At 41.1% G+C, this 72,089-nt stretch overlaps 1 protein-coding gene and 1 pseudogene across 1 annotated transcript; both read left to right on the forward strand.

Moving 5' to 3' along the window:
* Positions 1–30,554: 30,554 nt before the first annotated feature.
* LOC130069064 (endonuclease domain-containing 1 protein-like) lies at positions 30,555–31,489 on the forward strand. The gene is made up of 2 exons (XM_056232760.1): positions 30,555–30,860; positions 30,962–31,489. Exons 1-2 carry the CDS (start codon positions 30,555–30,557, stop codon positions 31,487–31,489), a joined length of 834 nt encoding a protein of 277 aa, XP_056088735.1.
* A 974-nt stretch (positions 31,490–32,463) lies between these two features.
* Positions 32,464–44,430, forward strand: LOC130069065 (endonuclease domain-containing 1 protein-like; annotated as a pseudogene).
* Positions 44,431–72,089: the final 27,659 nt, after the last annotated feature.

A 72,089-nucleotide genomic window follows, 5' to 3' on the forward strand; every position in this document is an offset into this window, starting at 1 on the left:
AGACGTGCACGGTGTGAAACTGACAAGCTGGCAGCAATTTGTGATGTCTGGAATCAATGGGTTAAGCATCTCCCACTAATCAACCCTGGTGCCATTTAGAGGTATGTGCGTTCAAGCAGTACATGCCCAGTAAGCTGGCTAAATTTGGAATCAAAATCTGGCAGCATGTGACACCAGGATGTAGGATTGAAAATAATCCAAGACATTTGAAATTAACAAAGACATATGCTTTACTCTGTTCCACCCCTTCTTTTAACCACAAGGACCATTTGGAGTTCCCAAAGACACAGAGGGGCTGATAGTGATCAAGGCCTGTAGGCCAAGATTTGTGTACTTTGGGGGTCTATGAATTGTCACACCTTTAGAACAATGGGGGAAGTGTAATTATCTGATTGGTCAGTTTGAATGTCTCACATTTGGGTTTTAGTCACATGGTCAGGGAAAGGATAAAAGAAAACTGTAACTGTTGCTCTGTCTTTTTTAATGCTCTGGCTCTCTCCCTTTCTTGGGGCTCTCTCCCTTTGCCTCCTCTTTTCTCTCTCTCTCTCTCTCTCTCTCTCTCTCTCTCTCAGGTAATATTTTACATGCTGGGTAAGATTATTGGTAGAAGTTATCATCATCTCATACATCTATTTTGTAACTATTTTAAGTGTAACCATAACCATATTTTGTCATTAAACCTTTTCAATTACAACTAATGTGCTAAATAGTTTTGATTTGGTATTGACTTATATGCAGAGGTGGCTAGAGTATCCAAAAACTGTACTCAAGTAAAAGTACAAGTACTTATAGAGATATTTACTCAAAGTAAAAGTAAAAGTAATAATCTTAAAAGTTACTTGAGTAAGAGTAAAAAAGTATCCAATGAAAAAACTACTCAAGTAGTTAGTTACTAGTTACTTTGGATCACATAGGCCTATATATATATATATATATATATATATATAACATGATATTATTTTTAAAAAAATTCATTTAAATGACTAAAATTATCATAATTAGATAAGCTATCTTTGCAACAAAAACAGAAGAGACAAACATTATTTCTGTATATTATATCTATAGCCCGAAAACCATTGCCTGTCCTTTGGTTTGTATATAATAACTTATACAACTACATTTGGATTATTAGACAATGTCGGAATAAAGTGACTCTATGGAGTTTTGCATTCAAATGTAAAGGGATAGCACAGCAGTCATGTCATGCCCAACACAAACAACGATCAAATGCAAGGATCTTCTTCTGTCTGTTCTCCAAAATGTATTTAAATGTAGGCTATATTTATGAAAGCATCTTTAAACTGGTTAACTGTGTCTAATAAGGCAGGCAAAGGCATTCGTTTTCAAGTCGAGTTCGCACGCCACTGCGCAATACACACATTGTGTGTGTACACACATTCATAAACTGGACGATGGTAGCTTATTTAATGTATAACTATAAAGTAATGTACAGTATATGTCCAAAGAAAGGGTAATGTCATACTTTGTAGTAGTGCTGTATGGCGTAATAATCTGTTTGGTTGTAAAATGTATTCTATTAGGCCTACCTGAATGAAATCGAATGTATCGTCTTGTGGAATAATTCATTCACAGACAGCTTACGAGGTAACATACGAAGATGTTCAACTAATAAACATCTTCATCGCTGGCAAAAAATATGATGCATTTGCAGATTTACTTTCTAGACTGTATGTAGACTGTAGACCGCCACTTCATACAACACTCTTGATGTTCTTAAATCTTCCTGTTACGACTCCGAGACGATTCAGTGCGTGCAGGAAACTGAACAGATCATTCAAACTGATTCGCGAACCGATTTAGACAGATCTGCCCAACTTGTTTGATGACGTCTTTGAACAGAATCGACTCAAAAGAGTGATTCATTTGTGAATTGAGCATCGCTCATGCCCAGAAAAAAGAGAGAGCGCGCGCTTAGAATAAACTACGCTTTTAACAACAAATTGAATTAAAATAAAGTAACGAGAGGAACGTCGCCCAACGTAACGAATTAAAAGTACAGTTTTTTCATTAGAAATGTACTCGAGTTAAAGTAAAAGTACACACAATTAAATCTACTCTTAAAAGTAAAATTTTTCCAAAAAACTACTCAAGTAAATGTACTTCGTTACTACCCACCTCTGTCAATGACTGTATGTAAATTAATGAATGTTAATGTAAATGTACAATGTAAATTCTGCAGTCTGTACGTGTGTCATATGGAGAGACTATGGTCTATTTTATTTTATGTGTGTTTTTGTGTGTATTTGGCACTGTTTGTTTTCTTTTTTTTCTTTTGATTTTGTGTTCTTTTGTGATTTTGTTTTATGCACGTTTTATTTTTGTGACACTTGATCATGATTTAGAGTGTGGGGTAACGCCCCTGTAGTTTTCGGAAGCCCGGATCACAGCTGATTAGTAGATGGACAGCTGTTGGTAATTGCCATGTCAAATCATAGACGGTTTAAAAAGGCGAAGGAACTGACAACAGGGCTGTGACCGGTGAACTCTGTTGTGCAGTCCTGTTCTCCACATTTTTATTGCTGGATGTAGTCGCGATTGTGTTTTATTTATTATTTCATTGCCCCGACCGTTGTATGGACCATTGTCTGCCCGCGTTGAAGCTGAAGTTGTTGAAGCGACGGTCCTGCTGTTAATCCGGTGGCTGCTGGATTTCTGCTGTGCTGAATTGCTGCTGTTCTCCGCTGTGCTGGATCGCTACTGTTCCCTTCTCTGCTGTGCTGGATTTCTGCTGTGCTGAATTGCTGCTGTTCTCTGCTGTGCTGGATCGCTACTGTTCCCTTCTCTGCTGTGCTGGATTGCTGCTGTTCTCTGCTGTGCTGGATCGCTGCTGTTCCCTTCTCTGCTGTGCTGGATTTCTACTGTGCTGGATTCCTGTTGTTCTCTGCGGTGCTGGATTGCTGCCGTTCTCTGCTCTGCTGGGATCGCTGCTGTTCTCTCAGCTGCGCTGAATTGTTACCGCCTCTGCCGCGCTACGGATCGTTGCTGTTTCCCGCTGTGCTGCTCGGGGCCCTGCTTTGTCTGTCCTGGCGTTGTGGAGCATCGTCCAACAAGACTGGGAGCTAGATTCGTCTACTCCCAGTTTATTGGTGAGTGACGCCCTGTTAAATTGTGTGCCTTGCCTCGTCCGGAATTAAGATCCACGTCTCGCCTGAATTGGAGAGTTCCAGTCTGTTTACTGTCGTTTTACCACTATCTATATTGTCTATGCATATTCACGAATTGCAGTGATCTAATTGAGTGTTGCACGACTAATAGTTATTCTATCGTGGTGTTGTGTTTATGCTGTGTTTATCTACTGTGGAGATACTGGCGGCTCTTTTTTCTGTTTGTGTGCGTGTTGTGTTGATGTGCACGAGTGAGTGACAGGTGGGCTGCTGTATAGACGCCGCTGTTCGGTGCGAGACGGACTTTGTTAGAGCAACCGCTTACGGACTGTGGGTGCCTACGGACTTCCAGTGAATTTGCAAATGTATTTTTCCGATGTCCAGCTTTTTTAAAGTTTGATTGAGAGTGCACGGCGTGCCCCTTCCTTTTATCATTGAAATCAGATTGTAATAAATATATTTTTATATCTAAACTGTTGTGTGGGTAATTCTGTTGTGTTGCTCCTGCCAAACTAAAAGAACTTGCAAGCTAAAGTATTTATTTAATAGAGTCCCAGCTCTTCAATTGGGTGGCGTAGTCGGGCTACATTACTGTTTCACATTTGGCAGTAGTCGGCAGGGTTTGGTTTGGAGCTTCACATACAGGTTATCCGAATTGCATAGTTCTTTATAACTTTTAGATATAGATTTTTTGTTGTTGTTTTGAATATGATGATGATGCCGATGTATGCAGGTGCACCTTGGATCCCTAAATTTAAAGGGGTGGGGGGTGATTTAAAATTTGGTGAGTGGAAAGAACAAATTCAGAGTTTGTTGCAGACACGGGAGTTTAATGAACAGCAGAAAGTCAGTATAGTGTTGGGGGCATTAACAGATGAAGCTAAGCGGGAGGTTTGTGTTTTGGGGGATACAGACCGTGATACTGTAGCAAAGATTTTGAGGTATTTAGACACCCTGTATGGAGATCAGGTCCCTGTGGCAAATTTGAGATTACAATTTTTTTAGCTGCACACAAACTGTCAGTGAAAGTTTAAGTGCTTATGTTCTCAGGCTGCGGGAATTGTTCTGTAGACTAAGAAAGCGAGACCCAGATGGCCCTCTTGATGAAAGTCACCTGCTGGACCAGCTCTTGATGGGACTCCGTAACGCAGAACTGAGGAGTACCATCAGAACCTATGCACGCCGTAATCCAGATGCCACTTTCAACACTGTGTTGGAGGAGATCTTGTTGCTGGAATGTGAACAGCGGCCTGGGGCTGGGCATGAAACTGTAGCGCAAGCTGTTGGTGAGTCCTCTGTTCTTAAATCAGTAACAGGGAAGGATGACTGGGCTGAGACGTTTCGGCGGGAGCTCCTCCAGGAGGTGAGGGGGCAGATGAATGCATTAAGACAAGAAATGACCCGGCAGTTACAACCCGCTGCAGGTGAGCCTACACGATCCTCACAATTTCCTAATCAGCCGCCACTCAGGAGGAGGTTCCAGTCTTACACACCTAACACCTGGGCTGCAGACGGTAAGCCGACAGTGTGGCCGCACTGGACATATTGCCAGGTTCTGTAGACCCCCATCCGAGTCCAATGCTGATTTAAACTAGTTTGTCCTGCTACTGAGGTCCAAGTAGCAGGGAAATTGGGGGAGGCAGGACAAAGGGCAATATTTGTAGGTGACTGCCCTAAGGTTGAGGTTAAAGTAAATGGTGTGCCCCTAATTGGACTAATTGACACCGGTTCACAAGTGACATTAATGCGACAGAGTGTATTCGATCAACACTATCCAGCAGATGCCCTATCACATGGTGCAGCCCCCAACAAATTGACACTTAGAGCGGCTAATGGGTTATCCATCCCTTATCAAGGCTATGTGGTGATGGATTTTGAGATAGGAGGTGCTAATATTTCAGGGAGGGGGGTTGTTATTGTAGCCGATCATTGTCTAACTGCCCCATTACTGATTGGCATGAATGTTATCACAACCTGTTGGCATGACCTACTTGCTCGACCAGAGGGTCTGAAGACCGTTTTCCAGGATCAAGGGACAAGGAAAGCCTGGACGGGTGCGTTTGCTGTGTGCCAGCGAACAGCTGTAGTTGGGGGAGAAGATGGATACATGGGGTTTGTGCGTCCAGCAAGTCGCAGGGGCCTAACCGTCCCAGCCAGAAGCGAGGTGGTGGTTTGGGGCCGTGCGCGGATGGGTCCGAAGGGACAGGACTACTGTGGCCTGATTGAAGCACTGCCTGAGCTGGGGGCTTTCTCTGTGGCGAAGACTGTTGCATTTGTCAAACATGGCCAACTCCCTATCCGTATCCAAAATATAACCTCTTGTCCTGTCTTTATAGGCCGCTACCAGAAGCTTGCGAAGGTGTTTCGTGTTGACCGTGCTGACGTCCATGGCCAGACAGATCTAAGCCTGACTGTGCAGGACGATGGAACCGTCGCAGTAGATATTGTGGAGGCTGGAAAGGGAGAACAGGTGGAACCACCCGTCGAGATGCTAAGAGATTTACAAGGCAGAGATGACTTGACTGAACGACAGAAGCAAGATTTTAAAGCTCTCCTACAAAGGTGGGTCAGGGTGTTTGCCCTCCATGAGGAGGATTTCAGGCATACTGATGCGGTGCAACACCAAATCCACACTAATGATGCGCCCCCAGTAAGAGAAAAATATCGCCCCTTACCACCTATGATGTATCAAGAAATGCGCACCCTACTAGCCGATATGTTGGAAAAGAAGGTTATTCAGCCAAGTTCCAGCCCTTGGGCTGCACCTATTGTGATGGTTCGCAAGAAAGATGGCAGTTGGCGCTTTTGCGTTGACTACCGCAAGTTGAACTCCCTGACTTATAAAGATGCCTTTCCCCTCCCCCGTATAGAGGAGACCCTGACCTCCCTGACCCAAGCTTCCTGGTTTACCACGCTTGACTTAGCCAGTGGTTATTGGCAGGTTGGAGTCGACCCTCGAGACCGACCCAAGACCGCCTTCACCACCCCACTAGGCCTATACGAGTTTCAGAGGATGCCATTTGGCCTCCGCAATGCGCCAGCGACGTTCCAGCGGCTTATGCAGCAGTGCTTGAGTGGCCAATTTGTTGATTCTGTACTCGTTTATCTGGATGATATCATTGTCTATTCTCCAGACTTTTCTTCCCATTTGTGCCATTTGGAGGCTGTCTTTGAGCGACTGCAACATCATGGACTCAAGCTGAGGGTGGATAAGTGCCAGCTGCTACGTAGGGAAGTAAGGTTCCTGGGCCATGTGGTTACTGGAGAGGGAGTAAAACCAGACCCTACGAAGGTCACTGCTGTGACTGAGTGGCCGGCTCCGACCACAATTAAGGAGGTACGTGCTTTCCTGGGCTTAGCAGGTTACTATTGCCGCTTTATTGTTAATTTTGCTAAGATAGCACGCCCCTTGAATACCCTCTTAAGTGGGGCCCCTGCAGTTGCCACCTGCCAATAACCACTGGCTAAGTCAAGCGTGGTAAATGAGCCGAAGAGAGCACACGTCACTCCTCTCCTCACACAATTGCACTGGTTGCCAGTTGCCGCTCGCATTAAATTCAAGGCACTGACGTTTGCCTACAGAACAACCACTGGCACTGCTCCCTCTTACCTAAACTCATTACTTCAGACTTATGTGCCATCCAGAAACCTGCGCTCTGCTAGCGAATGTCGTCTTGTGGTACCATCTCAAAGAGGCACAATCTCTTTCTCGGACCTTTACCATGGCTGTTCCCTGTTGGTGGAATGATCTGCCTAACTCAACCAGAGCTTCTGAGTCAGTAGCCACTTTCAAGAAACTGCTGAAGACATATCTTTTTCGGCAGCACTTGATTCAGTAGAATTAACACTCTTCTCTTCTATTCTATAAAAAAAAAAAAAAAAAAAACCTGCACTAAAATTAAACTGAGAGGGGTTATAGCACTTATGTATTGTTGTCCTACTGTTAGTTTAACTGCTTCTATTGTTCTCATTTGTAAGTCGCTTTGGATAAAAGCGTCTGCTAAATGAATAAATGTAAATGTAAATGTATAAAAGAACAGGATCTCGGCAGATCTCTTGGTCTGACGAGTGTCAACGAGCTTTTGACCACCTGAAAACTGCTTTGACCGAGGCCCCTATCTTAGCCTATGCTAATTATGCAGAACCTTTTGTGTTATACACGGATGCGAGCCATGCTGGTTTGGGAGCGGTCTTAGCCCAGCTACAGGATGGGCGTGAGCGAGTTGTGGCCTATGCTAGTAGGAGCCTGCATCCTAGCGAGAAAAATGATGCCAACTACAGCTCCTTCAAATTGGAATTGCTAGCGTTAAAGTGGGCCATCATAGAAAAATTTAAAGACTACTTGATGGGGGCTAAAGTGATTGTTTATACTGACAATAATCCTGTAGCTCACTTTGCAGACCGCCCGCCTGGGGGCCACGGAACAGAGGTGGGTAGCCCAACTGGCTGCCTTTGACTACCAGGTGAAGTATCGCTCTGGTAGGGAAAATGCTAACGCGGATGCCCTTTCCAGAGTACCTGTTGAAACCTCTTTAGGCACCGAGGTGATTAATGTGGTGGCTGTGGCGGATGCACAATCGACAGAAGGCCAGTCGATGGACGGCTGGCGAGCCAAGCAGCTTGAGGACAAAGACTTTGACCAAGTGCGGGGGTATGTGGAAAGTGGGAAGTTTCCAGTGGGACAAGAGTGGCGAGCTGCTTCGCTCGGGGTGAAACGGCTGTTGCAACAGAGGGCAAGGCTGGTGATGTGGGATGGGGTTCTGTGTCGTCGGGTTACTGACTATAATACTCATGAAGCTCGCCTCCAGATTGTCTGCCCTATTCAACAGCGCGAAGAGGTGTGGGAGAAACATCATGATGCTGTTGGACACGTGGGAGTGGAGAGAACCATAAGTTGTCTACGTCGACACTTCTTCTGGCCAGGTATGCAGACTCAGGTCCAACAATTTCACTCCCTGTGTCCCCGTTGTCAGATGAAAAAAATTGATGCTGTGCCTAAAGCGCCCCTGAAGCCCTTTACTGTGTGCTTTCCCCTTGAGGTCATCGAGCTAGATTTCCTTTCCCTAGGAAGGCCCCAGGACCCATATCAAAATATTCTAGTGATGACGGATATGTTCAGCCGCTATGCTTGGGCTATCCCCACAAGAGATCAGACAGCAAGGACTACTGCTAGGGTCCTGTGGCAATCAGTTATTCAGACCTTTGGGTGTCCGATGAGGTTTCATTCGGACCAAGGCCCAAATTTTGAATCCCAGCTGGTGGCTGAACTATGTAGCCTTTATGGCATCTCGAAGAGTAGGACAACTCCGTACCACCCTCAGGGAAACGGCATGTGTGAACGACTTAACCAGACCCTCCTGAGCATGTTGCGGACTTTAGAGGATGAAATACAAAGTCGCTGGCCTGAACATCTCCCTGCTCTTGTTCAAGCTTACAATGCTACCTTACACAGCTCAACAGGGTATGCACCTTCGTATTTGATGTTTAGGCGCCATGTCAGATTGCCTGTGGATGTAGCCCTGGGTGTAGAGAACCAACACACTCGATATAGCTGGGACAGTTGGGTGGGTGAACACCATCAACATCTGTTGTATGCCTACTCTCTAGCGGCTAAGTCTATGGGCCAGGCGGCAGAGCAGTATAAAAAGCAATATGACCGCAAGACCAAGTCACTTCCTTTAGCTCCTGGGGAACGTGTGTGGCGAAGGAATAGGCGAGATGGGGGAAGGGGTAAGCTTTGTGGCAAGTGGGATCCAGAGCCTTATGTAGTCAAGTCAAGTCACCTTTATTTATATAGCGCTTTTTACAATACAGATTGTATCAAAGCGCTTCACAGTGATAACATGAAAACAATATAACAAAGTTTGTTTCTAAAAGAAATTGCGTCAACGTCCACCTTAAGTAAGGCAGATCAATAATATTATTGAATATTAAATGTTAAATGTCCCCAACTAAGCAATCCAAAAGCCAAGGCAACAGTGGCAAGGAACCAAAACTCCATCAGGTGACAGAATGGAGAAAAAAACCTTGGGAGAAACCAGACTCAGTCGGGGGGCCAGTTCTCCTCTGGCCAACGAAGGAACAGTGCATGATTCGGGCAGCATTACAAGTCAGATTGGATCGGAACATTTAGAGTATTTTTTGGAAGTCCAAGTATGCACGCCGGTCTTAAGACGAGTTGTTGAGGATCAGTGCCGTCCACCATAGAGAGTCCATATCGCCCGTGTTGAGTCGTCACTTCATAGGTTTTGTGATTGGAGCATCTGAAGTCTCTGTGAGAGGCTGGATACAAACTGGAGCTGACGAACGCCATTTTCTCGGGACTCGCGTCCCGAGATAACAGCAGAAAAGCAAAGGGAAAATAATTAGCGTAGCTGCTGTTCATAATGATGATTTCCATAACACAGGCGAAAATGACAAAACATGAAGACAGTGACTCTTGCGTCCCAAAATCACCCCCCTCCGTCCCCCACTCAACTCAGCCCAGCTTACTGACCTCTACGTCCCTCCTGCTGCTGAGACCTAACCACAATCTCACAATCTCTCCGCAGCCCAACCATACGCGCCAACCCGTTGACTAAGGCTGTCGAGCCCCACTGGTGCGTGAATAGGCAGTTTCAGTGGACAACGGTTCCGTATGGCATACTACCTACCGCAACACAATATCTGCCCAACCACCCGTCATTCACGCAATATACACAGGAACGTAATGACTGCAAATACTATGCAACCTATACAGATAACCTACAGTCTCTTCAAGTTTTATAGTATTAAATGCATTTGATCTGATTCAGCAGTATTATATGTAGTGGTAGAACAGTTGGATAAAGAGGGTCTAACCTATCGTGTTAAATCTGAGCGCACAGGGAAAGAGAGGGTTCTGCATAGAAATGCTCTTAAACCTTGTATCAATCCACCCCAAGGTGCCCTCGCATTGCATCCTGAGCTGCCAGTACCTCCTGATTGTGAACCCCAACCTCTGATGTATATCCCATGGGTGGACCCTTTTGGTCTAGACGACCCAGGTAATGAGGTGGCCCCTAGGAGGTCTGTCCGTTCCAATATGGGACAGCCCCCTGTGAGATATAGAGACATTTAGATATGTGGATACCTATGGTTGTCAGGGACTGCCAAGGTTAAAGAGTGGGGGGATGTCATTTGGAGAGACTATGGGCTGTGACCGGTGAACTCTGTTGTGCAGTCCTGTTCTCCACATTTTTATTGCTGGACGTAGTCGCGATTGTGTTTTATTTTTTATTTCATTGCCCCGACCGTTGTATGGACCATTGTCTGCCCGCGTTGAAGCTGAAGTTGTTGAAGCGACGGTCCTGCTGTTAATCCGGTGGCTGCTGGATTTCTGCTGTGCTGAATTGCTGCTGTTCTCCGCTGTGCTGGATCGCTACTGTTCCCTTCTCTGCTGTGCTGGATTTCTGCTGTGCTGAATTGCTGCTGTTCTCTGCTGTGCTGGATCGCTACTGTTCCCTTCTCTGCTGTGCTGGATTGCTGCTGTTCTCTGCTGTGCTGGATCGCTGCTGTTCCCTTCTCTGCTGTGCTGGATTTCTACTGTGCTGGATTCCTGTTGTTCTCTGCGGTGCTGGATTGCTGCCGTTCTCTGCTCTGCTAGGATCGCTGCTGTTCTCTCAGCTGCGCTGAATTGTTGCCGCCTCTGCTGCGCTACGGATCGTTGCTGTTTCCCGCTGTGCTGCTCGGGGCCCTGCTTTGTCTGTCCTGGCGTTGTGGAGCATCGTCCAACAAGACTGGGAGCTAGATTCGTCTACTCCCAGTTTATTGGTGAGTGACGCCCTGTTAAATTGTGTGCCTTGCCTCGTCTGGAATTAAGATCCACGTCTCGACTGAATTGGAGAGTTCCAGTCTGTTTACTGTCGTTTTACCACTATCTATATTGTCTATGCATATTCACGAATTGCAGTGATCTAATTGAGTGTTGCACGACTAATAGTTATTCTATCGTGGTGTTGTGTTTATGCTGTGTTTATCTACTGTGGAGATACTGGCGGCTCTTTTTTCTGTTTGTGTGCGTGTTGTGTTGATGTGCACGAGTGAGTGACAGGTGGGCTGCTGTATAGACGCCGCTGTTCGGTGCGAGACGGACTTTGTTAGAGCAACCGCTTACGGACTGTGGGTGCCTACGGACTTCCAGTGAATTTGCAAATGTATTTTTCCGATGTCCAGCTTTTTTAAAGTTTGATTGAGAGTGCGCGAGTGCACGCCGTGCCCCTTCCTTTTATCATTGAAATCAGATTGTAATAAATATATTTTTATATCTAAACTGTTGTTTGGGTAATTCTGTTGTGTTGCTCCCGCCAAACTAAAAGAACTTGCAAGCTAAAGTATTTATTTAATAGAGTCCCAGCTCTTCAATTGGGTGGCGTAGTCGGGCTACATTACTGTTTCACACGTGCCTTACAGTTGAACATCTGAACTGAACACAGTCACAACTTAGGGATCCACAGATAATTTTTTTTTTTTTAAAGATATTAAAGAATAGATTGCATGTCTATAAAACAGATGGTTTCTTTCTGGAAGTTGCACATCCTGAATTATCTTCGTGTTCTTCACATCCCGAATAACCTTCGTGTTCTTCACGTCCTGAATAACGTGTGAAATTGTGAATTGTAGCTAAACGTCTAGCGTCCTTGTCTTTCTTTAACTTTCTTTTTGCAAAACCACTCAATTGACGTCTGTCCAGTTTTGATTTAGATTCATTTTCTGTAGCCGTTAAAAAAATGACACGTTTGCACGTATTTGTTGTGGACCAACTCAACTCTGACAGATTGGGGAGGGGGGGGAGTGATAGTGGTCATGTAATCTTTATTTATTTATAATTTATTATTAAATTATTATTGTTATTATTATTGTTAAATTAGTGTTCATAAACGATTTATTTATGGTCTTTCAAGAATTTCAAGTTAATAATATAACAATTTACGAAAAATATTTTTAAAGCTTGACTCATGTGGTGCCCCCCTAGTGGTTGTGAATGGTTGGTGCCCCTGGGCACTGGCCCAAGTGCCCTTATGGATAATCCGGCTCTGTCAGTATAGAATAATCTGTCAAAAATATAAGAACCTTTACAGATATGCAAGTCTCTACGACACAACAAATAAGATCCCTTTATTCTCATCTTACAAATATACTGGGCATGAGACAGGGAAACGGGTTTCATGGATGATCGAGCCACAGGTGAGGTTGCAATTTCCTATATTCTTTCTACCAGTTATGTTTGAGAAAAACTCATTATTGTGTCTTTCTCTTTGTCAATTATCTGTTCTGTAGCTTGAAGATTTAAAAGTTGGAATGAGTAAAGCATATCTCCATCAGGCTAACAACGGAGACTATAAGGTCAATGAAAATCTGAATCGTGGACATTTATTTCCATGCTGCCATGCAGCTGATAAAGACAATGTTGCATCTACGTTCACACTGACCAATATTGTGCCGCAGTACAAAAGCTTTAACAGTGGCAGCTGGAGACTCATGGAGGAAAAAGTTGGAGGGATCATGAATTCTCTCTGCATTGATCAAAATAAAAAATTCTTGACCTATGTATTGACAGGAGCTGTGCCGAACACTAAAACACCGCCAGATATTTTGAATAACAGAGTAAACATTCCCTCACACATGTGGACAGTGTTCTGCTGCTATAACAGTAAGAGCAAAAAATATGTGTCTCAAGCTCACTGGGCTGAAAACATAGATGAGAGCAACGAGAAAGGCAAAACTATCAGTGTAAAGACCCTGAAGGAATTACAGGACTTCCTGGAGAGCAAATATAATACAAAAAGCTCACTGTTTAACAATGACTGTTTGGATCTTTTAGAAGCAGATGCAACTCCACCTCTAGTAGCAGATGCTTGTGATGAGCCAGACGTCGAGGAAAAATCATGGTGGTCCACCATTAAAGATTTACCAGCATCATTTTGGGCCTGGATATGTGGCTAGTTTGTCTAAATGTAGAGTTGGCTTGAAATAAAAAGAGTATAACGGATTTATGTTATTAACTCTGACCCTGTTATTTCTTTGACTACTACAAAGCCATACAAATAAATGCTTTCAAATCATGCAAAATAATACTTGTCTCTACAGCGTTATTTATGTTTTGAACATGTCACATCAATCGTCCAGTCAGTGATTTTGGCATAACTCAAGAAGTGAACCAAAGATACTAAAACGGGGCGGCTGGCCAATAAAGGGCTCAAGGGCACCGCTGTGGTGTGGCTGGTGTGACAGCAGAAAGGTGTATGCAGGAGGATGTTAAAAGCCTCAGGGGGTACACCACTCTAAAAAGTTTGAGAACCGCTGGGTTAAGGAATAGAACAAAATCAACATCAAAGCACAATACATATGCAGAAAGTATACTTAAAAAAAAAAATATGCAAAATGAAAATTACGGAAGCCCTGAACCGCAAAAAAAAAAAAAAAAAAAAAAAAAAAAAAAAACTTAACATTTCGAGATTAAAGTCCCTGTGAACCGGAAGTTGCAAACGACTTTTCTCCAGTGTTGTGATGTATTTCCGAGAGAAACGGAATACTAAATTAGGCAAAATGGTGGGCGCGGCTTTTTTCTCAAGGTCCTCCAACGCAGAGGGGAGGGGAAATTTCAGATTTTGATTAAAGATTACGAAGCCAAAAAAATTTTTTGTGTGGATTGACTTGCATGGATGAATTGTTCACCACAAAACGATCAATTTAGGCAAACAAAGTAAGTATGGTCAATTTTGAATTCATGGGGACTTTAAAGTCGAAATGTTTCGAGATTAAAGTCGAAATGTTTCGAGATTAAAGTCGAAACGTTTCGAGATTAAAGTCGAAACGTTTCGAGAATAAAGTCGAAATATTTCGAGATTAATGTCGAAACATTACGAGATTAAAGTCTAAACTTTTCGAGATTAAAGTCGAAATGTTTCGAGAATAAAGTCGAAATATTTCGAGATTAATGTCGAAACTTTTCGAGATTAAAGTCGAAATATTTTTTTGTAAAGACCTGCGCTCGTGAAGTCGAACTGACATGGATCTAAACATAATAGTAGCTTTTTACTTTTATCTGGGCTTTCATCAAAAGGAAATTCTACAGGTGCTAATCTACCAACATGGCATTACCATTTGTCTTAGGACGTTACAAAATATACTGCGCCGGAATAGACTTTACAGGCGAAAACACTTTTCAGACTGGATGGAGGTAGCCAGCTTTATATTTGAGGAAATCACGGGATCCGGCAAAATGATTGGATACAGAATGATGCACTTAAAATGTATCCAGAAAGGATTTACGGTGAAGAGGGAAACAGTGCGGTTACTGTTGAGTTCTCGACCCAGGTGGCGTTGCGTACAGACGAGCACGAAGACTCCGCCGAAGGAGGTACCACAATCCTGGTCCAAACTTTATGTGGCACGTTGACTCGTACGATAAGCTTAAACCGTACGGCCTCTGCATTAATGGATGTGTTGATGGATTCTCACGTAATGTGATGTGGTTGAAAGTGTATTTCACCAATAATGACCTGAAAGTCATTGCAACTCACTGGCTCTAGTTTTATTAGATTTGAGTGCTGCATTTGACTTAGTTGATCATGAGGTCCTGCTTCGACGTCTGGAGACATCCGTGGGCTTTCGAGGCATAGTCTTGCAGTGGTTCCGATCCTATCTGACCAACAGATGTTTTAGTGTCCGTATTGGGCATCAATCCTCTTCTAGTGTACCTCTGAACTGCGGAGTCCCACAGGGATCAATCCTCGGGCCCGTATTGTTTATTCTATATTTGTTACCTCTGGTTCCATTTTTAACAAATACGGAGTATCCTTTCATCTGTATGCTGACGATACTCAGATTTACTTTCCTTTAAAACATAATGCTAAACATGGTCTACAACCCCTGTTTGCTTGCTTAAGTGAACTTAAACTTTGGCTTTCAAGTAACTTTCTAAACCTAAACGAAAATAAAACAGAAATAATTATCTTCGGCCCCAGGGAAAACTGCGCGTATGATGTCGACCGTGGTACTCTCGCACCGTATAAAACCCACTGTGCAAGAAATCTGGGCTTTCTGTTTGACCACAACTTAAAATTCGATAAACAGATCAGTGCCGTCGTAAAGTCATGCTTTTTCAACCCAGTCTCACGGCAATTCGTGATATGGTCACGTAATTTAATCTATTGATTCGTGACACGGGCACGTTTATTTTGTTATTTTCGTGACATCCGCACGTTTTTTTGAACTAATGTATTTCAATGGGAAACATCTTTCGTGATCACAGCACGATTCTTTCTGCCTGTCAGGCTGCAGGAGAGATGCTGTTTAATCAACATTTATTCACGACATCTTATCATGGTTTATGTATTTCTTTTAATGTTATTGTTTCGATCTTATTGCCAGGGAAGCTGGATTGCTTTGCTGTTTATTGATATTTTTAAAATTATATTTTATCAGTAGGAAATCGCGCTGAAGCAGGCTCATTCCGAACACATCGCGATATTTGGCATTAGTTCCGATTAGTTCACGTGTGCCGGATGTTGGTAAGTAGTCGTAAATACGCTGTCCTAATAATGTTTGATATAGGCTAATGTATTTTCTGTTTGTCGATATAATCAGATTAGATCACGTTCAGTCACTGCATTATATCTGTCATCTCCACGGAGGCTTTGCGTTTCATTGCTTTCTAATTCAAAACAGGGTGATTAAACACTGTCTGTCACGTGACGTTATAGGCCTAGAACTTCAATCAGTTAATCATCATATCAGGTTTAAAGTAGTACATAATAGTACATATCATTTGTATAAATATAAATATACTTGACTTGATATAATTTGTAGTAGAAGCACAGTAAAAACAACACTTACCATGCTTTTACCATAGTAACATTGATACAGTAGGCTACTTATTGTAAATGCACAGTAACCACAACACTTACCATGCTTTTAATGCTTAATTATGTAACATCCTATATTTGTAAGTTAAATCAGTACTTTTTCCTTGAAATAATCCTATATATTATAAATAATGATATTTTCTTTTCTCTTTCTTCAGCTGAAAAGACCAAAAGGGCCTTTCGGACTCAGTCAGCTCATTATTGTTTGAGGACAAGTAAACCGAGGAGACGGACAGCTGCAAAGGCAAATATTCGCAATGGTATGTGTTGGTTTTAACCCTAAATCAAACATTTTATAAAAGCATTTGTTGTTTCTTAAACCTTTTCTTACAAAACCCATAGGCTTAGCCCAATCAGTATGAACATAGTCTCAAAGTCTTAATAATTCACAAGATTTAACAAGTTGTCAAATTCGTACGATACTCGTACATATTTGTATAGTATACTCTTACAAAAACCTGCAGCTTTTACTTCTTGTGCTGTCATTGGCCACTTCCTATTCCTGTACATTTATGGCGATATTTGTAATTCAGTTGCGCCCCTTCTGGAAAATTAGTCGGATGTCCCACACACTGTCAAGTGTTTGACTGAAAGTTTATATTAATTGCATTGTATTCATTAAAACTATTACAAATTGGTCCCTGTCTGTTCATATTCCAATGATACATGATTTCTCTTCACACCTCATGACCTTCCTCTGTTTGCAAGAGTGGAAAAGCTCATTTGACTTGTCACATGACATCAGATATTCGATTATTTTGTCATAATCAGATCAGTTACACTGCTGATAACTGTCCCGTTTGCATGTAAATCATGTTATTTTTAAAAGGGTTCATATGATTATTGCTTGCTATTAAAGACATACTTTTATTCATAGGAATGCCCACATATCAGTAAATTTATTACATAAAAATGCTTTTACCATTTAATTATGCAACTCTCTTTACAGAAAATATCCCAAAGTTATGGATAAACTCACAACATCATCATCAAGTCCTGGCCACATTGGGCAACAAGTGTCCTCCAACGTATTCGATACGTGGCCGAGTTCTCCACATCTTCCCATGGGACACTGACATTCTTCAGGTCTTCGTGAAACATCTGTCTCCTGCATCCTCCTGGTGGTGTCCACTTCATCACTGTCTTTGGGTGGTGTTTTTCGGGCATGTGTAGGATGTGTCCAGCGAGGTGCACCCTTTGCTCTTTCACAGTTTCTGAAAGTCTGCATGTGAAGTCCCACTCCTCCTCAGGATCTCTCTGATAAATGCAGAACCAATATTGAAAATAATGATTTATCTTTTTCCATATTGTTAAAGCATTTTGTTTTCTCTTTTCAGCTCCATAAATTGTACTTGATGTCTGCCTAATGCCTTTATCAAAAAAGTGTCAGTGCTCATCAGGTGTTTTGCTAAAGGATATATTCATTGCCATCCATTAGTCATGCAGTGACATGATGCAATAGACAAATGTATATTTCTGCAAGTGTATAGCAGGTGTTTGTCCGAACAATTGAAGATAGTGAGAGTGTTCAGGAAAACCTTTTGAAAACAATCAATATTTTTGGAATTATTTTTGGTGCTGAAAGAGTATTACAGAAATTACACACTTGACTACTGGACATTATTCTGTGAGTTTGTTACATTTGTCTTTAAACAGTTTGACATTAAATATTGGAATATGCTTTCAAAATTGTGTGCATTCATTGTACTTTTGTTAAATTTATTTGAATATAATTGATATACCTTTGATATACTATACATACACTGTAAACCATATGAGCACTTTAGTAGCCTACATGTAATTATCTTTAATTAAAAAACTGAGAAACTACCCCTGCTGTAGGCCATTGCTTAGAAAAAAGTTTATCTTTCAAATGTATTTATGCATTAGTCTCTAATCAAATAAGCAAATTTGTGTCATTGATCATGTGAATCGTTTTTGGATGGTAACCATACAAAGAAGTCTTTTGTTTTTAAATATTAGTTTTATAATTTAATTAGAAGGAATAAATGTTTAAAAGCCCAAATATTCAATATTTAAGTTATCTATCCCGGAACCGGAAGAGATCTGTCATCATTTACCATAAATGGGCAAGTAAGTGTGACGCATCTGTTCAGCTGGGTTGTTATTGGCTGTGACTTTATCGCAGAACTCGCTGTGATTGGACTATCGTTTAACCCATATAAAACGGCGCTTCATGTTACAAAGTATGTTTTGGTGTTATTATTACGTTAGTTATGCATTAAAGGGATACTCCACTTTTTTTGGAAATAGGCTCATTTTACAACTCCCTCAGAGTTAAACTGTTGAGTTTTACCGTTTTTGAATCCATTCAGCCGATCTCCGGTTCTGGCGGTACCACTTTTAGCATAGCTTAGCATACATCATTGAAGTGGACAAGACCATTAGCAGTTCTCAAACAAAAATCACCAAAGAGTTTCGATATTTTTTCTATTTAAAACTTGACTCTTCTGTAGTTACATCGTGCACTAAGACCGACGGAAAATGTAAAGTTGCGATTTTCTAGGCTGATATGGCTAGGAACTATACTCTCATTCCTGCGTAATAATCAAGAAACTTCACTGCCGTACCATGAGAGCAGCAGGCGTAATGATATGACGCAGCGCCTGAAAATAGTTCCGTTGTGTTGACGGAAGGTGGTCTATTTTCAGGCGCTGCGTCATATCATTACGCCTGCTGCTCTCACGGTACGGCAGTGAAGTTTCTTGATTATTACGCAGGAATGAGAGTATAGTTCCTAGCCATATCAGCCTAGAAAATCGCAACTTTACATTTTCCGTTGGTCTTAGTGCACGATGTAACTACAGAAGAGTCAAGTTTTAAATAGGAAAAATATCGAAACTCTTTGGTGATTTTTGTTTGAGAACTGCTAATGGTCTTGTCCACTTCAATGATGTATGCTAAGCTATGCTAAAAGTGGTACCGCCAGAACCGGAGATCGGCTGAATGGATTCAAAAACGGTAAAACTCAACAGTTTAACTCTGGGGGAGTTGTAAAATGAGCCTATTTCCAAAAAAAGTGGAGTATCCCTTTAAGTTAACTATAAAGTGCCTCTATTTTGTGAGAAATTACTCCTTTACCGAGATCACAACCCTAACCCTAAGCATGTCTGCACATTTCAATGAACTACAGCACCATGTTTCCTGTTCCATTGATAGAATGACAGAGAAATGTGGGTAATGTAGTTTAAAACGTTTCATAATGAAACAATAAATGTTAAATAAATAATATCTTTAATGGACAACTGGACATCTAAATTTGTTCATTGTGCAAACCTTTATGACATATATGAGGGACAGGCTGCAATTTGATATTTTACTGTGAGCACTTTAAAAATAACCTTTATGCCAGCTTAACATATATGTCTGAAAACTGTGCCCAACATTATTTAGTAAACATAGCATAAGCAGTTATCCTGCCAATTTTCTCTTTGATACACGAGCCGGACTTTGAGTTACAGCCATTTGAAATGTGCATTCTTTTGCTCTTCTGGGGGCCGTTGCTGGGCCCCTGGGGGTGGAAGGGCAGTACAATCTACACAGATCTACACACACTATTACTATTACACAAAGATAATGCACCATTTAGTAAAACAACAAAAAAACCAGTGCCAACATTTCCTTTTCACCCCCTCTGATTGTTTCTTATATGCCTGACATTAGTAATGTATACGCTTTCATTTTAAATGCAGTAGTACATGTACTAGAATGATCAACATGGATCATCTTCATACTTATACTTGAAGTGTTTATAGCAAAATAGCACACTGCAGCCTCTTGTTATTCACATACCTTCCCTTTATTTCACTGAAAACTGGCATACATGCAAGTATGTGCAACTTTTGTTGCATTGTTGTCCCAAATATCATTAACAAGATCTAAATTTGTATGTCCTAAGTAAAAGAATCAAGGTAATTAATGATATGTAGTTGTTTTTAAATAATTAACTAAACTAAAGAAATAAGAAATTAAAATTTCTCAAATAAAATTATATTTACTGTACCAAACACCACTTTAAATACACAATATTCACGATACTTTATTAAACAACACTTTATTGGAGGACACAGCATAAAGTTGATAAAGTAGCATAAGGACAAATAAGATTCAAGATAAATAAAAATGTGTCTTCAAAAATACATTAACATCATATTAATCCATTCACAGCTGCTGAACCCACACAAATGAGTGTCAGAGAATCCTATCCAGTCGCATATGATACAGAAAACAGATTTGATATTGTGTTGGAAAATAATGATTCATTATCACAGCTAAACTGGTTTCTTGCTCTTCCCTGTACATGTCTCTATCGTGTTCATGTTCTTCTTCCTCATCTAAACAGTTTGTTCAGTTGTACCCTACAGTACAACAGATGAACAGAAGATGTGATCACTGATGTGGTGTAGATCTTTCTCAACCAGAGGAAGAAGTCTCAACATCCCATTGTCAGGCGTTCTCCAGTCCTGGTCTGAAAGTAAAACAAACAATTCAAATGAAGTTGTTTAATGGACAGTCAGGTCAGCTTATTTTCTGTGTTATTTACAGCAGTGATGGGCTACTCTGGCCCTCAGCGTCCACTGTCCTGCAGATTTAGCTCCAACCTTTAACCCACTTGCCTATTGTCTACAAGTAAACCTGAAGACTTTGGTTAAAAATGTTCAGGTGTACTCAATTAGGGTTGGAGATAAACTCTCCACCTCAAAAAGGAGAATGCAAGAGGGCCAGAGTTGCCTGTTCCTTATTTAAATTTACGACGCAGCAGTCAGTACATTATATAATATACACATTGCAGTATTATATATATATATATATTAGGGCTGGGAAAAAATTAATCGTGATTAATCGCATCCAAAATAAAAGTTTTGTTTACATAAAATATGTGTGTGTAGTGTGTATAATTATTTTGTATCTATAAATACACACACATGCATGTATATATTTAAGAAAAATGTGTTATTAATATAAAAAATATGTATATTTATATATAATATAAATGATGCATAAATATATATACAGTATATACATGCAAATATTTCTTAAATATATACATGCATGTGTGTGTATTTATATATACAAAATAATTACACACACTACACACACATATATTATGTAAACAAAACTTTTATTTTGGATGCGATTAATCACGATTAATTTTTTTCCCAGCCCTAATATATATATATATATATATATCAGCACATAATATAAGCTAAGTACTGAACAAAAACAGTTTTACACATATCAACAGCAACCTATTTTAAAAGATCTTTTAGAAAGGCATGGTCTCTTTTGAGCCTTTGCAAGTGATGCTTGATTTCTTTCAAAACAACATAGTCTTCTGTCAACTTGTTTCAAGAGCTTCACTTGGTCAAAAACCAAGTGATAACCTGTACAATGTAAAATTGTCAACATCAAATTATGTACTACATATTACAGCAATGTTTCAATACAAGACATACCAATGGACTTGCGCACCTTTTCTCTCTTCTTTGGGCACCAGATGTTCCTTCTTCACCCGAAACAAAGGACTTATTCGATTAGCTTGTCACGATATAAGGACAGGTCTTCCTTCTCTGCTGTAAAACAAGAAAGTCTACTTACTCTATGTGCAATTACTATTGTTCTTGAAACATAAATTAAGAATAAGTTAATCTACCATACGATTCAGGAGAGAACATTTGATGAGTAAATACTGATTGAAATCTTCTAGAAACTGTACCTGGGAAGGGCTGATCACGGCATGATTCACTGTGACTCACTAGTGGCTCTTTTGAGGGTTGGCTCTTAAAAGCGCTGCGGAGTTTGATATTGTAGAGCTTTAAAAAAAGGACTAAGTAATCCTGCAAAACAGAAAGGAATGTAATTAATACATTACAAGCAAGTAGTCAGTTTATATATAACTGTAGGATTTATTTCTTTAAAGAGAGTTGCATAATTAAATGGTAAAAGCATTTTTATGTAATAAATTTACTGATATGTAGGCATTTCTATGAATAAAAGTATGTCTTTAATAGTAAGCAATAATCATATGACCTCTTTTAAAAATAACATGATTTACATGCAAACGGGACAGTTATCAGCAGTGTAACTGATCTGATTATGACAAAATAATCGAATATATGATGTCATGTGACAAGTCAAATGAGCTTTTCCACTCTTGCAAACAGAGGAAGGTCATGAGGTGTGAAGAGAAATCATGTATCATTGGAATATGAACAGACAGGGACCAATTTGTAATAGTTTTAATGAATACAATGCAATTAATATAAACTTTCTGACAGTGTGTGGGACATCCGACTAATTTTCCAGAAGGGGCGCAACTGAATTACAAATATCGCCATAAATGTACAGGAATAGGAAGTGGCCAATGACAGCACAAGAAGTAAAAGCTGCAGGTTTTTGTACGAGTATACTATACAAATATGTACGAGTATCGTACGAATTTGACAACTTGTTAAATCTTGTGAATTATTAAGACTTTGAGACTATGTTCATACTGATTGGGCTAAGCCTATGGGTTTTGTAAGAAAAGGTTTAAGAAACAACAAATGCTTTTATAAAATGTTTGATTTAGGGTTAAAACCAACACATACCATTGCGAATATTTGCCTTTGCAGCTGTCCGTCTCCTCGGTTTACTTGTCCTCAAACAATAATGAGCTGACTGAGTCCGAAAGGCCCTTTTGGTCTTTTCAGCTGAAGAAAGAGAAAAGAAAATATCATTATTTATAATATATAGGATTATTTCAAGGAAAAAGTACTGATTTAACTTACAAATATAGGATGTTACATAATTAAGCATTAAAAGCATGGTAAGTGTTGTGGTTACTGTGCATTTACAATAAGTAGCCTACTGTATCAATGTTACTATGGTAAAAGCATGGTAAGTGTTGTTTTTACTGTGCTTCTACTACAAATTATATCAAGTCAAGTATATTTATATTTATACAAATGATATGTACTATTATGTACTACTTTAAACCTGATATGATGATTAACTGATTGAAGTTCTAGGCCTATAACGTCACGTGACAGACAGTGTTTAATCACCCTGTTTTGAATTAGAAAGCAATGAAACGCAAAGCCTCCGTGGAGATGACAGATATAATGCAGTGACTGAACGTGATCTAATCTGATTAATATCGACAAACAGAAAATACATTAGCCTATATCAAACATTATTAGGACAGCGTATTTACGACTACTTACCAACATCCGGCACACGTGAACTAATCGGAACTAATGCCAAATATCGCGATGTGTTCGGAATGAGCCTGCTTCAGCGCGATTTCCTACTGATAAAATATAATTTTAAAAATATCAATGAACGGCAAAGCAATCCAGCTTCCCTGGCAATAAGATCGAAACAATAATATTAAAAGAAATACATAAACCATGATAAGATCTCGTGAATAAATGTTGATTAAACAGCATCTCTCCTGCAGCCTGACAGGCAGAAAGAATCGTGCTGTGATCACGAAAGATGTTTCCCATTGAAATACATTAGTTCAAAAAAACGTGCGGATGTCACGAAAATAACGAAATAAACGTGCCCGTGTCACGAATCAATAGATTAAATTACGTGACCATATCACGAATTGCCGTGAGACTGGGTTGAAAAAGCATGACTTTACGACGGCACTGATCTGTTTATCGAATTTTAAGTTGTGGTCAAACAGAAAGCCCAGTTCCCTTTCGAGAGGTTCCTCCTATTGCGTAAGCTTACGCTATGGGAAAACTCCTTTTCTCGAGAAATATTGAAGTCTTTATGTAAAACGCATTGCAGCTGCACAGCATACAGCAATGAGCGAGGCAGCTCGGTCATTGGCTGTGCTGCGGCAACTTGCACGAACCAATGACGGGGCGACTCTGAACCCGCTTCCAATGAGCGTGCTTCGCGCCCACGCGCGTCAGAGCCCGCCGAGATGGGCGTGGCCAAGGGCTATATATTGGGCGCCCCGTCGTCTGAGTTCTTTAGATTTAATCTCCTTCAGCAAAGAACCTTCTCTTCGCTGGATCCTCCGGATTTGTTGGAGTCTTTTCGCCGCCGCCGTCGACAAGCCTACAGCAGGACTGCTTCGAGGACGCCGGCGCCTTCAGCCGCCTTCGATCGCCCTTCTGCTAAGCCATCCGGCGCGCACCATATATATCCTTTTTCAAAAGCTTTCAGTGTTCGCCCCCGCGACACTTTTCTAAAAGAGTCAAATTTCTAACAAGGCGTTGTTTCAAATGCCTTCCTGCGCCTCGTGTCGAGGCCCTCTTCAGGACGGGGATCGTCACATCATCTGCGCCCGCTGCTTGGGACCGGACCACGCAGAGGCTGCCCTTACTCGAGGCGGATGTCCCGAGTGTGACGCCCTGGGCCTCACCGAGCTGCGCGCTCGCTTCGCCGTTTTCACCGCGAAAGAGCCCACCTCTTCCGTGCTGCCGTCTCCTCTAGTCGAGCCGCGAAAGAAAAAACGCCGCTCACAGAGGCCGCCGGAGCACGCGGTTTGCAGTGATGTCACGCCGGGCCAATCCCCGCGTGCTTCACCACCACCCGAAGACTCCCCGCCGCCAGTCCAGTTCACACAGGCGGACCAGCACCCCTCCAGCGGAGCGATGGGGCTTGTCTCGTTTGGCGCGTCAGGGGATGACGATGACAAGGATGACAGTTTTTCCTGTGATGCTGCATCCGACGATTGGCCGGGCTCGTCCTTCGACCCCGCGCCATCGACATTAGCGGGCACGAGCGCGGGCTCCAGCATGGACTCTGAGATCGTCCGCATTCTCTCTAAGGCCGTGGAAGACCTCGGGCTCGATTGGTCTTCCCCGGAAGAACCCGCCCGTAGCCGACTGGACGAGTGGTTCCTGCAGGGGCGCCGACAGGCCCCTCGACAAAGACCCTCCCCCTTCTTCCCGGAAGTTCACGACGAACTCACGAAGTCGTGGAAAGCCCCGCACTCCGCTCGCCTGAAGCCTTCTTTTTCTTTGTCGCTCTCCTCTGTGGACGGCGCGAAAGAAAGAGGCTATGAGGGGACTCCGCCCCTCGAGGAGGCTGTGGCCAATCATCTGTGTCCACCCTCCAACGCTGGATGGAAAGCTAAAGCTTCTCATCCCTCGAAGCCTTGCCGATCTACTTCAGCTCTCGCCGGTCGCGCATACGCCGCCGCCGGCCAAGCTGCATCAGCGCTTCACTCTATGGCTGTCCTCCAGGTATTTCAAGCCAAACTTCTCCGCAGTATGGACGAGTCTGGACCCGATCCTGAGGCATTTAAGGACCTACGCAGCGCCACCGACATAGCGCTGCGAGCTACAAAAGCCACCGCCCAATCCATCGGCCGTGCTATGGCTAACCTGACTGTCCTTGAGCGCCATCTGTGGCTGACGCTAACAGAAATGAAGGATGCCGTTAAGGCGTCATTTCTCGACGCGCCTATCTCACAAAGCGGCCTGTTTGGACCAGCGGTGAAGGAGTTCGCCGAGCGCTTCACCGAAGCCCGTAAGGACTCACAGGCTATGCGTCACTTCCTGCCCAAGCGATCCAGCTCATCGCAGAGCCGCCAAAAGCCGCCTCAGCAGCAGCGAGCTAAGACGGCGCCCCCCGTTTCTCAGCCCAAACCTGAAACGGATTTTCGACGCCGCTCGCGCTCCGCCAACAGGAAGCAACCGCCCGAGCGACGGGGACCTCGGCCCAGGATTGTGCTGAACCCAGAGCCTCGTAAGTCCTCCTAGCTACATGGAGGAAAAGGGAGAGCGCGTGTCTCGCAAGAGCCGGACCGTTCTCTCCAAAACGTTTAAAGCATTACCCAGTCCCCTCACAGGCGGCTGGAAATGTCTATACAGCAGCCAATGTGCCAGCCACACAGCTCGCCCACCTGCAAACAAACGCCGTTTTTACGGCGACACACAGAAATCACATAAAGAGCTATTTTCTGCCTGTGTCATTAAAGGGTCACGTGTCCACACCAAAGTGCGCATTCCCACATATCAAAACTGTAAATTCAGTGCCAAATGTTTTCCCAGCTCAGGCTGGACGCCCCATAAATGTAGATTGTGTGCCAACTGTCACGTATGCACCACTACACACAAGCACTGTTCCCACAGTTATAAACACTTCCCCAGTAAAAGCGGGAAGTTGTATAAGAGTAGCGCGTGTGCCCGCTGTTATGCACGCACCCCAACTCACAAACACTGTTTATATGGCCAAAAACCTCCCGCCACGAGCGGGAAGTTTTATGAAAGTGGCGCGCGTGCCTACCACAGTCTATGCACCCCCACCCATAAGCACTATACACACAGTGTTAAACATTTCCCCATCTCACTCTGTGAGCATTACAGCGAGCGTGCCTGTAATCTCACACGCACCCCTGCACTCGGCATTCAACAAAGCTGCTCAGCGCGCGCCCGCGCCGCTGCCAGCTGTGAGCTCGGTATTAACACAGAACGATTCGCTGGCGGAAGCCATACGTCACTGCGACACGCCCCCGGCCAGCATTCAGCCCATATCTGTGCGAGCGAAAGCTTGGGAAAATATCCCCGACATGCCGAAATGGGTTTTGAACATAATAAAACACGGTTACTCGCTCCAATTCGCTCGCAGACCGCCCCGCTTCACAGCAGTGGTAGAGACGAAAGTGAGAAAAGATGTTTCACATGTTCTACGCACAGAGATGCTCAAACTGATAGAGAAAGGCGCTATAGAAACAGTGCCCCCCTCTATGAGCGGGGCAGGTTTTTACAGCCGCTATTTTCTCGTCCCGAAAAAGGATGGTGGTCTCCGCCCCATTCTAGATCTCAGACATCTGAACAAAGCTTTAATGACCCGCTCGTTCAGAATGTTAACAACCAAGCATATCCTCGCGCAAGTTCGCCCGGGGGATTGGTTTCTGTCAGTGGATCTGAAAGACGCTTACTTTCACATTCCAATAGCGCCTCATCACAGGCCATTTCTGAGATTCGCTTTCGAGGGACAGTCATACCAGTACACAGTACTACCATTCGGCCTGTCACTGGCACCTCGTACATTTACGAAATGTATGGATGCAGCACTTTCCCCCCTGAGACAGCGGGGAGTGCGAATACTAAATTATCTCGACGATTGGCTAATATTAGCACAATCAGAGAGCCAGTTAGTGACACACAGGTCTTGGGTTATCAGTCATCTAGAGTGCCTGGGTCTAAAAATCAATTTTGCAAAGAGCATGCTATCCCCCAGCCAGAATATTTCTTTTCTGGGAATAGTGCTAGACTCAGTACAGATGACAGCGCGCCTCTCATCAGAGCGCGCGCTCACTATTCGGCGCCTTGCAACATCGTTCAGAGCGGGTGCGTGCGCCCCCGTCAAGCGATTTCAGAGGATGCTCGGTCTCATGGCCTCAGCATCAGCTGTACTCCAGCTAGGATTGTTGCACATGCGTCCTCTCCAACGCTGGCTCAAAAGCCGTGTCCCCACTCACGCGTGGCGCTCGGGCCACTTTTTAATCAGAGCAAATCACGGCTGCATAAAAGCCCTGACGCCCTGGAAAGCTGTCGACTGGTATCAGTCCGGCGTGAGTTTGGGCGTGAACACAAGGAGAAAAATGATCACGACAGATGCCTCCAAAATAGGTTGGGGGGCCCTTTACGAGGGCAGGCCTGTCTCCGGCTTATGGTCAAACCCGGAGAAGCGCCTACATATAAACTGTCTGGAATTGAAAGCGGTCGCTCTGGCTCTCAGAGCCCTGCTCCCGTACCTGAAGGACGAGCACGTCCTAGTCCGAACGGACAACATGACGGTAGTCTCGCATATAAATCGTCAGGGTGGACTCAGATCGAGCTCCCTGCACTCGATGGCCAGGGAGCTCCTCCTATGGTCCCAGCGCAACCTGCGCTCGCTGAGAGCAGCGCATGTGCCAGGTGTTCTGAACCAGGGAGCGGACATGCTGTCCAGAGACAAAGTTCTCCCAGGAGAATGGTCTCTCCACCCCCTGACGATTCAGTGGTTATGGCAAACCTTCGGCAGAGCAGAGGTCGACCTCTTTGCCTCCAAGGAAAATGCGCACTGCCCTCTCTTCTTTTCAAAGAGCACAGACGCGCTCGCCCAAGTCTGGCCGAGCCGCCCGCTGTATGCCTTCCCTCCGGTCGCGATGCTACCTCAGGTCATCAGTCGGATCAGGGAGGAGAAATGTGCAGTGCTCCTGGTAGCCCCACTCTGGAAGAACCAGACGTGGTTTCCAGAACTGATGCAGATGATGCAATCTGCCCCATGGCCGATTCCACTGAGGCTAGATCTCCTCAGGCAGGCCAACGGGATGATCCTCCATCCCCGCCCCGATCTGTGGGCCCTCCATGCGTGGCCCCTCAACGGATTCCCGGGAACCTCCCCAGTGGAGTGTTGAAAACCATCACTGAGGCGCGAGCGCCCTCTACGAGGCGCTTATATGCCCAGAAATGGAAGGTGTTCAGTGACTGGTGTAAATCCAGGAACCTGAACCCTGAGACATGCGAAGTACCGAGTGTGCTCGTTTTCTTACAAGAGCTGTTGGAGGCAGGCCGCACCCCCTCCACGCTCAAAGTATATGTGGCTGCCATAGCGGCATCACATGAACCGGTCGAAGGACGCACACTAGGGAAAAACTACCTAGTTGTTCGTTTCCTGAGGGGCGCCAGGAGGATGAATCCCCCACGCCCCCCCTCGGTGCCGATTTGGGACCTGGCCACGGTCCTGGACGCACTTAAGCGTGCCCCGTTCGAACCCCTCCGAACTGTGCACCTTAAACAGCTCTCGCTCAAAACTGCTCTCTTGCTGGCTCTCGCCTCGGTCAAGAGAGTGGGCGATCTGCACGCGCTGTCTTCAAGCGCTAACTGCCTGGAGTTTGGACCTAACGACAGCCGGGTTGTCCTCAGGCCAAAACACGGGTATATTCCTAAGGTGCTCTCTACTCCTTTCAGGGCACAGGTGATATCTTTGGCCGCGCTATCGTCCCCAGAAGACGAAAGTGACGCTAATTTACTCTGCCCGGTCAGGGCACTCAGAGTATATTTGGAACGCTCTGCCCTGTTCAGACAGACAGAGCAGTTGTTCGTATGCTTTGGCGGCCGCACTGAAGGTCTGGCTGTGTCAAAGCAAAGAATATCGCGCTGGATAGTTGATGCTATAGCGCTGGCTTATGAAGCCAAGGGCCTTCAGTGCCCCTTGGGCATCAGAGCTCACTCTACGAGAGGCATGGCCTCCTCGTGGGCGTGGTCGAGTGGGATACCCATTCAAGATATTTGTGCGGCTGCAGGCTGGGCCTCACCGTCCACATTTATCAGGTTTTATAACCTACAGGTCCCCTCATTGCATTCTAACATACTGTCGGTCTAACCATCATAGGCTGGGGTGTGTACATGCTGAGCATTGTCTCCTCCCTCATAGAATCACATCTTGAAACTGATGTGGAGGATTTTTTCATACATGATAGTACATGAAAATGTGCTTGTGTGTGTCTCTGGACGCCCTTCGGGCCGTTCCACGTTGTCCTTTATAAAACCCGCCTTCGGCTGGCTCGTTGGATAATTACTTTGCTCAAAGGCTCAGGCTCCGGCCTCCGGCTTAATAGAAGCGAAGTCAGCACGCACGGCGTTTTACATGGCGTTCCCATAGCGTAAGCTTACGCAATAGGAGGAACCTCTCGAAAGGGAACGACTCGGTTACTAACGTAACCTCGGTTCCCTGAGAGGAGGGAACGAGTATTGCGTAATCTGCCGTGCCTGTGCTTGGTCAGTTTGCTTCAGTCGAATTGAACCTAAAGAACTCAGACGACGGGGCGCCCAATATATAGCCCTTGGCCACGCCCATCTCGGCGGGCTCTGACGCGCGTGGGCGCGAAGCACGCTCATTGGAAGCGGGTTCAGAGTCGCCCCGTCATTGGTTCGTGCAAGTTGCCGCAGCACAGCCAATGACCGAGCTGCCTCGCTCATTGCTGTATGCTGTGCAGCTGCAATGCGTTTTACATAAAGACTTCAATATTTCTCGAGAAAAGGAGTTTTCCCATAGCGTAAGCTTACGCAATACTCGTTCCCTCCTCTCAGGGAACCGAGGTTACGTTAGTAACCGAGTCGATTTCTTGCACAGTGGGTTTTATACGGTGCGAGAGTACCACGGTCGACATCATACGCGCAGTTTTCCCTGGGGCCGAAGATAATTATTTCTGTTTTATTTTCGTTTAGGTTTAGAAAGTTACTTGAAAGCCAAAGTTTAAGCCTAGCTTATGTTGGCCTAGCCTTACACATAGACATCAATGAGTGTATTTAAATGAATGAATGTTAATGTAAATGTACAATGTAAATTATGCGGCCTGTACTTGCCTTACAGTTGAACATCTGAACTGGACACAGTCACAACTTAGGGGATCCACAGATAAAAAAAATAAATAAAAAAAAGATAGATAAAGATTAGATAGCATGTCTATAAAACAGAGGGTTTCTTTCTGGAAGTTGCACATCCTGAATAACCTTCGTGTTCTTCACATCCTGAATAACCTTCGTGTTCTTCACGTCCTGAATTACCTTCACAGCTGAAGATGCGTGTGTTTGTCGTCTCGATGCTGCTGGTGTTTGGCTTTCCGTTCATCATGACTGATTTTGATTCATTAGAAACTTGCAAACAGTTTTTTTTAAAAGATCAGCCTCCAATGATTTCTGGCATTTTGGAGAAATCAGTCTCAAAGAATCAGAATCTGTATAGAATAATCTGTCAAAAATATAAGAACATTTACAGATTTGCAACTCTCTACGACATAACAAATAAGATCCCTTTATTCTCAGCTTACAAATATACTGGGCATACAGGGGAACGACCTAAAACTAAATGGAGGACAGAGCCACAGGTGAGGATGCAATTTCCTTTTTCTTTTTTTTTCTTCTTTTTTTAATGTTTTACAAAAACTCATTATTGTCTCTTTTTTCTTTGTCATTACCTGTTCTGTAGCTTGAAGATTCAAATGCTGGAATGAGTCAAGGATGTTCCAATCAGGCTTGCAATGGAGACTATCTGAACAACCAAATGAATGTGAATCGTGGACACTTATTTCCGTGCAGCCATGCAGCTGATGAAGACACTGCCAAATCTACATTCACACTGACCAATGCTGTGCCGCAGTCCATAAGCTTTAACGGTGGCAGCTGGAGAATCATGGAGGAAAAAGTTAGAGAGATCATGAATTCTCACTGCCGTGATGAAAAGAACCGTGAGGAAGTCTCAGCCTATGTGTTGACAGGAGGTGTGCCGAACACTAAAAAACCATCTGCAGATGTATTGAATAACAGAGTAAACATTCCCTCACACATGTGGACAGTGTTCTGCTGCTTTAACATTGTGAGCAACAAATATGTGTCTCAAGCTCACTGGGCTGAAAACATAGACGAGGACACAAAGAAAGGTACGATTAGTGTAAAGACCCTGAAGGAATTACAGGACTTTCTGAAGAGCAAATACAATAAAGAAACCTCACTTTAAAAGCAGATGCAAGTCCACCTCCAGAAGCAGATGCTTGTGATGAGCCAGACGTCAAGAAACAATCATGGTGGTCTACCATTAAAAATTTACCAGCAGATTTTTGGGCCTGGTTACGTGGCTATTTTTGAGCTTAAATGTTAAGTTGGTATGAAATAACCAACACAGTCTCATGAAAGTGCGTATCTATACCACGAATGTCATTTCTCGTGCCATTTATACGCCAAAAATGTTTTTTGCGTGCATATGCTACGCACTGAAAACCCCTTGGGTAGGTTTAGGGGGGAGGGGGGGGTGGGGAGTGCGTGCGTATTACACGCCATAAAGTGCGTATCATATGCACGCGAAAACTGCGTATCATATAGACGCAAAAACCATTTTTGGCGTATAAATGGCACGAGAAATGACATTCGTGGTATAGATACGCACTTTCATGAGATCGGGCTGGAAATAACAAGTATAACAGATTTCTGTTATTAATTCTGACACTACTTTCTTTGACTACTACAAAGCCATACAAATAAATGCTTTCAAATCATGCAAAATAAAACTTGTCTTTATGGGTTATTTATGTGTTGAACATTGTCACATCAACCGTCTCAGTGATTTTGGCATAACTCAAGAAGTGAACCAAAGATGATAGAATGCTATATAAATACTGCCAATATTAGTTGTAAAACACACAGACATGATCACAAAAGACAAGTCAAATGAATGGTCAGTTCTGAGTGACTCCAGATGCAGTGTTGTAGGGCTTGTATAATGTGTGAAAGAACTCACACTTCAGTCTGTGGATTCACAGGTTTAGATGTGTGAGCATCAGTGTTAAAAATCATAATTTTTGCTGCTAAACTATTTAAGTATAAGAACAGAGGCTGACTGAACTTTTTGTGGAACTAAAGTTAGTTAGTTACTAACGTTTCTACAACCACTTCAGCTTTATTTTTGTTCTTTAGTCTGCGTGAACACAGGTGAATATGCGTCTGTTAATCATGAGCGTCCTCGCTGTGCTGCTGGTGTTCAGCTGTCCATTCGTCACGTCTGAAGTTGTAAAAACTTTTGATAGATGTAGAGAGTTTTTCTTTAGAGGACAGCCTCCGGTGATTCCTGAATCCACGCTCAGAGGATGATCGTTACAAAAAAATCTGTCAAAAATATACTTCCAAAGAAAAAGACTCAGAAAATGTAGGTTCAGGATAAATGTTTGCAACTCTCTGACACAACAAATACGATCCCTGTTTTCTCAGCTAACAAATATACTGGGAAAGGAAATTTCAGAAGACCAAGGAGTTCATGGATGATTGAGCCTCAGGTGATGATTTTCATAGCTTGTAATTTATGTTTCAGAGAACATGTCATGTATCGCATGTGTTGTGCCAGAGTGTTACTGTACAGTATGTCGTCAGTTCGTGATAATTTACACACAGACATTACAGTAGGCTAATCCCACTGAGCAAGCGACGTCTGTGGACATACAAAACAGGTTGATATCACGTCCGTCCGTCCAGGCCATAATCTGAACGTCCATTGACATCCAGAATTAGTTGATTAATGACAATGAGAAATTATGTCCAATCTGGCTATAATCTAAACGTCCACTGACAGCCAGAACTAGTTGAGAAAAGACGTTCATACTGGCTATAATCTGAACGTCCGGTGACATCCAGAATTAGTCGATGAATGACTTAAAAAAATATGTCCAATCTGGCCATAATCTAAACGTCCACTGACAGCCAGAACTAGTTGAGAAAAGACGTTCATACTGACTATAATCTGGACGTCCGTTGACATCCAGAAATAGTCCATAAATGACGTGAATAAAGATATCCAATCTGGCCATTATCTTAATGTCCACTGACAGCCAGAACTAGTTGAGAAAAGACGTTCATACTGACTATAATCTGGACGTCCGTTGACATCCAGAAATGGTCCATAAATGACGTGAATAAAGATGTCCAATCTGGCCATTATCTAAACGTCCACTGACAGCCAGAACTAGTTGAGAAAAGACATTCATACTGACTATAATCTGGACGTCCGTTGACATCCAGAAATGGTCCATAAATGACGTGAATAAAGATGTCCAATCTGGCCATTATCTAAACGTCCACTGACAGCCAGAACTAGTTGAGAAAAGACGTTCATACTGACTATAATCTGGACGTCCGTTGACATCCAGAAATAGTCCAGAAATGACGTGAATAAAGATGTCCAATCTGGCCATTATCTAAACGTCCACTGACAGCCAGAACTAGTTGAGAAAAGACATTCATACTGACTATAATCTGGACGTCCGTTGACATCCAGAAATGGTCCATAAATGACGTGAATAAAGATGTCCAATCTGGCCACAATCTAAACGTCCACTGACAGCCAGAACTAGTTGAGAAAAGACGTTCATACTGACTATAATCTGGACGTCCGTTGACATCCAGAAATAGTCCATAAATGACGTGAATAAAGATGTCCAATCTGGCCATTATCTAAACGTCCACTGACAGCCAGAACTAGTTGAGAAAAGACATTCATACTGACTATAATCTGGACGTCCGTTGACATCCAGAAATGGTCCATAAATGACGTGAATAAAGATGTCCAATCTGGCCATTATCTAAACGTCCACTGACAGCCAGAACTAGTTGAGAAAAGACGTTCATACTGACTATAATCTGGACGTCCGTTGACATCCAGAAACAGTCAATAAATTACGTAAATAAAAGATGTCCAATCTGGCCATTATCTAAACGTCCACTGACAGCCAGAACTAGTTCAGAACAGATGTTCATACTGCACTGTAAAAAAAATATCCTAATTTTACAGTAAATAACTTCCTATTTTCATCATTGTGGTGGCGTTCATGTGTGTTCAATTCGTAAATACGATCTTTATGACATGTCTTGAATGCATCAATAGCTCTATTTTAGGGACAATCCTTACAAACAATCATTGCTAAAATACATTACAGACTGTCACAGTGAGAAGATCTTTGTCCTTTATCAATGCTAAAGACCTAACCACTGCAGTCAACACCTTGGAGTATCCATGCTGTTAAATAAAAGTCTGTAGACAAGGGTTAAGGTTAGGGTTAACCCCTTAATTTCTAACCCCCGGTTTCACAGACAGGGTTTAGATATAAAGCCAGGATTAGGCCTTAGTTAAATTTGGGCATTCAATTATAGCTTTTAAAAATGTACCTTAGAAGAAAAAAACATTACTGGTGTGCATCTTGAGACAAAACAATGGCACTGACATAAGATATGTCAGTATAGCCTACAAGTTGCTTTCAGGTAATACAGCTCAAACGTGCATTTTAGTCTGGACTACAGGCTTAAAGGAGAACTCCGGCGCAAAATGAACCTCGGGTGTAATAACACATTGGTACAGACTAAATCGTTCCCTGAGATTTGTTTTCATGATAATCGAATGTAAAGAGTTTTATCTCTAAAAACAGTTTAGCTTATAACGCTAGTATATTGGGCATCGAGTAAGCAAAAAGAGATCGCTAGTTAATACCATTAACAAGGCTCAAATTAGCCCCACACTAACACGGCAGCATAATGAGTGTCCTTACATGCAAACCGAAGCATTGAGAACTTTGTAAGTGTATAGACAGTTTAATAAGAAGATACTTTACACAGACAGTACAGTTAGCGCATACAGACAGCAGCCATCTTGGAAAACAGTCTCGCATAAGAGAAGCACTTAACGCAACAGAGAAAATAAAAAAATAAATATAATTTATCTTATCTTCAATATCTACACGTACTGTTCGCTCACTCTCGTGGTTCGATTGGTCGAGACTGTTTTCCAAGATGGCTCCTGTCTGTATGCGCTAACTGTACTGTCTGTGTAAAGTATCTTCTTATTAAACTGTCTATACACTTACAAAGTTCTCAATGCTTCGGTTTGCATGTAAGGACACTCATTATGCACTGTTCTGATAAATTGCTGTTTATTAGAACAGTGATAAATAAATGTTATTATATATGGTATACAAGTTACTGTTTAATCTTTCATTTTTTATCTTTCATTTTTTATCTTTCATTTTTAATCATGCACTGCAATGAAAACACATTTAAACAATTGATTAAATATAACAGCCAGCCTACAAATACAACTAAATAGCACGTGTATATTTTTTTCCTATTCTTTCTTTTAAAACATTTCATATTGTCCTGTTATTGCAATGTTTTCACACTATTGGCTGTCTCTCCGAGTTGTTTTGAGCATGATTGGTTATTCTGACTGTCATCCAGGAATCTGGCCAATGACAACTATGCGCGCCTTTACCAGTCAAGTTTGAATACGTCAGTTGAAGTGAGTGGGTGTCTGTGCTCCTGCTCGGGACCTACTTCGGTTTTGTGGCTTTTACATTGTTTAAAACATGGATTATTTTACATCGGACTGCTAAATGTTTATTTTGAGCGAGTTGCGGGATGTAAATGAAGAACAAACAAGGAATATGGACAACGAACAATGGACATATTGCAATCTACGGAAGGTAACGTAAATAACTTTTTATTTTATACAAATTCTAATACATCAAAATATAGTGTATTAAATTGAGAATCTAAACGCGATTAGAGAAATATTGATATTAGTACGGTATTCCAATGTATTAGGCTAATTATGTGCTGAGCTAGCATGTGTATTGTCAGCTAACTTAGTTTATGATAAAAAAATAAAATAAAACTCAGCATTGGAGCTTTACAATGAGTGAACTGAGAACATTGTCTCTTTAGACAGAAGAACTCGAACCACACTCCTTTACTCGAGTCTAGAAGAATCTGCAAACTAGGCTTTTAAATTGTTGATCGCGGGATTTAACGTTAAAGTTAGGCCTAACGTTATTGTCTTGGAGCTGGTGAGTCAATTTTGCAAGCTTTTGTAAATGTCTCTGTTAGTAGCCTAAGTAAAAACAAATAGCTAATATTGCTGTGTGTGTTTCCTTCATGATCCAGGCATTTTGGGAGTAACGTTAAATATTATCCAGCCACACGATCTTCAGATGGTGAGTATTGTCATAAAATACACGTGAAATAGAGGCAGAACATGGACACTCTGCTCAAAGGCACACTGGTTCAAACCCTCCAGACAATGTTTTATCTTCTATCTTCTTGAGTTTATACAGGCCTAGCTGACCCAAAAATAAATGTCTAACTTACTTTTGTGAAACACAAGAATGTTGGGAATAAAACAACTGTATGAGAAAAACAAAAACAAATAAGGCATTTCTCAAGATATCTTAATTATGGTTCTACATAAGAAACTCATACAGTTTCAACATGAGGGTGAGTAGGCTAAATAATGAGAGAACTTTTCTTTTTTTTTTGGATGAGCTGTTCTTTTAAGGACATTTGCTAAATTAACCATGGTTTTTATTATAGTAAAGGTGTAGAAACCATGTTTTTTTTATGGTGGATTGATTACAATAATTTATTACCATTTGGTTAGTGTCACAAAACATTGTTAATTTTAGTAAGGGTTCTCCAGATTTATATAACACATAACCTGTATAATTTATTTAAGGAACACATTCAAAATGGTCCTATGTCACCCAGATCAATAATTTATTAACGCACTTTTTAACTTTTTTTTTTTTTTAGATCAAGCATTGGAACAATGTTTACGGAGCAGAACAGGCACCAACAGAGAAACAAGTCCATCACTAGTAAGTATCCATTGCAGTATCTAAAACCGTAGTCAATTTTAAAGGCACAGTGCACTCCAAAATAAAAAAAAATCTATTTTTTCCCGTGCCATTCCAGATGTATATTTTCCACAAAGATTTTTTGAAAAATTATCCATTATTGTAAGCCAATATAATGCAAGTGCATGCACCAGAAACTTCATACAGTACAGCCTGCTGTGTTGTTCACACAAGATGTTTTCTGCATTTATCATGTGAGCTTTACAATGCTCTTGGACTTTTTCGACCTTCCGCATTTTGGTGTCTATTCACTTGCAGTATTTAACACAAACACAAGAGATGGATAATTTTTCTAAAAGTCTAGTTTATTTTTTCTAAAATGTGTTCATCTGAAGAAAGAAAATCACATACCCTTTCGGACGGCATAAGGTAGAGAAAATAAAGGGGGTATCAGTTTACTCTCCTTTAGCTACTATTTATAAACCTTACATGTGATTTAATAAATTTACAATTAAAGAGGTGTTCCAAGCAAACAGCTATGTGTGTTTATATTAGGGGTGTACGATTCAGAAAATGTCACGATTCCGATTTTTAGGCTCAAGATTCGATTCAATAGCGATTTTCGATGCAAAAACGATTCTCGATTTAAAAAAAACGATTCACAGTATGTAAATGTAGTTACTTTTCCTATGTAGGTATTAGGGATGTGCATCTCCATAACTGAGGCCGATGCGATACGCATGTCGATGCATAGCCAACGATACGATACATTAAAGATAGGCTACATATAAGCAGCTACCGATGCAATGCAATGCGATTCACTATTATTACGATGCGGTGCGATTTGATTTCAACTCAACGCGATGCGATTCAATGTAATACGATGCAATGGAGAAAAATATGATGCTATGCAATTCAATATTCAATTATTTTATTTATTTTGTTCATATTTTGTGCCATCTGACTTTTAACGCATGGCTCTTTCACATACAAAAGATTTGGTTTTCAAAACAAAAAAAAACATAGCGTTGCGACGTTCGTCTGTTATAGGACAACTTAGTTTGAATAAACGAGCAGACACTGCTACTTGCTCTACGTTTATTTAGAATTAACAGCCAGACAACTAGCAGTGACTTGAGCTTTCCATTAAATGAATCACACACAGTAAACAAATCCTTAAAGACCCACTCCGATGAAAATAATGTTTTTCTAGGTGTTAACATGTTCTTGTGGCATTTTTCTGATGTTAGAGGACATATCTTGAGAAAAATAAGCTTGTATTTCTGAGTATTTCTACATTCAAATGGCTGTGAATCAGTAGCAGACGCTAAAATGCCGGCTAAAATAGACTGGAGTTGTGACGTAGTAACTCCACTGGGCGTCTCCACACGCGATGTCTTGGAGTGAAATAATGATTGGTGATCGGTGATAACTTTGATTAACTTCGTATAATAATAATTAACGTGTATATAATACTGTTGCCCCACCGGTATTGGGGGTGTAAGCTAGCGGGAGAGACAGAGCTCTCAGCAACGGGCAGGGGGAGGGTCGTCTCCGTGCCAACGGCACCGCCCACAACGCAGAGGCGATTTGCTAATGAGCTACTGCCGCTCTGCTGAAGCGAAGTCCCAGAATACGGCACAGGTTTTGTGATTTTGGCTAAAAATGGCATAATCATAATTTAAAGACCACTGGGAATGTTTAAAAATAGCTCAAAATATGATCGGAGTGGGACTTTAACAAAAAAAAATCAAACAGGCCTATTCTGGTGGGTGCGGTGATGCGGTGGTGTAACATGTAAGGCTGGTGCTGCCAATAAGCACCTAAAATCTGTCACAAAGAACCGGCAAAAGTAATGATTATGAATATGTAAAATATAGCAATGAGATATTTTAATTGTTTATTAATAAACAAGTGTTTTCTTTGCCAGTGTCGGCTGCAAAGATGAAGTTGACGATGCTGACTCACGATCTTCGCAGTAGTCAACGCGCCAGAGAGAAATACACAATTCATACGGATTATCTGCTTATTACATAAGCAGAGAGCAGTCTGTATTCTTACGTTTTGAATTGTTCTGTTTAAAAGTAGACCTGTCTGTGAGGCAAGTAGGCTACCTTATATGCTGAGTTTCGGTTCATTTATGAGACGAGCTCCAGTTCACACGCCGGCGCCTCCGTGTTTATCGTCTGCTATATTTACTTCTTATTTATTAAATCCAGGCAATTGGTTGATGAAACATTGATTAAAATTAAGATACAATTAATACAAAACTAAATGCACTTTAAAGAAAGGTTTTGTGCTTTCTGTTTGGTGTGTCTGTGAAATTTTTAAAGCATCTTTTAGTGCCGCGTTCAGAGCGCTCATGTCCGTAACATTGTTTTTTCCTCATAAATGCAAACCCAATTTTTTTTTTTTTACAATTTTTTTTGTTCTGTGGAGACTACAGTTAGGCCTACTCATAATTTGTATTCTGAATACGTAACGCTGGTATATGTATTCCGTTACTCCCCAACACTGATATTAGTATAACCTTATCTGCAATATATTTTAATAACACGGTTTGGGCGGTTATAGAGTTTATTGTGGCAAAAATTCATCTCAAACAAACATCACTGCGTAAGAGACACTCAGAGTCAAATTATATAAAATAGAAGTATTTATTCTTGCAAGAATAGGAGCAGTCTAATACACAGTTGTTACCCTGTGCAGAAGAGTGACACACCCCCAGACAGACTGAACTAGCTTTTATCTTAGTTTCAAGGCCTTCTTCCCCCCAGAGCCTTCCTCCCAGTAGTTTTCCATAGACGTCACTAGTTGGCCCACTAAGCTCCCCTGCACTAAGTGGCCTTCTGACATCTAGGTCAGAGGTCCTTGTTCGTCTGTTCTCTGGAGTGTCTCCCTCTTCTGCCTCCCCAGGTACATAAACAGAATCCTCTCTCACTACAAGTGAGAGACACACATGTGACATTCTTTGAATCATCTATATTTAACTAAAGATCAATGAATATCATTAAAATTGCCACCACAAGTTCTAATGACGGTGTTCAACTATAACCATCGGTCTCACGGTTATATAATAACCGTCACACCCCTAGTTTTAACATAAACAATAATAAAAATAAAAAACCTTTCACAAACAGGTCTTTGATAACTATTCAAATGTAAATAAATATATATGTTAGGGGTGTGACGGTTCACAAAATTCACGGTTCGGTACGTTTTTGATACAGCAAAAAGAAAGAAAAGCCAGAGAAATTTCCTTGATTTAATTTTTTTAATAATTTTTCATCAAAGTATGATAATTTTTTACTTTGAGCAGTGATGGAGCTACACTTGACTCTTCTTAGGAGCATATAAAACAAAAACAGCTCCTTGCTCCTTGAAAAAAATTAATTGTAATATTGTAGTAGTTATAAACAAAGGTTTATTTTATTTCAGATTAACATTTGAGGGCAGCAATTTTATTCATAATGTCGAAATAAAACCGACGTAACGTTACTTGAAAGCATTATAGCCTACTATTCCTGCCAAACTTCCATGGTTACAGTTAGTAGTGTTACTACAGTAAATCCATGGTGAATGTTGCTGATCTGTGGGCACTGGATAGTTCATTCATGGCACAATGTTTATTCCTGTTTTCCACGTCAGCGCTGTTTGATCCGTTAATAACGGAGAAATGTGAATGTTTCTCACTAGATCTCGCTGCGATATTATTACTTCAGTGGCAAATTCAACTGCTTTCTTTACTGGATCTCTTAGTGCTGTGTAGTAACAGTGTCGCTTGATCAAGACGCTGGATTGGTCCAAACTGATAAACGATCCGTCAACCACACAATAACGAGTAGCGCAGCTGCAGTTTCGTTCCGCTTACATTACGTTTGCTATTTGATGTTGGGCAATGTTGTGGTCGCGGCAGCATCTCTTACATTATGAGCACGCTTGCCACGCCCCTACATTTTAAATAACGAAATTTTGGTCAGCAGGAAAAATAGTCCAACAAACCGTTCGGTTTGTAATGCACACTGAACCGAAAGCCTCGTACCGAACGGTTCAATACGAATACGAAAATATATATGTATATGTGTGTGTGTGTATATATATATGTATGTGTGTGTGGAATGCTTTATATCAGGCTTGATGTAATTTTACTTGATTTGTGATTTAATAACTGTTTCATTTCATTGATTCGAGTACTAAAATTTTCTATGCATCTCTGCTGCAAGCTAAACCACAACAGTGGCGTTTGTATTTATTTATTTTACATGTGTATTTTTTTGCTTTGATTGTAGCTGCTGTCATGAAATGGGACCCAGCTGCAACAGAGGCCCAAATAAAGTCTGCAGCCGATCATCTGAAACATGCCCCCGGGAGAGTCGGGGCTTGCCGCTATAAATGAAGCTTGTGAAGCTTATAGCAGCCACATTTTGTTAATTGATATGTTATACTGTTTTAACAACATTTTATAGATTATTTAAAGGGAAATTGTGTTAATTTATAACTTTACTGTTCTGGCTTTTAAGTTTTGGTCCAGTAGAACAAAATAGTAATAAAATATATATTTTGAGATTTAAATAGTTGATTTCTTGGAGTGATCAGTTTGGTTTACAGGCAAATGGTAAGCAGTTTATTACAATTATATTGATAAGATATACAAATGCAAGACTTGTATATACACTACACAGTTCCCGTATTCAATTGAGTATTCAATATTATCAAAATTCTTTCAAATCTTATTTAGGTCTATGGTCTGTGTGTCTGCAGTTTCATGACACGACAACCATTAACAATGAGTAACTGGGTTTTTCTCAGTGAGAACTAACTCACTGCCACTGTTTTGAAGTAAAGATTTTTTAAAGTTGGATCCTTGCAAAATGCACAAATGGGATTTCCGTTTCAATATGGGTCTTTAACAGTCTTCTTTGACATTTATACTACAGAAAACGTGACTAATACAACTTTTATTCTGGCTGCCTTTAGATGTCTAACAATTACGTCTGTAGCATGTCTTTAATTGACGTCTAAACAATGTCCAAAATTTTTTTATAAAAAACGTTCATTCTGGCTCCTGTGAAGACGTCTTCTGGATGTCTAACAATTACGTCTGTAGCACGTCTTTAATTTACGTCTAAACAACGTCCAGAAAAGACGTATAAAAACCTTTCATTCTGGCTCCTGTGAAGACGTCTTCTGGATGTCTAACAATTACGTCTGTAGCACGTCTTTAATTTACGTCTATACAATGTCCAGAAAAGACGTATAAAAAACTTTCATTCTGGCTCCTGTAAAGACGTCTTCTGGATGTCTAACAATTACGTCTGTAGCACGTCTTTAATTTACGTCTATACAATGTCCAGAAAAGACGTATAAAAAACTTTCATTCTGGCTCCTGTAAAGACGTCTTCTGGATGTCTAACAATTACGTCTGTAGCACGTCTTTAATTTACGTCTAAACAACGTCCAGAAAAGACGTATAAAAACCTTTCATTCTGGCTCCTGTGAAGACGTCTTCTGGATGTCTAACAATTACGTCTGTAGCAAGTCTTTAATTTACGTCTATACAATGTCCAGAAAAGACGTATAAAAAACTTTCATTCTGGCTCCTGTGAGGACGTCTTCTGGATGTTTAAAAATTACGTCTGTAGCACGTCTTTAATTGACGTCTAAACAACGTCCAGAAAAGACGTATAAAAAACTTTCATTCTGGCTCCTGTGAGGACGTCTTCTGGATGTCTAACAATTACGTCTTTTAGACGTATTATAGACGACTGTTTGCTCGCTGGGATCTATCATTTACTTTTCGTCTGTTAGTGCTACACCTCTGTTAGTATACATCTGCTATTCAGTGCCGATTTTACATCTAGTCTATCAATTTATTGTCTTAAAAGGATAAAACGAAAAATCTGTCATAATTTATTCAACTTCATTTTATTCCAACCCCATATTGTGTTATTTTTCTGTGGAACACATAATTAAGAAAAATATGAATTATGCTGTTTTTTCTATGAAACACTTCATTAGCGAAAATGTTGATCTGTCGAATTTCAGTGAATAACTCACTTAAAACTTTCACATAACTTTAGAAGTAGTCAAATAAGAGAATACTTGATTTTTGTTTCCTAGAGCTTAACAGATGAATGGTTGTTCCATGGAACAAAAAACTCAATTAACAATCTTCTAAATTCTAATTTTGTGTTTTACATGAAAACATTTTACATTTGTAATGACATTAGGAGGCGTAAATGACCATTTTCCTTTTTGAGTCAACTATTCTGTATATGTGTTTAATGGCTTTTTAGTGCCAGCAGCCATTTCACCCTGTAGCCCAAGACTGGTTGCCCACTGAAGCTAAGCAGGGCTGAGCCTGGTTAGTACCTGGATGGGAGACCTTCTGAGAAAACCAGGTTGCTGCTGGAAGAGGTGTTAGTGAGGCCAGCAGGGGGTGCTCACCCTGTGGTCTGTGTGGGTCCTGTGTGGCATCCTGGCCAAATTTGCCCAGTGGCCTCTGTCCACCATGGCCTCCTAATAATCCCCATATATATATATATATATATATATATATATATACACACTGATTGGCTTCATCACTCTGTCTCCTCTCCACCAGTAAGCTGGTGTGTGGTGAGCTGCTGTCGCATCATCCAAGTGGATGCTGCACATTGGTGGTGGTTGAGGAGATTCCCCCTTCCATGTGAAGCGCTTTGAGTGCCAAGAAAAGCGCTATAAATGTAATGAATTATTATTATTTATCTTTCTTTTAAACTTCTGTAGCTTGATCTTCCTGTTGATGAGATGACTGTTCCATACCCAAATCAGGCCATCAGTGAAGACTTATTCAATAACAACTACGGATTGAATCGCGGTCACTTGTTTCCCTGCTGTCATGCAGCTGATAAACTCACTGCAGAATCCACATTCACACTGACCAACGTTGTGCCACAGAAGATCAGCTTTAATGCCGGCAGTTGGAATCGCATGGAAAATGAGACTAAAGACATCATGAATAAACATCGACAATAATAATAAAGTTTTAGCCCATGTGCTGACCGGAGCAATACCTGGAAACAATAAACTGAATGAGAAAGTGAACATTCCCTCTCACATGTGGACGGCATTCTTCTGTTACAACAGTGCAGATGGATCATGGGTCTCTCAAGCTTATTGGGCCCTTAACAAAGCAGAAAGAAAAGATGAAGAGAAAACGATCAGTAAAAAGAGTCTGGAGGACTTACAGGAATTTCTGAGTCAAAAATGGGTGAAAAAAGTACAGTTGTTTGAGAGAAACTGTACAAAATAAACATACAACTAACATACGAAAAGCAGCATAACAAGGATTCAAAATCATTGCATTATCAGATATTACGTTTGTAGGATTAGAACCCTGTCATACAGGCCATTTTTAACATTTACATTTTTGATACATATGTCTGAAGTCCTTGAATTTTGTTTCACGTCATGTTTAGGGGCGTGAAAATGTAAAGTCAATGTCCCTACACGAGTGTGCATCTAATCAATTATTAATTCAAGAACATTGTGCAAGTTTACTGCAACAATGGAGCCATGAAGTTCTTTTGAAAATCCAATTTAGTTGATCCTGGTGAGCGCACATTGTCACAATTGTAAACACAAAGTATTTCTTCTTCCACGAGGGGGTTTGGCGTCACAACGGTTTGTTTCCAGTCAGAGAAGAACTCGATAAAGAACTCAACACACACGTCTCCTGGAAATCCTGTAGAATACAACCAATCAGAAGATGAAGTGTTTCCAGTTAAGTGTGCAATATGCATCAGACAATCAGCCAATGGTGCGTGGAAGTGACGTCTGAGGCTGAGACTATTTGAAAGGCTGCCATTGAAAAAACAGGCGTTTAATCCATTTATTGGTTACGACATCTAGGGATTGATAGCTAACCAGCCAATCCCCACGCTTTTGCTTTATTGAAAAGATCTAAAATATCTGTACTTGTCTTTAAACTCTTGAAACTCTCTGGTCTCCACCAATGTCAGAACATGGTTTCAATTGGCGGACGCAGTTTACCTGAATTGCTAAAACACATTTCTTGAAACCATCACCCTCAAAACCTTAAACAAAACAAATCTTTAGACTACATTCAGAGAACAACTGAATCTTCTGGCAAAATCAAACAATTGCCTTAAAAATAACATGATTTAAATGCAAATTTGACACTTATCAGCAGTGTAACTGATCTGATTATGACAAAATAATCGAGTATCTGATATCATGTCAAAAGTCAAATTAACTGTTCCACTCTTGCAAACAGAGGTAGGTCATGAGGTGTGGAGAGAAATCATGTGTCATTGGAACATGAACAGACAGGGTTCAATTTGTAATAATTTTAAAGAATACAATGCAATATAAACTTTCTGACAGTGTGTGGGACATCCGACTACTTTCCAAGAAGGGGTACAAATATAGCGATAAATATGTACAGGAATTGAGGCAGTAGCCAATGACAGCAGTAGGAGTAAAAGCTGCAGGATTATGTACGAGTATACAAATATGTATGAGTATCGAACGAATTTGACAACTTGTTAAATGTTGTGAATTATTAAGACTTTGAGGCTATGTTTGTACTGATTGGGCTATGGGTTTTAGTAAAGGTTTAAAAAACAACAAATGCTTGATAAAATGTTTGATTACAGTAATATCACCAAATATGTTGAAAAAGCGAAGACATTTCATGGGTTGTACAGACGTTTCCCACATTGAACTCAGTGAAACACCAGATAGATTGACCTGCAACTAGATGTGAGTTTGAGGTTTCGTAACTTCCTGCATATGTCTCTATTATTAAGAGCACAGATGCACACAGATGCGACAGTGAAGAGTGACAGCAGCATCACTGCATCCTCAACACCGGTATGAACGGTATTATTATTTGTTGTGCAATTAATGTAACAGCCTTTGTTAAATATTGGTTTACATTTAAAAGGACATGTGAACAGTTTTAAATTTGAATGTCCTGCCAATTAAAAATTGAATACAAAATACTTTTAAATCTTTGCTGTATAAGGCAGTCATCACATTTGATCTCTAAACACTGCTAATCAAGTTTACTTTGTTCTTTTTCTTCTATTTTCTTCTGTCTGTACAAATGACATTTAATAAGTTGTAATACTTCTGTGGCTTCCTTGTTTCCAGCAAACACTCAATATACACACATTTTATCAGGTTAAAGAAATGGATTCAGTTTATGAAAATGTTGATTACATGCCTTCAGCAACCGCTTCAGATGGCAACTCCTCTCTGTACAGAGGTAAGGTATTATAGAATATATATTATAACATTGCATTACAATGCCAATGGTAAATGTCAAATGTTTTGTGAAATCAACTTCAAATTTGGAACACAACTTGGTTAGACATAAATCTGATACTCTTGTAAAAAAAAAGTAAGTCCAGATTATTTTGTAAAGTACACAGTATATTTTGTATAAAATAAAATAAAAAGTGTTTAGTTCAGTACATTTGCTTTACAATAAACTTAAACTTCTGTTACTTTTGGAAACTTTGTTATTTTGCTGGGTGTCTTTAAGAAAAGTCAAACCTTAGGTTTGTATATTTCAAATAGTTTATGAATTACAGCCATTTAATTTCAGATCAAAGGTCAAAAAGTGGGGTGACAGGTAACAGGATAAAGATCATGTCAAATTTTTGTCTATAGCTTAAGCTTATATATTATTTATGATTTATTTCTGTATATATAATGCATGTTAACACAAAACATGCATAGAGTTTTAAGTAACAACAACAATGCCATTGGAAGCTGTCACGTGTCAGATTTTTTATTTTTCTTTCTTTCTTTCATTGATCATTATCGATAATCTTCATTTTGTTTACATCAGTTTAAATTTCCCACAAATGCTGTGAGCTCATCTAAGAAATTTAGTTAAAAAAAAACAAGAATAGTTATAGATACATTTTCAGAAGTAGCCTACATCACAGGTCCACGTGGAAAATTCTGGGATTCAGAATTTATTTGTTTGGAATATTTGGAGTATTTATCACAGTTTGAAATATTTTATCACTTTAATTACTATTATCACTTTAACAATATTTATCACCCCAGATTTCTCTCTTCAAGACAGAGAGGGAGAAGTCACTTCTCCTAAGTGGACTAAAGGTTCTCTGATTGTTCTGGGTTTCTCTCTTGTGTTTGCTCTCGGAGGTCTCTGCACTCTCTGGGTGATTTGTGAGTATAACTGATACTAGATCTGGGTGCATTCGGGTTGCACTCTGTTCAGGGTGCATTTACTTTATATTGTGGAGCAGAAAAATCTGCATATCTGGAGAAACATTTTATTTTTCAAAGTCATACTTTTCTCTGACAAAGCTGTTTTAAGCTGCAGATTAAGAAAGCATTCTTGAACACAATTTTTTTTCTTTGGTCATCAAGCTGTGCATCATTGTATTGTGAGATATTTAAGTCCTATGAAAATGTTAGCCCTCTTGTTGCGTTATATTTTGTGCCTTTGTATCTTTACAACCATTTATAAAGTTTGACTGGATATTACATTGAAAATGTAATTTATGTTCTGATTATAAGTTAATTTAAAAATGTAATAAAAATAATATATTTATAATAAATTAACATTTACTAAACACCTAAACCTCTGCATTAACTGCCATTTAATATATTTAATGCGGAGGTTTAGGTGTTTAGTAAATGTTAATTTAAAAATGTAATAAAAATAATATATTTATAATAAATTAACATTTACTAAACACCTAAACCTCCGCATTAAATATATTAAATGGCAGTTAATTCAACTAGAAACATTAATGTACAACTCCAATCAAACTTTTGTAGATTTTAGTCTAGGCAGTCATTTAGTTCAGTAAAGTTTATGTCACAATCCGGGTCTCGGGTCTCAGATGTGGTGATTTGAGAGATCTACCACTTAGCCACAGAGGAGGTAATGTTAGACCCAAACGAAACACTCAAGGCAATACTCCAGGCAAAGTAGATTTATTAAAATAAAATGGTACTTTGTAAGTCAAAAGAAATCCAACAAAAGTTCTTCCCAGAAAGAGGTATTACTAACAGTAGTGATAATGAAAACTAAGATAACCCCACGAGGGGAGAAAAAAACTAAATCAAATAACTATGAACACCTTACTGGGGATAGCTTAGAAGGACTCGGTGGGACATGTCAGGAGACGCATAGCCAAGACTCAAAGACCGAGTGAGGAACAAACAACAGGAGGCAGGATGCTTTAAATACTTTAAATATCTCTACTTTGACTTATATTGACAGATTGTTCAAAATGTAATGGGCAGCAAAATCGTTTGTTACAATTGCTGCTGCTATTGTTCTCTTACGAGAGTATCTCTCGTACTGCGTAATAGCTTACGCTAGGGGAAAAACTCTTTTCGGCGAGATATTGAAGCCAAAAATTATCCTTAATTTTTTAATAATGTAAAACGCTTTGCAGCAGCAAGCAGACATAGGCGAAACAGCTCGCGCGCCTATTGGCTGCTCTGCAGCAAATGCAGCAGCCTATCGAGAGAGACTCTGCGTGACGTAATGACCAATGGGGGCCATTCGCGCCCATATCGTCACGTCCCGCCAGAAGGGGCGTGGTCTCGCCCTATAAATATGCTCGTTAGGCTGATACAAACTGATTTTTACCTCTTCAGCGAAGCACACGCATCGCTGGATCCGGAGTGAGAAGCCGCGCCGTCGAAGCAAGCCTTTCAGCGGGACGAGCTCTGGAGTCGCTGGCCTCGCCGCCTTCAACTGCCGTACCTGCTGCGCTTTCCGGCGTTATATATCCTTTTCATACTCTGTGTGTATTTACTCTGTTGAGAGTGTTTGTCAGCTTACTTCGCGACTCACACTTCTCTCACAAAAGAGCTGCGTCTTTTTAAAGATGCCTTCCTGTGGCTCGTGCCGCGCCCCGCTCAGCGATGGAGACCGGCACGTCATCTGTGTTTCCTGCCTGGGTGAGGATCACGCGGCTCTCGCGCTCGCTAACGGCGGATGCCCTCATTGCGAGCTGTTGCCCATGGTGACTCTGAGGACTCGCCTGGCATCATTCTCCGAGCCTTCACCGCAGCCCGCCGTGGTGCCGCGCCGCAAGAAGCGCCGCGCCCAGCGCGCACCCGAGCTCTCTCCAGCCCGCCAAAGCTCGCCGGTTCGCCCGCCAGCTTCGCCGGTTTCGCTCGAGTCGCTCACTGACGGACAACGGCCGCCGCCGGCCGCCGCGTCCATCCACGAGTTTGACGAACCCACCGAGGCGTGTTCTCTTCTGGCATCCGATAGCGAGGATTGGGCGAGCTCCGTGGACCTCCCCTCCGCTAGCGTTTCCCGCCAGACCACTGGTAAGAGAGCCGGCATTGAGACTGAGCTGATGCGTCTGCTCTCTCAGGCCGTGGATAGCATCGGCCTCGATTGGGAAGCGCCCGCGCAACCGCCGCGCAACAGGCGAGCTCTGTGGACCTCCGCCTTCTGTCCGCGAGTCGTCAAGGAAACGGGCCAGCATTCTACCCCGCCCCCCATGGGCGTGCGTCACCGGCAAATGAGATAAGAGTGTGTTTTAGTCCCCGCCGAGGCCGGATTAATCTCCATTTCTCAAACATTTCTCAGCTCCTAGTTTGAGCGGCTGAAAATGTCATTATTGCAGCAATGAGCCTGTTGTATAACACGCACACCTGCATACAAACGCCGACACACACAAAACTGTGATGACGCTCTCTTATGCTTGCGCTAGTGTAGTTCTCCCTGTGGCCCAGTGGCGGAACCTGAAGCTTTCACGCGGGAGACCCGTGTTCGATCCCGGCTCTCGCAGCAGATAAAAATTTAGTCTCGCCGCGGCCAGACTTCCACCGAAACTTTTCGCTCGTTCAGTTCCAGATAATGCGACTGTTCCAGTGTATTTTGCAGTAAACAAGCTGGTACCACGGCCCGCTTGCCTGCACATAAAGGCCGTTTCCATGGCTACCCAGAAAAATCATTGTATTTCTGGTTTTCCGGCCACAGCCGATGGTGTTATAAGTGTAATAAAATGCTCACAGCCCAGTGTTCATTTCTACACACAAACACAGCCCGCCACGGTACAGGGCTCGCACAATTGTGCATTAAATGTAGTGAATGTGCCCACAACCCAGTGCCCACATACACTACCACGGTTTCTGTAAAACGAAACCAACACAAGTCTTCCTAGCCTCCTAGGAAATTGACGGTGTTTCAGTCTCGCCGTGGCCAGACTTCCACTGAAATTTTCGCTCGTTCAGTTCCAGAAAATGTGACTGTTCCAGTGTATTTTGCAGTAAGCAAGCCAGTACCATGCCCGCTTGCCTGCACACTAATGCTGTTCCCACGGCGACCCAGATAAATCACATAAATGGTGTATTTTCTGATATTCCGGCCACAGCCGATGGTGTTATGAGTGTATTGAAAATGCCTACAACCCAGGGCTCATTTCTACACACAAACACAGCCCGCAAAAATGCAGGGCTCGCACAAACAATCCGGCCACGGCCGATGGTGTTATGAGTGTTGTAAGAATGCCCACCCAGTGCCCATTCCCACACCCAGACACAGCCCGCCACGGTGCAGGGCTAGCACAAATAAACTCGACTCAGGTCGATTGTGCAAACAATGTAGTAAACGCGCCCATGTCACCATGCCCGCTCACACTACATGCTGCGTGTCCCTTGGTTTCTGTAAAAACGAAACCAACACACATTCAGTCGGCCATGAACGACGGTGTTTTCAGTGTAATAAATGTGCCCGCAGCCCCGCGCCCACATTTTGTCACAGACACGCCGATTCCTACGGGATCTCCCCCGCTCGCTTTTTCTGCACTATCTGCCATAAAAAAGCTGAGCGCGGTCAGGCCGCCCGCTGTGATCAGCGCGCCCCCCGCCTCGAACGCTGTAAACACGGTGTTGTGTTCCCAGTATGCCCGGGCTCTCGAGTTGCCGTTTTGCCGCGACCAGAGCCCGGATTTCATTCTGCCCCTAGCTATTCATGCAGATGCGTGGTCAAAGCTTCCCGGGGTATCAGAATGGGTGCTGAACACTATAAAGAGAGGCTATTCGCTACAATTCGCTCGACGCCCACGCCGCTATACGGCGCGCGTCGAAACTACGGTGAAAAACGAAGTGTCTCATCTACTTCGTGCCGAGATAGCGAAACTACTGAGCAAAGGGGCTATAGAACCTTTATCTCAGGCTCAGAGCGAAGGGGGCCTATACAGCAGATATTTTCTGGTACCGAAAAAGGATGGGGGTCTCAGACCCATTTTAGATCTGCGGCAGCTGAACAGAGCGCTTGTCAAACGCCAGTTCAGAATGCTTACGACCAGGAAAATCCTCGCGCAAGTGCGCCACGGGGACTGGTTTATGTCAATAGATCTGAAAGACGCCTATTTCCAGATACAAATAGCGTCCCATCACAGGCGATTTTTGAGATTCGCCTTCGAGGGCCAGGCATATCAATACACAGTCCTGCCGTTCGGCCTGTCCCTAGCACCTCGTATATTTACGAAGTGCATGGACGTGTAAGGCTGGTGCCGGTATGTCTGATCGACCCCTCAATGTGACAAAAGGCCCTCCGGGGAATTAACACTTGAACTATCCCTTGAATATGTAACTCCCTCTTGCATATGTAACAGGAACTTTGGAGATGCAGCACACAGTGCAGTTCACACTTCACCCACACCATCTCCCCCACATCCCCCTCCTCCTCACCTGAAATACACTGAAACCTTATGCAATGTTATGTGTGTACAAAAATGTAACTACTCATGTTTGGTGTCTTTTGATGTATCACAATGTGCCTGGTGACATGGTCTCATTCTCCCAACTATGATGAAAAGCTAAAAGAAGTTATGGAATGTGAGAAAAGTGATGTGTCCCATAATAGCCTCATTCAGACTACCTCCTGTATGTAAAATCAGGCAGACCTCACAGTGTGAGCCCCCGAATAAACAACCAAAATCTAATTATAATGACAGACATCACCATTTGGTAACAATTTAATTATCTGGGTTTATAAGGAAAAGCAGCAGAAATGTTCGGGGAGTCTGTAGGTTGACTGCCCACACAACCGCTGTGTGTAATTTTGTTGACAGGTAACAATTTCTACAAATTCTGTGATTTCTGAATTGATATGCTTAACTGATGATTTTATCCTCTGAATTGGATTTGAAATGATTACATCATTACCTGATCAATAAATTGTAAACGTTTGATTTTATTCTAACCGACTCTGAGAATTGTTTTTCCCCGAGTAGATTATCGGATTCGTATATTTCCACAAGTTTGCGTCAGAGTTTAGTGACGACTAATATCTGATATCAGATTCAAGTGTACTTGAATGAGGAGACGGGTAGTTTCCGTCTAGAATCAGCTAATGCTGTTTGATCTAGATATGGGTACGTCTAAATACCTCTGTTCTAATTTAATGTTACTTTAGATAAGTGTACGCTACTAAAGTAAATTATTGAATTGTTCCTGAGGTGGCATTCAAGGGGGCTGTGTATATGTCTTCGATTTTGTACGTGTGAATTACGGCAAATCCCAGACATTCAGCCAATTACCTCTGTTTTGATCATCGGAAACTGACGAGATTGTGCCGGAGACCTGGTGAGGAACTCGAAGTGATATAGTTTCCTGATCTGAGCGGATAAAATATAATCAGAGTTTAAAGAATAAACAAACCTTTGCTAACGTTTAATGATGCACGGATATCATTAAAACCTTTTTATTTATGGAGTCAGATAATAACGAGATAATGCATGAGAAAATATATTACATTTAATCTTGTTGTGTTGCGTGAAAGGAAAGGCAAGTAATACGCAGAGTAACCTTCTACCGCTGATTGGATGCCGAATTTGGACCAATCGAGCCGGACTTTACAGACGCGGCGCTCGCACCCCTGAGACTTCAGGGCATGCGAGTCCTGAACTACTTGGACGATTGGCTGATTCTAGCTCGATCACGATCGGAGCTCATAGAACACAGGGCCGCATTACTCGAGCACCTCGAGAAGCTGGGCCTCACAGTCAATTGGGCGAAGAGCTCACTGTCTCCCAGTCGGAAAATTTCCTTTCTGGGAACCGTGTTGGACTCGCTGTCCATGACAGCACGCCTGTCACCAGAGCGCGTACTGAGTATTCAGCGCGGCGTGAAATCCTTCCGCCACGGCGCGATAGTTCCGCTCAAAAGGTTTCAGAAAGTGCTGGGGCTGATGGCCTCAGCAGCCTCTGTACTCCAGTTGGGCTTGCTCCGCATGCGCCCACTGCAGATGTGGCTGAAAGCGCGGGTTCCACCCAGGGCATGGACAGCGGGTCTGTTTCGCCTCAGGGTCGACCTTCAGTGCGTTTCAGCTCTGGAACCTTGGAAAGTGACCGACTGGTATCAGTCAGGTGTGAGTCTGGGGACCGCTTCGAGTGTGAAGGTGGTGTCTACGGACGCCTCCACCTCGGGGTGGGGAGCGCTGCTCGAGGGCAGACCGCTAGCTGGCCTGTGGTCAGAACGGGAAAAGCTCCTTCACATAAACTGCTTGGAGATGATAGCAGTCGACAAAGCGCTACGGCTTTTTTGTCCCCAGATAACAGGCCACCACGTCTTAGTCCGGTCGGACAACATGTCAGTGGTGGCATACATAAATCGCCAGGGCGGCGTCAGGTCACGAAGCCTTCTCAGGCTGACGGAACGCCTTCTGGTCTGGGCTCAGCACAGCCTGCTCTCACTGAGAGCGGCGCACGTGCCTGGTCACCTGAATGTGGGACCAGACAGACTGTCCAGGAACAAGGTCCCGGCAGGGGAATGGTCGCTGCACCCGCAGACGGTCCAGCTGCTGTGGAAAACGTTCGGCAGAGCACAAGTGGACCTGTTCGCGTCCCACGAAAACGCTCATTGCCCGGAGTTTTTCTCGAAAAGCAAGGACGCGCTGGCTCATGTTTGGCCCCGCTGCCCCCTATATGCTTTTCCTCCCGTCTCGCTCCTGCCTCAGGTGTTGGAACGAATCAGGGAGAACGGATGCCCAGTGCTGCTCGTAGCTCCGCTCTGGACAAACCAGACGTGGTTCCCTGCCCTGATGCAGCTGACCAGCACTGCCCCATGGCCTGTACCATTGAGGAGAGACCTCCTCTCTCAGGCGGAGGGCTCGATTTGGCACCCTCGCCCGGAGTTGTAGTCCCTGCACGCATGAGCCATCAACGGGTACCCGCTAGCCTCCCAGAAGGAGTGTTAAACACGATCGCGCAGGCTAGAGCTCCGTCTACCAGGCGGCTCTACTCCTCGAAATGGTCTGTTTTCTCTGCATGGTGTCAAGCCCAGAGCTTTTCACCTGTGGAGTGCGGGGTTTCGGAAGTGCTTTCCTTCCTTCAAGAGCTACTGGATAAGGGCAGGACCCCATCCACGCTCAAAGTGTATGTGGCGGCCATAGCAACGTTTGCAAAACCGGTGTCTGGCCAGACGCTGGGGAAAAACGACTTAGTCGTGCGTTTCCTTAGGGGAGCTCGGAGGCTGAACCCTCCCAGGCCCCCTTCAGTCCCGACGTGGGACCTTTCCACGGTCTTGGAGGCCATGAAAGGCGCCCCGTTCGAGCCAATCCAGCTGGTGGACATGAAACACCTGTCGTTCAAAACAGTGTTTCTCATGGCTCTCGCTTCAGTGAAGCGCATAGGGGACTTACAGGCGCTTTCAGTAAGCGCGTTGTGTATGGAGTTTGGGCCTAATGACTCGAAGGTCATTCTCAAACCAAAGCACGGGTATGTCCCGAAATCCCTCAATACACCGTTCAGGGCCCAGGTAATTTCCCTGTCCGCCCTTCCGGTTCTCAGTGAGGAGGATGATGCGAGTCTCCTTTGCCCCGTCAGGGCATTGAGAGCTTATGTGTCACGCTCGTCTGTTTTCAGACAGACGGAGCAGCTTTTTGTTTTGTTTGGCGGGCGTTCCAAGGGACTCGCCGCCTCAAAACAGAGCCTATCCAGATGGATAGTGGATGCCATTGCGCTCGCTTACTCTGCGAAGGGCCTACAGTGCCCTTTGGGTGTCAGGGCGCACTCCACGAGAGGCGTGGCCTCTTCGTGGGCGTGGTCGAGCGGGGTTTCCCTGCAAGATATCTGTACGGCCGCGGGCTGGGCCTCGCCGTCTACATTTATAAAATACTATAACCTGGAGGTACCCGCCTTACAAGCTAAGCTTTTGGCGGTTTAAAATTCAGAGCTATCTGCCCCGCTTTGCGGCCCAGATGCTGAGTTTACTAGAGCCCCATGAGTGTTGACACACGTATGGCTACCCAGATCAGGCTGAAAGCTTTCACCCTGGCTGCGCGTTTTGTTGTCATATAATAGCCCCGCTGGGTGTTTTTTTATAAGGAATGACGCTTCCAGCCTCTCTTCCTCCACTCTATGTGAGTTTATGGTGATTATGCACTACAGGGTGAGTAAATCATGGGCTAATTTTCATTTTTGGGTGAATTATCCCTTTAGCATTGCCTAATTTGAAAACATGTCCATCATGTACAGTTTTGGAGAAAAAAACAAGATAAATAAAAAATAAGTACTCAAAATGTATCATTTAACTTAAAATCTGCATAGAAGATAAAATGCTCAATTACTCAATTTAATGTCAATGTCAAAGAACTTTACATAAACATAAGCTGTTCTTTGTCACCGTTTGGATATTGTAAAACACCCAGTGTAGCAGAAATCATCTGTGTATTGTTTGCATTTTTTCTGTCACTGGCCATAATTCTAACCTTGAAATCAGGATTAGGCATAAAATAATGTCATATGTAGAAATTGGCTGTAACCTTGCTCAGAGGAAGATTAATCATGTCCGTGTGTATGGAAGTAAAATAATCCCAAATGTTTTTGAAACAAAAAGCCTGTTGAATTGTACTACTTGAAAAAAATATGCATTGCATTAACCCTGCTTGTATTTTAATGCATTGTATTTTTAGGGCTTGCATTTTTATAGGCTGAAATTTAGCATGGTTAAATATTTAAGCTGTGAATATTTCAAATCAAATCATTTCAAACACATTTTCATTAGTAAAATTTCAATAATCCATATTCACCTTTCATATTTCATTTCCCAAATATTCAAACTGATTAAAAATACAACCTATAATATTCAACAGGCGGTTTTCGGTCCATTTTATTTCGCTTTGCAAATTCGCTTCCACAAATTCAGTGGTTCAAATTCGACAGTAAATTCAACATTGACATCCAGGAGCTGCAGGAAAAGTAGTAGATTACCGAGCATAATCTCCATCTGCTGTTAGTCGACCACACCAGCAGGGGGTGCAAGCGCGTGTTGTTGAGAAGACCAGAGCAACAGTTAGTGCAAGCCATTCATTCGTAAAAACTTATTTTCAAAAATGTAAGTGTATTTGTGATTATTATGACGTCTGTTTTATGTGAAATTCAGTGTGTTCACGATTACTTTTCCTGTGTAGCCTACATGCATCTTTCTCTACCATGAACGATAATGTTATTCCCCCGATGCGGATGTACAGATCCAGTGTTACATTTGACATATTTCTCTTGGTTGTTTAGTTGCCTTAACCTTATATTGCAGCGATGTGCTGCATGCAGTACTAGGGTTTGGTTTCCCTCAATACGTCAGGATTCCCCTGCTGGACATATAAAACGCTTAACGTAGCTTAATGGACATAAAAGACCAAACTCGCAGGCTAGCAGATGGACTCAGAAGGGACCGTCTCTAAAGTTACATACGACATTGGTATACACGTTTCTAACTTAAATACCATTTGAAAAGAACGACTTACAGTCATAAAACCAACTGTAAAGTGTTCGTGTGTCAGGCTCAGGCATAATGCGCAATTTATTCAAATAGATTGAAGTTTGCTATTGAAGTTAGAAACGTTTAGGCCTATAGGACTTGTTACTTTAGAGACGGTCCCTAAATGTGCGAATGTCAACCCAATTTTACATTTAGTCTTTTAGCTGGCACTTTTATCCAAAGCGACTAGTTAAACTAACAATATAGAACAACAATATGAAAGTGCTACTTCCCAGTTTAATCTAATGCAGTACATGTACAATACATACTTTCCAAATAAGGTGCGAGTTTGGTATTTTATATCACTGTACTGTAGTCCATTAAGCTACGTCAAGCGCTTAAGTCCTGACGGAATTCGGGGAATCTTTGAGTATGATGATGTATTGAGGGAAACCGATTATAATCCCGTTCACTGTAGAAAAGGCTGATAAAATAAGGCTACACAGGGAAAGTAACAATGAATGAAACATAAAAACAGCTTTTGTGCCTTTAGATATCATCTTTTCCGCATATATACTGACCCAGATAATCGTCACAAAAAACGTAATGCATGCTGAGTTTTTATGAATGAATGGCTTGCGCTAACTGTTGCTCTGGTCTTCGTCAACAACACGCGCTTGCACCCCCTGCTGGTGAGGTCGACTAACAGCAGATGGAGATTATGCTCGGTAATCTACTACTTTTCCTGCAGCTCCTGGATGTCAACGTTGAATTTACTGTCGAATTTGAACCACTGAATTTGTGGAAGCGAATTTGCAAAGCGAAATAAAATGGACCGAAAACCGCCTGTTGAATATTATAGGTTGTATTTTTAATCAGTTTGAATATTTTGGAAGTGAAATATGAAAGGTGAATATGGATTATTGAAATTTTACTAATGAAAATGTGTTTGAAATGTTTTGATTTGAAATATTCGCAGCTTAAATATTCAACCATGCTAAATTTCAGCCTATAAAAATACAAGCCCTAAAAATACAATGCATTAAAATACAAGCAGGGTTAATGCAATGCATATTTTTTTCAAGTAGTACAATTCAACAGGCTTTTTGTTTCAAAAACATTTGGGATTATTTTACTTCCATACGTGTGGCAGTTTTTCTGGTGATTAAGGGATCATACAAGACTTCTTCACCTTATATGGTTGTCGAAAGCAATAATGCTACAAAATGCACATCATATTTTGTAATAAAATGTAAAACCACAAGTGACTGAACTTCAAGAGGAAGAAGCTGAACACATCATGGCCAAAACCACCCACTGTTTCCTGCACTGTATTCATCTGAGGTGTTACACGAGATTGTTAACCCAAGTTGTGTGAAGTGTTTTCGGCTTGAGTTTGGCATTTGAGTTATAAAGAGATAAAACATGACCAAACCAAATGTTGTCTTTTAGGATTTTCTGGTGTCTAAAATTAAAGAGACGCACTGGATTGGTCTCAATGATCTGGACACTGAAGGACACTGGGTGTGGGTGAATAACCAAACTCTCACTGACACTGGAGTACAGTAAGAACTCTGCATGTGTATCATCATGAAATGATAATCAATGTAGTTTTAATTGACAAGTTGAGAACCAACAACAACAAAAATGTATAAAAACAATCATCCAAGAACTGAAGCGATGACCTTAACTACAGGTGTTTTATAAAATTATTGCAGGAAAGAAATGGGTCTATACCCAGAATGTTTGTGTGTTAAAGGTTGTGGTTCACTGGCGGGCCGAGAGAACCTGATAACTGGAGAGTACAGGATCCGTCTGGAGAGAACTGTGCTAGTCTGGGAGATGGGAATGGCAATTTTCAATCTTGGTTTGATGCTTCTTGTAAAAAAAAAGAAAAAGTTTATTTGTGAAAAGAAATATTAATTTACCTCCATCAGTGGAACTAATAAATGAGGTCTATTTTAATTTTGCATATGCACATTAAACTAGAGATAGCTCTTTTGGATTTGCTTGCTCATATCATGTTAAAATGTGAGTTTTGTGTGTCTAAAATAACAGCATCAATTGAATAACTATAAGACTTGTGTGCTATTGCTAAATGAATACTGTAAATGTAATGTGCGCTTCTCTTTTGAGGACATATTATAGGTTTGTGTGAGAAACAGAATGCAATTTAATCACTGATAATCTCATAATTTAGCATTTTTACAGCATTCAACTTTTGTCTGTTCTGTCACTTTGTATGTCTTGTTCTTTTCTCCTCAAGAGGTCAGCAATGCAGCATCTCTACTGCTTTATTGAAGGCTCTAATATTAAACATTGCTTGTCAAGTTCATCATTTGTAAGTTGCTTTAATAATAAAAGTGTAATAAATAAATGTTGTGCTATTTTATTACTGCATTGGTTTGATTGGGTGAGACATCTGAAAGGATGAAAACAGGGAAAGGGAAAAATCTGAAGGGACCGGGGAAAAAAAACATTGTAAGCATATGAGCAAAGAGCAATCCTGCAGGAATATATCTGTCTGTTTATATACCATTATGCTATGTTATGTTGTAACAATAGGCCTAATTGGTTGAGTTACATGAGCTAAAAATGAGGTCAGATTAACCTTTGAGCTCGGAAGTGTTTTAAAAAGATGAAACGACAACAGAAATTAAAGCTTTAGCATTAGTTCTGCCAGGAAGACTCGATTGTTACGTCACTTATTACCTTAACATCTAACCAATCGTGTTCTAATACTTGCAGTATAAAAGATAGGTACACACGTGGTCTGAGTTCGCAGATGCTGACGCCATCAATTACCTCCATCCTCCCCACAACCAGCAGGATGGTCCTGTCCACACCTCCCACGAGGTCACCTTCGTCTTCAGGCAGGAAATCCAGATTTCGCTACCCACGGATTGCGAGTTACGGATGGGGCCTACGCCAAAGAACTTTAGAAATACTTGCTAGCTGGGCTGTTAATAAATGAATGCTTTATAACGTTATTTTGCCTCCCGAGTCTTTCTGGTACAAATAAAGTGAATAAATGAAATGTATTTACAATTTCTACATGGCACTTTAAACAATTCAACTTGAAGCATTAGGCTCTTAAAAGCATAGAGTCCATTGGTTCCATACCATAAAGCAGTGAAAGAAGAATGTCATGTACACCTAGGATGACTTGAGGGTGAGTAAATCTAATTTTAATTTTTGGGTAAACTAGTCCGTGATTTACTCACCTTCAAGTCATCCTAGGTGTACATGACATTCTTCTTTCAGACGAATACAATCGGAGTTATATTAAAAAATGTCTAAAAAAAAGTGCATCTATCCATCATAAAAGTTCATCTATCCCCCATAAAAGTGCATCTATCCCTCATGAAAGTTCATCTATCCCCCATAAAAGTGCATCTATCCATCAAAAAAGTTCATCTATCCCTCATAAAAGTTCATCTATACCCCATAAAAGTGCATCTATCCCTCATAAAAGTTCATCTATCCCCCATAAAAGTGCATCTATCCCTCATAAAAGTTCATCTATCCCCCATAAAAATGCATCTATCACCCATAAAAGTGCATCTATCCCTCATAAAAGTTAATCTATCCATCATAAAAGTGCATCTATCCATCAAAAAAGTGCATCCATCAAAAAAGTTAAATCTATCCCTCATAAAAGTTCATCTATCCCCCATAAAAATGCTTGGGGTTAATAAAGGCCTTCTGAAGTGAAGCGATGAAAAATATTCATATTTAACACATTACAAAGTAAAATTCGAGCTTCAGGCCAAATAACCATACGCAGTCTACTTTCGTCTAATTACTATAGCTTGTTTCCAGGATACCGGAAGATTTCCTTCCATCCAAATTTTGTTGAAAAAATCCAATTACTTTAAGTATTACTTCATCCATCTGTTTAATCATAATATAGCAAATTCTATCTTTTCCAGGAGCAGTACTGCTAACCCTCATTAACACTATTTTAAGTTCCCACATATTAAAGGCAGCATCCAGAGCTGTTTGACTATCAGGTATTTTTTATAAATATCTTGATGTTGCTTTAAGATTTATTCCCTCCTTCTCTTATAATTTATTCCTGAGCTGCCTTTTGAAAGGTGGAAGCTAACATTTCCGCTTAATCTTCTTGCGTCACTGCTGTTTTCCCTTCATCTCCTAAGACTGGAATATTCTGTGTTCTATAAACTCCAACCATCTTTTTAAGGACACTCCATACTTCTAGTTGGGTTTCCCTTCATTTGTGGAGCAGAAAGATTGCCAATACTTTCTTTTAGCATGCTTTATTATCTTCCTTGCCTGAGCCCGTTTTCTCTGATATATAATTAAAGTTGGGTATTAAGGTTTTCTTTAGTTCTCTAAAAGCCTTATTTCTAACTTTAACGGCTTTAGTACATTCGTAATTCCACCATGGAACAATTTTCAACCTGCCTTTACCTTCCGATTTAGGAATGGATTCTTCAGCTGCATTTATAATAATTGCATTTAATCCGTCAGAACACAAGTTTATATCATCCTCTAAAATATAATTCTCCATTCCATCAATACAAAACCTGTTAAATTTAGCCCAATCAGCTTTATCAAACCGCCATCTATTTTGCATTATTTTATTTTGTTGATAAATTTCCAATCCAACATCACATGTTATTGAAAAGTGATCACTTCCCAATGTTGATTGCTCTATAACTTCCCACTGACATTCTAAAGCTATAGCTCCAGAGACTATTGTTAGATCTATACAAGAAGTTGATGAATCCCTTATATTGTATCTAGTACCCTTTCCATTATTTAAATATACTAAAGCATATTCCTCCATAAAATCTTCTACTACCCTTCCATTATTATCTGTGCATAAACTTCCCCAAAGTGAATAATGTGCATTAAAATCCCCACACCATATCAAATTGTCCCCAGCCTTGATTATTATTGTATTTAGTTCATCTAATATTAACTGATTGCAAGGATTATAAAAGTTTACCACCTTTAATCCCCCTCCCTGTGTCCACACCTCTACAATCACAAATTCCCCTGCATGGAGCATCTAATATTATTTCTCTAAAAGCCACCCCATAACAAATGTCCCACATCCTCCACCATTAGTTCCAACTCTATCCTTTCTAACCAACCTGAAGCCAGGAATGCTAAAATTTAATTGTGGACGAAGCCAAGTCTCCTGAATACATATAATATCTGGTAAAACTGATAGCTGATAAACAAATCTTTTAAAATCTTGTCCATTCGCAATCAAACTTCGGGCATTCCATTGTAAAATTTTCATATTTTATTTTTACCTCTTTGTCTTCCCAAAGGATCACAGATCCCTGCTGTTCCTTCAGTTTTTCCAAGTAACGTTTGAATCTGTTCTACTGAAACTTCAGTAATACCCAGATGTCGGGCAGCTGCAGATATAATAATTTTCAGCTTTTCTGTTCTTTTGTCTGTTTGAGCTGAACAATTAATGACTTCTGCTATAAAAGCAAAATTAATTTTATTTACCACAAGCATGTTTCCATCCTCAAGACACTTATGACTACAAGTATCTTTAGACTGGGTTATGTTATTTCCCCTCAAATTTCCATTTGTCGCTTGTACTTGCTTTGACTGCCTGAGCATATGAAATATGCTGTACTGTTTTGAGTTTCATTGCTTCCGTAGCTTGTTTTTGAGCTTTACTTCCAAGAAACGCTGCACTGTGTGGTCCTCCACAATTACAACATTTGGGTTCAACCCCCTCTCCACATTGCCCATAATCATGTTCTCCGCCACATTTGCAGCATCTTTTTTTCCCCTTACATACTGTTGCCACATGACCCAATCTTTGGCAATTAAAGCATCTCAATGCTGGCCTCACATACGGCCGGACCGTATAGCTCATATATCCAATCTTAATACGTTCCGGTAAGTTTTTACAATTGAAAGTTAGTACAACAGTAGTACGACTTTCTTTTTTACCATTTCTACTGGAAAGCAAACGCGTCACTTCAGTCACCATTTCGTTCGTAATCTGTGCCTTTAAAACCTCATTAGATAAACATACAGGCACCCCCATAATCACTCCTTTAAGATCAAGTTCTCCCGGTACATAACATTTGACTGCTTTACCTCCTAGCTCTTTGATCGTCAATGCATTCTCTTGTTGCTTTTTGTCAACACAAAAAAGGAGGACACGGTTGTTTGAAAGATACCTTGCTGATTTAATATTTCCAATTGATTTTTTAATTATTTTAGTGAGTTTCATTGGATTATTGATGTTTTCGATTGTTCCAATAAATGCAACCATTACTTTGTATTCTACCTCCATTTTCCTTGTTTTGTTTATTCCTACTACTCTTGTAATGTTGTCATCTGATTCAGAATCTCTATTTTTCCTTTTGTTTGATGCATCAGTAATCTGTGACCATCCCTCACTATCCAATACTGAAGAATCATCTTCATCATCCATACTACCTGCATGCATCCTCTCCAGTCTCAGCACAGTTGATGCTAACCCGCCAAAAACTCCTCGGAGATTGTCTTGACCAGGACCACACCCCTAAATGCATTGAAGCAACTGCCATGTGATTGGTTGATTAGATTATTGCATTAATGAGAAATTGAACAGGTGTTCCTAATAATCCTTGAGGTGAGTGTATACAGATGTAATGATCCACTGAGGCGAGTTAAAGTGAGAACCCAAGTGCAGCTTTATTGAACTAAATCCAGAACGTGAACAAAACAAAACGATAACTAGACGACAAATTGTGATGCCAATGTCAAAACACTGCTTCATAAGGCTTTGAAACCTTTACGAATCTTTTAGATTCGGAGCATGTATCAAACTGCCAGAGTCACGTGATTTCAGTAAACGAGGCTTCATTACGTCATAACTTTTTCGAAACAGCTGGGGGGTCAACCCATAAATCGATGAACAAGTGTCTGTTGGTTTTACCTCAATCAGTTTTATACATTTGTGGACATTTTAATTAGACATTATTATAATTAAAATGAATAATGGTAGTTAATAGTCTCTTATTGCCCTGTTTATTGGGGCGCTTCATAGAACAAACAAAACAAACCCTGAAAATTAATAAAAGAACAAATATACACTTAATGATCTTATTAGTTGATTAGACAATTGCATTTGAAAGATTTTACTTTCAATAAAAAATTTGCAATAGATTTGTGAAAGATTTTCATGCATGTTTGGGACGGTTTATTTTTTTTGTTGTTGTTGCATTTACACTGTTCTGACCACTAGGGATCACCATGGAGTCAGATGTCGGATTGTTTCTAAGCCTTGACACATGGAGGATTACAAATTTATTAAATGTTTCAGATACGTTTCCTTACATAATATCAAGGTGAAGAATATTGTATTTAGCTTTTAAGGTTAAGATGATGATCCCACATGTATGATTCTGCTCGGCAAAGTTGCAATTTCTGTCTGTCCTGATCTGTACGAGAAGGCCTGCTTTTCCTGTTCTCGTGTTTGAACCCTGCTGAGCTGAGACCCTTTGTCCTGAATCTCCTGTCTCAGTGCAGGAAGTCCTGCTGAGCAGGTTCCGAAACCTGTTTATCATCACCATTTGTCTTCCCCCCTTCGATGTAAAGCTCTCCCCCTAAAATGCCTATAAGCTACCATGTAAAGTTCCTTTAGTCAGACTTGATTGAGATGACTGCAGCGACGCAATAAAGAACTTCTGCTCGAAAGATACCTCTCAAAGTCTCCTGGTCTGCTTCTAACTTTTCTACACTTGAGAAGAAAAAGAAGTTTACAACACACAATACGGCACATTCGATTCAACTGTTTCAGTGTTCCCCAAAGCCTCGATCTGCCCACCACTAACGATAAACATAACCATGAACTAGGCTTCACCATAAACATGAAACTCACAAACAGTAACAGGGAACAATACTTGACAAGAACACATGGCAAACATGAGGGCTTAAATACACACAAGACTAATGACTAGACAAGGGACACCTGTCAACAATGAACCAGAACACATGGCAGGATCACATGACTAGAACAGGGGATCACATGACAGACATGAAACAGGAAACCAAATCGTGACAACGGAATAATATATTTTACTTAATTTACAAATTATAACTTGCAAAACAAAAATAAATAATGTATATACCTCGAACGATTTTGTTTCATTCGCAAATTTTTATTTACATAACCAAAACTATATTTCTCTAACAATCCCTCAAGAAGAGAAAACAGTCTGTCTATTGACTGCTCTCCTCTCAACAAATATTTTTTTATTATATACAAATAATGCAATGTGTTTCCTTCTGAAGCAAGTGTACAGTATGTTTGAACCTTTTGTAATACTTGCGTGCGAGTCCCTCTGTTTTTCTTAGTGTGAAAAGGGAGGGGTTCAAATATGCAAAAGATGCTGGAAAACCAAATAATTTGCAACACCTGGAGGTTTTCTGAAGAACTGCTCAGGACAAACAAAGGTCTCATTAACAACCATCACAAAACATCATAACCATCGTGGATCATGCAGGCCACGACACAGTATGAAGAATCAATACATAAACTTCTGAACGGGGGCATTTTTATAAATTCCGCTATTTTTTATCTTTTGAGCACGGCTGTTTATATTGATAATTATAATAAACATGACAGATCAGAGGGCCCTCAATAAAGAAGTTGCTCTGAATAAATGGGCTAAAGTTCTTCTGATAGTTCTCTGTCTTGTCTTTGCTCTCAGAGGCTTCTGTACCCTGGTGGTGCTTCTAACACATGATGCAAGTAACTATTTTACTTCTAAACTTCTATCATACCTAAATGTGACCTTTTGATGTCTGTTTATTTGTGTTGCTTTTTTAAATTCAGATTTCAATGTGTCTGTGTCTGATCAGGGGCTCGTTCTTCGTACGTTGCTTAAAACATCCGAGATCAAATGAGACATCTAAGATGATATCATCGTGCTAATCATGATCCGGCTAATTGGGTTCTTCTTCTTCTTCTTCTTCTTCTTGTTTTTATGGCGGTTGGCAAATAACGTCTGGTTGCATTACCGCCACCTTCTGAAATGGAGTGTAGGTCTGGATAAATTATTTCCCTACACTTAAATTATCTTTATTAAACCTGTTCTTCTAAAAAAGGAAAATAAAAACCCAAAACAAAAATCTCCCGAATTCCTTAGCAAAATATCTCTTACTTTCAAAGGTATCTCTTCATCTTCTAGCTGCTGGATTAACTGTTGTCTCTCATTACTATATCTAGTACATTCTTCAATAGCATGTTCTATGGTATCCTGTGTGTTACATACACTACACCTCCCATCAGCATGTTTTTCCATTAAAAATAATGTACTGTTTAAGCCTGTATGCCCAAGTCTCATTCTTGAAATGATGTTCTCCTCCTGTGTATTTCTGCAAGTACTTCTACTCACCCCCACTCTTTTTTGGATATTATATAGTCTCCTACCAGTCTGACCATTATCCCACAACACTTGCCACTTCTCCTTTATCTTTCTTTTAATGATTGATTTCACCTCTTCTTTACTATACTTAATGCTTAAACTTATATACTCCATTTCTGTTGCCTTTTTTGCATACTTATCAGCCAACTCATTCCCTATTACTCCTTTGTGGGTAGGAACCCATACATTGAACCCATACACAGGAACCCATACAAGTCCAACATTGACTCCAGTTTTAATTAATGTACTAGCCATTTGGACAATTTCTACAACAATGTCTTGTCTAGATTGTGAATTTATGTTCTGAATACTCATCAGAGCTGACGCTGAGTCTGAAGCAATTACTAAACTTCTTGGCCTGTTACTCACAGCCCAAGAGAGTGCCATTAAAATAGCAATTAGTTCTGCTGTATAGACTGCTAAATTATCATTAATTCTTTTTTGTGTTGCTACTTTTAATTTTGGAATAACAAAAGCCACCCCCACTCTCCCATCCCTTTTGGACCCATCTGTGTACATTATAATCCTATCCCCATATCTTTCAACTAAATACCCCTGCACCATATTACTATCTATATCCCCATTCTTAGTTTCCTCCAAAAGACTGAGATCAACTGAAAGATCTTCAAGAGTCCATAAAGGAACTCTTGAAAATACTACTGTGGGACTTATATCCAACAAGGCTATTTCCATCTCATTTATTTTCTGTCCAATAGTCCACCCAAAACTACTTTTTCTACCATTCTGTCTCTCTTGACACTCAACCAATGTAGATTGACTCAAATGGTCTTCCCTATGACCTTTAAGGTTTGCCCAAAAAACCAGGCTAAGCTGGTCTCTTCTGAGATCTAAAGGCAACTCCCCCATCTCTACTTGGATGGCTGCCACTGGAGTTGTCTTCATGGCTCCACAACATAATCTTAAACCTCGACTCTGCACTCTGTCTAGTTTATTTAAAGCTGTCTTAGCAGCAGACCCATATACAACACACCCATAATCAAAAACTGATCTAATCAGTCCAGTATATATTGTATGCATAGCACTCCTAGTTGCACCCCATTCCACCCCATGCAAACACCTCATTACATTCAATACCTTTTTACACTTTTCTACCATCTTCTGAATATGAACTGCCCATGTTAATCTTTTGTCAAACCATATACCTAGATATTTAAAGCTCTCTACTCTTTCCAATTCCTTACCTGATATTTGAATCTGTAACTCCTGACTTATTTTCTTCCTTGTGAAGAAAATGACCTTAGTTTTTTCCACAGATATCCTAAATCCCCATTCAATTGTCCATGTGTGTACTGTATCCACTGCTTGTTGTATCTTATTTACAATGTGATTGATATTTCTTCCCCTTTTCCACATTGCTCCATCATCTGCAAATAAAGCTACACCAATAGACCTTTCTACATTTATAAATATCTCATTTATCATTACTGAAAAAAAATAATGGGCTAATAATACTCCCTTGAGGAGTACCATTGTCTACCTCATACACTTCACTCAAAACCCCATTTACTTTAACTCTAATTTTCCTCCCAGATAAAAAGGATTTTACCCACACTAACACTCTCCCCTTTACTCCCAACTGATATAATTTGATAAGAAGCCCCTCCTTCCACATCATGTCGTATGCTTTCTCTATATCAAAAAATAAAGCTAAAACTGTTTCTTTGTTTACCTGAGCTTTTCTGATGTCATCTTCAAGTAACACAGTTGGGTCCATAGTCCCCCTACCTTTCCTAAAACCACTCTGGTAATTCCTCAATGCATTTTTAGTTTCTAAATAGAATGCTAATCTATCATTTACCATTCGTTCCATGGTCTTACCCAACTGAGATGTCAGTGCAATAGGCCTATAACTACTAGGCAATTTAGCGTCTTTACCAGGTTTCCTAATAGGAATAATAATTGACTCCTTCCAAGTGCAAGGGATTACCCCTTCTACCCATATTTTATTAAAAAGAGCCAATATTACTTCCTTACTTTTATCAGTTAGATTTCCTATCATTGCATAACAAACCTTGTCATTCCCTGGTGTAGATTTCCCCACCTTCTTCAAAGCACAATTCAGTTCCTTCATTGTAAATAGAACCTCCATCACACCACCTTCCTCCTTATCATTACCCAACTCAGCACTATATCTTAGTTTAGTAGCTTCTCTTCCTTCCCTTTCTATCTGATCTAAATTTGCTTCACTATGTACCTTAACTAATGTCTTTGCTATAACTTCAGCCTTGTCCCTGCTATAAGTAATAATCCTATTATCATCTAACATTATTGGATATTCATATTCTCTCCCATTACCCCTCATTTTCTTTATCATACCCCACACTTGTTGTATTGGTGTAGTTCTACCAATAGATTCACAAAACTTTTCCCAGTATATTTTTTTTGCCTTCCTTATTGTCTGTCTCACTATTGCTTGCAATCTTTTATATTCAATCATTTTCTGAAAGTTGTGTGATCTTTTCAAAATTCTAAAGGCTCTATTTCTATGCTTTATACTCTCACTGCAATCCTTAGTCCACCAAGGAACAATTTTGATGACATTTTTATTCTTTGTTTTAGGTACAGCTACTTCTGCTGCTTCTATTACACTGCTGCTGATTTCCCTACATAAATTCTCAACACTTTGATCCTTATTTACACCTACCAATCTGTATTCACTCAACTCTCTAAATGTGTCCCAATCAGCTCTTTCTAACATCCACCTACCTTCCCTCATTACACTCTCTCTTATCACCTCCACTCCTACCTTAATTGTAATTAAAAAATGATCACTGCCTATATTACTTTCCCTCAATACTTCCCAGCTACATTTATCAGCTACTGTCTTTGTAACCAAAGTCAGATCTATTGCAGATTCATATCCCCTAGCTATATCTATTCTCGTACCTGATCCATCATTCAAGCATACTAGCCCCTTCTCACCCAAATATTCCTCAATAACTTTTCCATTAGAATCATCCCTATCCCCCCAAAGAGTACTATGCGCATTAAAATCACCACACCAAATACCTTTACCATTTAAGTTATCCCACATTTCATCCAGATTCTCATCTTCTAGTTGTCTGCATGGATTGTAAAAATTAATGATACCCATACTACCACTATCTGTCCATATTTCTATTACAATATATTCTAAATCCACACCCTTCTTAACCTCTCTAAACTGCATCCCTCTTTTAACAAATGTTGCACACCCTCCACCACTTCCCTCCACTCTATCCCTTCTTATACTTATGTACCCCTTTATAACAAAATCTAATGACTGTTTAAGCCATGTCTCCTGAATGCAAATTACATCTGGCTTAACCTCTAAATTATTAATAAAACCTTTTAACTCCTGCCCATTTGCTATAAGACTTCTTGCATTCCACTGTAAAATCAATAAGTTCTTAGAGGTGTTAATGATGGATCATTTGTTTCACCCTGCATAAGATCAGCTTGTATTTTTTCCCACGATAAATTATCCACATTCAAGAACTTTGCAGCAGCTTTAACAATTATTTTTATTTTCTCAGTTCTCGTTTTAGCTTGATCAGAACAATTAACCACGTACGCAATGAACAGTATCAATTTCTCTGAGCTCAACACATCCTCCTTTGGCCTTCTGCATTCAGCACCACCTTGTGTTGCATTTATCTCCTGTGTCTCTTTCCTTTCCATATTGACGACCTTTACCGCCTCAGCATATGTAATTTTTTTTGTTGTCCGTATCTGTTGTACCACCACTGCCCTTTTGCTTACAGGACATCCCCCATACGCAGCCGTATGATCCCCACCACAGTTACAACATCTCCTCTCAACCCCCTCTCCACATTTCCCATATTCATGCTCTCCTCCGCACTTCCCACATCTTAATTTCCCTTTGCATACATTTGCTATATGACCAAACCTTTGGCATTTATAGCATCGAGTTGGTGGAGGGATGTACTCCCGCACCCTGAAACTCAAATAGCCCACCATCACTTTATCTGGCAACACTTGCTCCTTGAACTCCAAAAGTACTGTAGTGCTATCTACTTTCTCTCCATTACGGTTTGCTTTAAGTCTTTTTATGTCCACTACAGTTCCTCCCTTAATGTTCTTTTTAAGATCGTCTAATTTTTCCCCAATCGGTATACCTGTGATCACTCCCTTTGTTCTTATACCTACAAACCTTCGTACTTCACTCACTTCTTTCTTACACACCGACTGTAATCTCTCAGCCTTCTCTCTTTGCTCAATGTTCCTGCATTTAATTAGTAATCTGCCATCTCGTAACACTTTTGCCATTTCTATGTCTCCTACTACCTTTTTCAATCCACTCGTCAATGTAAACAAACCAATTTCGTTTATATCATGCCCCTCTTTAAATTTAACGATTACTTTCAAATCATCTTCCTGACTTACCTTCCTTCTCACATCTTTACCTACTTCATCAGATACATCTTCAATACTCCTCTTCGATGGTCCTTTCCCCATTCCCTCAGCCCCATTAGACCTAGTATAATTTCCTCCTCTCCCTCTACCGATTACATAACCTTGATTTTTCCAATCTTCTTGACCTTTTAACCAATCCCCACTCTCATCATCTTCCTCCATTATACTATCCAGACCCAGTCACAAATCAGATTATGCCAAAACCGCCAAATAAAAATAAACAAAACAAACCAAAACAAACAACAAAAGAAAAAAGCAAAGAAAATATCTCTTGGAGATACAAACAAACCGCCACCGCCGTGTCTTCCGGAAACGGACGTCCGTCCTACATCAAAATTGGGTTCTTCGAACACACCTGTTGTTTATGATTAGTATCGCTGGATTGAGTTATCTGAGATAATTGCGCGTTCATGCGCTGGTTTAAAAGGGGATATGTATCGATAGTAGAAACATTGATCAGCAACGCTGCTATTGGCTGCTCACCGTGGCCAAAGAGCGCGCTCAGTTTTACTCTGCAGCAGAGCAAGAGCTATTGCTAGAAGGTTATGCTGAATTTGAAAACTTAATTACAAGTTTTCACCTAAAATGTGCAAAGCCAGGAGAGAGGGCTGGCAAAAAGTAGCCAATTAAGTTTGTAGTGAGTTTGTAGTTTAGATGTTTTTATCACTTATTACAGTATATATATTTTTTATTTTAATAATTTCTAAATAATTAATAACTTTGTTCATTGTAATGTCAGTCACCACCCACTACTAGAACATGGGAACAAGTAAAAATGAAGTACTAGAATATTCTACATAATGGTAATTTGTACTATAGGCTACTATAGTCTCTTTTAAAAAGGCACTGTTAATAAATGTTTGCTTGTTTATAAAAGCAACCAAGAAAAAGGCTGAGAAAAAAAAGAAAAGAAAAACAAACAGGCGGTGGTCCTGCACCCCCACATTATACCCCGGCAGAAGAGCGGGCCCTTGGGTTAAATGTGAACCGACCCGTCCTGGGTTCAGCTCTTCCTCAGACACACAGCAGGGACCAGCAGCAGCAACTCCTTCATTACTGGTAAATGAACTTTAAATGATCTTACACTGTAAAATATTTTTTTGCTGCACTATAGGCCTATAATCCCAATGGCTGGTCCAGTCATATCAACTGTTAAACCTTGAGTAGGCCTAGTGATGAATTGCTTACTTGTGAAAGTGTGCATGTGTGAAACTACATGTAGCCTAGTTAATAAAAATAAAAAAATGTTGCCATGAGTTATTGATCACATTTCCCCCAGTGTACTTCATTGTAATGAAATTGTGTTTTCCTCTTTTGTGCAGTTTTAAACACCAACACATTTATCTGTTCCAAGTGGCTGAAGCATGTGCAG

The sequence above is a fragment of the Rhinichthys klamathensis genome, unplaced genomic scaffold, assembly GCF_029890125.1.
Source record: "Rhinichthys klamathensis goyatoka isolate OS25496 unplaced genomic scaffold, OSU_Roscu_1.1 h1tg000354l_1, whole genome shotgun sequence".
Taxonomy (NCBI): domain Eukaryota; kingdom Metazoa; phylum Chordata; class Actinopteri; order Cypriniformes; family Leuciscidae; genus Rhinichthys; species Rhinichthys klamathensis.

Excerpts from the sequence above, each read along its gene's own strand:
- LOC130069064 (XM_056232760.1), top strand. The coding sequence starts at position 30,555 with ATGCGTGTGTTTGTCGTCTCGATGCTGCTGGTGTTTGGCTTTCCGTTC. Across the intron at positions 30,861-30,961 it reads AATGGAGGACAGAGCCACAG|CTTGAAGATTCAAATGCTGG; the intron begins GTGAGGATGCAA and ends CCTGTTCTGTAG.